The sequence below is a fragment of the Rana temporaria genome, chromosome 7, assembly GCF_905171775.1.
Source record: "Rana temporaria chromosome 7, aRanTem1.1, whole genome shotgun sequence".
NCBI classification, from domain to species: Eukaryota; Metazoa; Chordata; class Amphibia; order Anura; family Ranidae; genus Rana; species Rana temporaria.
Window position 1 is genome coordinate 322,024 of NC_053495.1, and position 72,089 is coordinate 394,112.

Sequence of the window (72,089 nt, forward strand, 5' to 3'; positions counted from 1 at the left end):
TATCGATCTTCTAGGACTTTCCATCACAGCGGATTTGGCCATGGCTTATCCTTCCAGCAGCCAGGCCCTTCTTTGGACCGAGGAAGAGCCCTTTAAGGACCGGGGCAGAATTATTCCCCAAAAAGAGATCCAAGAACTGAGACGGCAGGTGATCGATCTGACCGATGCCGGGATCGTCCCCCCCGAAGAAGCCATACCGAGACCCCCGAAAGGGACCAAAATCAATAAAACAATCAAATTCTGCATGGACTTTTACTGGTACAACAAACGTAAATTGCCCGACTTCTACTCTGACCCGCGGATCGAAGGCACGCTGAACCGCCTGGCGGGCAACCAAATGTTCAGTGTTTTAGGCCTCATCACTGACCTGGGCCAAGTGCCCACTTACCCGGGGGAAAGAGAATATCCTTACGCCATTCTTCCGGTCGGCTTCTATGAGACGGAAAGGATGCAGCCCGGGTATTGCGACATGTTGGTCACCTTCCAGAGACTGATGGAATACGTTATGAAGGATCTGCATATGGCGGATCTCATCGTCTTCTTGGACTACCTCATCATCTTCGGGACAACCTTTGAGGAACACCAATCGCGACTCAATAAAGCCTTCGATAAGATCCAGAAAGAGGATTACAAAGTTTCATTGGAGAGAAGCTGCTTCTGCGTTTCTGCGATCAGTTACTTCGGACATCAGATCTCGGGGGAGGGGATCGCAGTCGCACCCGAGAAGGTGGAAGTCATGTCCGCCTGGCCAACGCCCAGAACTGCCTGCGAGCTCCAAAGCTTCCTTGAGTTCTGTGGGTTCTATCAACACTTTTACAAGGACTATGCCAAGCTGGCCGAGCCTTTGACCCAACTTCTACGGGACGTGGCGGCAGAAAAACAGAAAGACGACTGGGGGCCCCACAAACTTCCGTGGTGGAAAAGAGAATCTATAGAGGAGAGGTGGACCGACGAGTGCAATGAGGCGTATGGATCGCTGAAGGAGCGCATTACCCGCGCCCCGGTGCTGGAGCGAGTGCAAATGACTCAGCGCCACCCTTACCGCTAGCACAAGAAAGGCCTGAGTGGCGTCTTTATGGGACATTCCGCAAACTTTCCGTGGTGATCGCTCAGAAGCTCTGTTCTCCAAATGATTCCTTTGCAGAGGGGCTCCGTAATCCGGACCTCCGAGAAGATCCCAAGCTGGCCGAGGTCCGAGCCCTTCTCTGAAATGCAGCAAAAAATGTTTGTTTTGGGAGGTGCTTTCCTCCTCCCTCCCTCCTCCCTCCCTCCTCCCTCCTCCTCCTTCTTCTCCCTCCTCCTCCTCCTCCTCCTTATCCTCCTCCTCCTTCTTCTTCTCCCTCCTCCTCCTTCTCCCTCCTCCTTCCTCCTTCTCCTTCCGCCTTCTCCCTCCTCCTCCTCCTCCTCCTCCTTCTCCTTCCTCCTTCTCCCTCCTCCTCCTCCTCCTCCTCCTCCTCCTCCTCCTCCTCCTCCTCCTCCTTCTCCCTCCTCCTTCTCCTCCTTCTTCTCCCTCCTCCTCCTCCTCCTCCTCCTCCTCCTCCTTCTTCTCCCTCCTCCTTCTCCTCCTCCTCCTTCTCCTTCTTCTCCCTCCTCTTTCTCCTCCTCCTCCTCCTTCTCCCTCCTCCTCCTCCTCCTCCTCCTCCTCCTCCTCCTCCTTCTCCCTCCCCTCCCCCCTCCCCCTCCCTCCTCCTCCCCCCTCCTCCTCCCTCCCTCCTCCCTCCTCCTCCTTCTTCTCCCTCCTCCTCCTCCTCCTCCTCCTCCTCCTCCTTCTTCTCCCTCCTCCTCCTTCTTCTCCCTCCTCCTTATCCTCCTCCTCCTTCTTCTTCTCCCTCCTCCTCCTTCTCCCTTCTCCCTCCTTCCTCCTCCTCCTCCTTCTCCCTCCTCCTCCTCCTCCTCCTCCTCCTCCTCCTTCTCCCTCCTCCTTCTCCTCCTTCTTCTCCCTCCTCCTCCTCCTCCTTCTCCCTCCTCCTCCTCCTCCTCCTCCTCCTCCTTCTCCCTCCTCCTTCTCCTCCTTCTTCTCCCTCCTCCTTCTCCTCCTTCTTCTCCCTCCTCTTTCTCCTCCTCCTCCTCCTTCTTCTCCCTCCTCCTCCTTCTTCTCCCTCCTCCTCCTTCTTCTCCCTCCTCCTCCTTCTTCTCCCTCCTCCTCCTTCTTCTCCCTCCTCCTTCTCCTCCTCCTCCTTCTTCTCCCTCCTTCTCCCTTCTCCCTCCTTCTCCCTCCTCCTCCTCCTCCTCCTCCTCCTCCTCCTCCTCCTCCTCCTCCTCCTCCTCCTCCTTCTTCTTCTTCTCCCTCCTCCTTCTCCTCCTCCTCCTTCTTCTCCCTTCTCCCTCCTCCTCCTTCTCCCTCCTCCTTCCTCCTTCTCCCTCCTCCTTCTTCTCCCTCCTCCTCCTTCTCCCCCCTCCTCCTCCTTCTCCTCCCTCCTCCTCCTTCTTCTCCCTCCTCCTCCTTCTTCTCCCTCCTCCTCCTTCTTCTCCCCCTCCTCCTCCTCCTTCTCCCTCCTCCTTCTTCCCCCCCCTCCTCCTCCTCCTTCTCCCTCCTCCTTCTTCTCCCTCCTCCTCCTCCTCCTTCTTCTCCCCCCTCCTCCTCCTTCTCCCTCCTCCTTCTTCTCCCCCCTCCTCCTCCTCCTTCTCCCTCCTCCTTCTTCTCCCTCCCTCTTCCTCCTTCTCCCTCCCTCTTCCTCCTCCTCCTTCTCCTTCTCCCTCCTCCTCCCTCCCGCCTTCTCCTCCTCCTTCTCCCTCCCTCTTCCTCCTTCTTCTCCCTCCTCCTTCTTCTCCCTCCTCCTTCTTCTCCCTCCTCCTTCTTCTCCCTCCTCCTTCTTCTCCCTCCTCCTTCTTCTCCCTCCTCCTTCTTCTCCCTCCCTCTTCCTCCTTCTTCTCCCTCCTCCTTCTTCTCCCTCCTCCTTCTTCTCCCTCCTCCTTCTTCTCCCTCCTCCTTCTTCTCCCTCCTCCTTCTTCTCCCTCCCCCCTCCTCCTTCTTCTCCCTCCCCCTCCTCCTTCTTCTCCCTCCCCCCTCCTCCTTCTTCTCCCTCCCCCTCCTCCTTCTTCTCCCTCCCCCCTCCTCCTTCTTCTCCCCCCTCCTCCTTCTTCTCCCCCCTCCTCCTTCTTCTCCCTCCTCCTCCTCCCTCCTCCTCCTCCTCCTCCTCCTCCTCCTCCTCCTCCTCCTCCTCCTTCCTCCCTCCTCCTCCTCCTCCATCCCTCTTCTTCTCTCTTGTTTTTTACAATGAATGAAATTGTTTCTATTTGAAGGTTTCTTTGCCTATTACACCTTGTAGAATATTCTGTGTTTTCGGTGCTTTGATTTGAATGAAGAACGAGATCCTTTGTTTATTAAAAAGTTGGGATATAAATCCAATCCGATTACAGGGGGGAGGGGAGGGGGAAGGTGGTGAAAGTGAGAGGAGAGTCGATCCTTGGGGCTCTCATCAGGTGGCCCCTGAAACCCCCCCCCCCCCCCATGACTGCAGGATTCAGGAGGTCCAGCGGATCCTACGAAGGTCATCATTGTCCCTGTAGAGCCGGGGGGCCCAACCTTTTGAAGAGTGAGGGCCACTTAAGCAACTTAGTAACCAGTCGTGGGCCACAATGGGCGGAGCGGGCGGATGACGGGTCCGTGTCCACATTGCACATGACGAGGGGACACGGACACAGCCCACTCTACTCTATGGGCCCTCCGATCAGATGGAAGGGGCGGATCGGATTGGCGGTAGGCGGGTGTATACGGACACAGCCCACTCTACTCTATGGGCCCTCCGATCCGATCAGATGGAAGGGGGCGGATCGGATCGGTGGTAGGCGGGTGTATACGGACACAGCCCACTCTACTCTATGGGCCCTCCGATCAGATGGAAGGGGGCGGATTGGATCGGTGGTAGGCGGGTGTATACGGACACAGCCCACTCTACTCTATGGGCCCTCCGATCAGATGGAAGGGGGCGGATCGGCGGTAGGTTGGTGTATACGGACACAGCCCACTCTACTCTATGGGCCCTCCGATCAGATGGAAGGGGGCGGATCGGTGGTAGGCGGGTGTACACGGACACAGCCCACTCTACTCTATGGGCCCTCCGATCAGATGGAAGGGGGCGGATTGGATCGGCGGTAGGCGGGTGTACACGGACACAGCCCACTCTACTCTATGGGCCCTCCGATCAGATGGAAGGGGGCGGATCGGCGGTAGGCGGGTGTACACGGACACAGCCCACTCTACTCTATGGGCCCTCCGATCCGATCAGATGGAAGGGGGCGGATTGGCGGTAGGCGGGTGTACACGGACACAGCCCACTCTACTTTATGGGCCCTCCGATCAGATGGAAGGGGGCGGATCGGCGGTAGGCGGGTGTATACGGACACAGCCCACTCTACTTTATGGGCCCTCCGATCAGATGGAAGGGGGCGGATTGGATTGGCGGTAGGCGGGTGTACACGGACACAGTCCACTCTACTCTATGGGCCCTCCGATCAGATGGAAGGGGGCGGATCGGATTGGCGGTAGGCGGGTGTACACGGACACAGCCCACTCTACTCTATGGGCCCTCCGATCAGATGGAAGGGGGCGGATCGGTGGTAGGCGGGTGTATACGGACACAGCCCACTCTACTCTATGGGCCCTCCGATCAGATGGAAGGGGGCGGATCGGTGGTAGGCGGGTGTATACGGACACAGCCCACTCTACTCTATGGGCCCTCCGATCAGATCAGATGGAAGGGGGCGGATTGGATCGGCGGTAGGCGGGTGTACACGGACACAGCCCACTCTACCCTATGGGCCCTCCGATCAGATGGAAGGGGGCGGATTGGCGGTAGGCGGGTGTATACGGACACAGCCCACTCTACTCTATGGGCCCTCCGATCAGATGGAAGGGGCGGATCGGATTGGCGGTAGGCGGGTGTATACGGACACAAGTCTGTCTGCCGTTCCATAGAGGTGAATGGAGGATCCGGTTGGGTCGGGCCGATCGTGTGAAAGGGTCCTAAGCCTGCTTTCACACTGATGGTCTGTGGTTTGCCCGTGACGCATGCGCAGTGCAGCGCCCCTGTACTTTTCTTGCCGGTTAGCTGCACTTTACTATCGAATTCTATTATCCTGCAGGTGTGGTGAACTTTCTGAAACCCAACCTGCAGGTAAAACCAGAAGTCTACGGCTCAGTGCAGGTAACCCGCAGGTGCAGTGCCGATCAGTTTGAAAGCAGATCGGTAACCACTGCAGAACAGATATGACCATATATATATATATATGTGTATGTGGGCCACCAACCTGTTAATGTTGGATTTTAATGAGTTGGAGTTTCTTTTTGTACAGTGTAAGTAAGTTGTGGGGTGTTGATGTATTAATGTTGTAATGACATAATTATGTTACTCTGTTTTATAGCCAATTGGGGCTTTTAATGTCGTGTCTTTAAATAAAAAAAATCTCCACGGGCCACATCAGAGGGCTCCACGGGCCGCATCAGAGGGCACCTGAATAGGGGGCGGCAGTGGTGACTATAGATAGATTCATGCAATGCAGGAGTGACAGGAGAGAGGGGGCATCCATCTGTGCAGAATGGGGGGTCTGTGCTGAATGAAGGGGTCTGTGCTGAAGGGGGGTCCATCTGTGCTGAATGAGGTGTCTGTACTGAAGGGGGGGTCCATCTGTGATGAAGAGGGGTCTGTGCGGAAGGGGGGTCTGTACATTCTCTAGGCTATGGGCATGGAGTGAAGCTAAATTATCTCTAGAACTATTTCACACTGCCAGCTGGCCGTATTAATCGGTAAAGCGGCACTAAAAAGCATCAGTTTACCATCGTTTTAGCTGCGCTAATCGGCCGCTAGCGTTTGAAGAAAGGGTTAAATGCGACTGTGTATCGCTGCTGCCGAATCACCGCTCCCTGAAAAGATGTCAGCGGACGCCCATGGCTGTTGGTGTTCAGAGGTGACATTAGGGGTCTAAAGAGGACCTGTCATTATTATCACATGGGGGGGGGGGACAAAGGCATAGCACACCTCCATGACTGAACCCCGGGGTCTGGGGACGCAGGTCGGTGGCTTCGCCTGGATGGAGTGACTTTGCAGCGTTCAGGAAATCTTCCTTGCTGGATTTACCACCATTTTATTCTCCAGGGCCTTCAGAAAATCGATCGTGTTTTAGGGGTTTCAACGAATCTTCAGGCCAAGTGAAAAAAGTCGCCGTGGTAAACAAATAGTTAAAAACACTAAAAAATAAAGTCTTCTAAAAGAACCTTAGACCGCAGAAACGAAATCTCCACTTGATAAAGAAAAGGACGGAACGCGTGGGCGGGCGTGACATTCCGGAGCGGACCCCCCGCCGCACAGTGATTTTTCTTCGGAGAAGTTGAGGACCATTAGAATCGAGCGGCCTTTTATTTAGCGCATACGGCGAGTTAAACGGAACGGCGTGGAAGCTTTGACAGACAATCGGCCATTTAAGAATAATAATTGATCAAGGTCAGCCCCCGGCGCCCACGCGGAGAGGCCGCCGCACTGCCAGTCTGACTCATCCACTTAGTACATACCATGCATAGGAATGGGAATCGCAGCCTCCTGGCGTCACTGAATACAGAAAAGCAGTGGCACCGGAGAGGGGGGGCAGCACTGGAGAGGAGGTGAGTGTAGCAGCCACAGATGTTTTGTAAGAGCTGCTGGTGGACGAATAATTTAGTTCCCCCCCCCCCCCAAGCTCTGATTGGTCGGCAAAATTTCTACAAACATTTCCAGAAAACGGGAATTTCAGTAAAACGGCCCGCGGAGTTCTCCTTTAATGAGAGGAGTTTTGTGTCTCCGTGATTTCTCCTCCACCATATTTATTTGTCTGTCCCAAATATCAGCCGGCCCCCGAGGGATTGTCGCGATCGATTGTCCCGACCCCGAGGGATTGTCGCGATCGATTGTCTGGCCCCCGAGGGATTGTCGCGATCGATTGTCTGGCCCCCGAGGGATTGTCGCGATCGATTGTCCGGCCCCCGAGGGATTGTCGCGATCGATTGTCCCGACCCCGAGGGATTGTCGCGATCGATTGTCTGGCCCCCGAGGGATTGTTGCGATCGATTGTCCGGCCCCCGAGGGATTGTCGCGATCGATTGTCCCGACCCCGAGGGATTGTCGCGATCGATTGTCCGGCCCCCGAGGGATTGTCGCGATCGATTGTCCGGCCCCCGAGGGATTGTCGCGATCGATTGTCCCGACCCCGAGGGATTGTCGCGATCGATTGTCTGGCCCCCGAGGAATTGTCGCGATCGATTGTCCGGCCCCCGAGGGATTGTCGCGATCGATTGTCCGGTCCCCGAGGGATTATCGCGATCGATTGTCCGGCCCCCGAGGGATTGTCGCGATCGATTGTCCGGCCCCCGAGGGATTGTCGCGATCGATTGTCCGGCCCCTGAGGGATTGTCGCGATCGATTGTCCGGCCCCCGAGGGATTGTCGCGATCGATTGTCCGGCCCCTGAGGGATTGTCGCGATCGATTGTCCGGACCCCGAGGGATTGTCGCGATCGATTGTCCGGCCCCCGAGGGATTGTCGCGATCGATTGTCCGGCCCCCGAGGGATTGGCGCGATCGATTGTCCCGACCCCGAGGGATTGTCGCGATCGATTGTCCGGCCCCCGAGGAATTGTCGCGATCAATTGTCCCGACCCCGAGGGATTGGCGCGATCGATAGTCCCGACCCCGAGGGATTGGCGCGATCGATAGTCCCGAATTCTGGCGGAAATAATTGTCGGCTGCTAATGGAAGTTTTCATTGAAGTGTTTGACCCGGAAGGCGGTGAGAGGCGGCGTGACGTCACGACGCTCCCTGTCTCTGGAAAGATTTATCTTACCTCTGTATACAAATCATGTGACCAGCGGAGAACACTGCCGATCCCTGTCCCATGAGGTGGCTGCATTTGTTTTCTTTATTTTCACCTGGTGATCCTGCCAGTAACACACTTCCTGTCCTGGGGTGACGGCGCTTGTAGGTGCGGTGACAATAATTCACGCAGTCGGGTTGGAAATGGTCGTAGGAGAACTGGCAATAGTGCCAGTACTGGTAATGGACGCTCCCGGCACATCGCCATGCGAGTGCAAGAAGTGTGAGCGGCGTACGCAGGCCGCATCGGTGCTAACGTGCCAACGCGCATGCGCAAAGGCGCTAATATGACAGATGCGGCCACTTAATGGCCTATATAAGACTGCTGCCAATCACATTGTCTTCCTGCACCCGCCGCGCCCGTTCCTTGTTCCTGACCCGTCTGATCTCCTGGTTTGACCCCCTGACTTGCTTTACTGACCTTGCTGCTCTCCAGTGTTTGATCCTCCCGGATTGCATCACAGACTTGCTACTGCTTCCTGTTACCTGGCTCCTCCCCCTCCTGTCGGATCTACAGTGTTTGACCCCCGGCCTGACTTTCACTAGCGTCTCCTGAACACCCCACTGCCAAGTGCTGCTGAGGATTCCCTTTGGCCTAGCCGTGTATCCTGCATTATCCGGTATACTTCAGGTGACCACCGGCTCTGCCCTCCTGTACCCATCCGGCAACCCGGGGGGCACTGCACCTTCTGTACCATCTTCAGGGGTGTACTGCGCTTGGCCACAAGGGGAGCCCTCTCTGCATTTCGGCCTCCATCCGGGTACGTGACACAGGCGCAGCAAATGGAACAGCAACAATCCCCAACAAGCCCGGAAGGAAGGCAGGCTGCCAACCCCCCCGGTGCACGCCCAGATTCCGGTAATGTGAAGAGAGCGGGTATCAGAAAAGCAGGCTGCGGCCCGGCCATCTCGTGCCCAAGTGGGAAGATATCCAAGGAGTTGGGACTCTACACTTTCCCTCCTCATCAGGAACCTATCCCTGCTCTACCAGCTCACAAAATGTGCACCACACCTTAAATAGGCTCTGCCTGACTCAAGATGGCTGCCAGAGTCACATGGGGAGGCAGCATCCAATAGGCTAGCTTCCCCAGGGACATAGGAAACCATAGAGGAACCTTGTTCTTCCTGACTTCCTCTCCAACATCAGTGCTGCTGCAGAAGAGCGCCACCTGCAGTGGAGAAAGTAGACTGCAGCTGTCTACATGGTCAGTCAGAGTGCTTTATCTATGGAGGAGAACCATCATCCTCCGAGGAGAGGACTACAGCAGCACCTCTCCACTCTCCATAATATAGGGGGAGGGGCTTTGTAGATCTCACAGATACATGGACTGGGTTTAGATAAACTTTAATGTGAAAGGTTGTGTGAGAGACTCGCTCCAAGCTGGATGAGAGAGGTCCATGTGTGATATGGTGCCGGGTGATCCAAGAAGCATTGCAGGGGGGGCTCCAGCACCGGCGAGGGAGAAGCTTTGCAGGGGGGGCTCCAGCACCGGCGAGGGTGAAGCATTGCAGGGGGGGCTCCAGCACCGGCGAGGGTGAAGCATTGCAGGGGGGTCTCCAGCAGCGGCGAGGGTGAAGCATTGCAGGGGGGGCTCCAGCACCGGCGAGGGTGAAGCATTGCAGGGGGTGCTCCAGCACCGGCGAGGGAGAAGCTTTGCAGGGGGGGGCTCCAGCACCGGCGAGGGTGAAGCATTGCAGGGGGGGCTCCAGCACCGGCGAGGGTGAAGCATTGCAGGGGGGGCTCCAGCACCGGCGAGGGAGAAGCTTTGCAGGGGGGGGCTCCAGCACCGGCGAGGGTGAAGCATAGGAGCTCCAGCACCGGCGAGGGTGAAGCATTGCAGGGGGGGGCTCCAGCACCGGCGAGGGTGAAGCATTGCAGGGGGGGCTCCAGCACCGGCGAGGGTGAAGCATTGCAGGGGGGGCTCCAGCACCGGCGAGGGTGAAGCATTGCAGGGGGGGCTCCAGCAGCGGCGAGGGTGAAGCATTGCAGGGGGGGCTCCAGCACCGGCGAGGGTGAAGCATTGCAGGGGGGGCTCCAGCAGCGGCGAGGGTGAAGCATTGCAGGGGGGGCTCCAGCACCGGCGAGGGTGAAGCATTGCAGGGGGGGCTCCAGCACCGGCGAGGGTGAAGCATTGCAGGGGGGGCTCCAGCAGCGGCGAGGGTGAAGCATTGCAGGGGGGGCTCCAGCAGCGGCGAGGGTGAAGCATTGCAGGGGGGCTCCAGCACGGGCGAGGGTGAAGCATTGCAGGGGGAGCTCCAGCGCTGGCGAGGGTGAAGCATTGCAGGGGGGGCTCCAGCACCGGCAAGGGTGAAGCATTGCAGGGGGGGGGGCTCCAGCACCGGCGAGCGTGAAGCATTGCAGGGGGGGCTCCAGCACAGGCGAGGGTGAAGCATTGCAGGGGGGGCACCAGCACCGGCGAGGGTGAAGCATTGCAGGGGGGGCTCCAGCACCGGCGAGGGTGAAGCATTGCAGAGGGGGCTCCAGCACCGGCGAGGGTGAAGCATTGCAGGGGGGGGGGCTCCAGCACCGGCGAGCGTGAAGCATTGCAGGGGGGGCTCCAGCACAGGCGAGGGTGAAGCATTGCAGGGGGGGCACCAGCACCGGCGAGGGTGAAGCATTGCAGGGGGGGCTCCAGCACCGGCGAGTGTGAAGCATTGCAGAGGGGGCTCCAGCACCGGCGAGGGTGAAGCATTGCAGGGGGGGCTCCAGCACCGGCAAGGGTGAAGCATTGCAGGGGGGGGCTCCAGCACCGGCGAGGGTGAAGCATTGCAGGGGGGGGCTCCAGCACCGGCGAGGGTGAAGCATTGCAGCGGAGGCTCCAGCACCGGCGAGGGTGAAGCATTGCAGGGGGGGGGCTCCAGCACCGGCGAGGGTGAAGCATTGCAGGGGGGGCTCCAGCACAGGCGAGGGTGAAGCATTGCAGGGGGGGCTCCAGCACCGGCGAGGGTGAAGCATTGCAGGGGGGGGCTCCAGCACCGGCGAGGGAGAAGCATTGCAGGGGGGCTCCAGCACCGGCGAGGGTGAAGCATTGCAGGGGGAGCTCCAGCGCTGGCGAGGGTGAAGCATTGCAGAGGGGGCTCCAGCACTGGCGAGGGTGAAGCATTGCAGGGAGGGGCTCCAGCACCGGCGAGGGTGAAGCATTGCAGGGGGGGGCTCCAGCACCGGCGAGGGTGAAGCATTGCAGCGGAGGCTCCAGCACCGGCAAGGGTGAAGCATTGCAGGGGGGGCTCCAGCACCGGCGAGGGTGAAGCATTGCAGGGGGGGCTCCAGCACCGGCGAGGGGGAAGCATTGCAGGGGGGCTCCAGCACCGGCGAGGGTGAAGCATTGCAGGGGGGGCTCCAGCACCGGCGAGGGGGAAGCATTGCAGGGGGGCTCCAGCACCGGCGAGGGTGAAGCATTGCAGGGGGAGCTCCAGCGCTGGCGAGGGTGAAGCATTGCAGGGGGGGGCTCCAGCACCGGCGAGGGTGAAGCATTGCAGGGGGGGGCTCCAGCACCGGCGAGGGTGAAGCATTGCAGGGGGGGGGCTCCAGCACCGGCGAGGGTGAAGCATTGCAGGGGGGGCTGAGACGGCAGAGACTGTCTTCAGATGTCTCACATTTCTAAGGTTTGCTGCATTGTAGCCGGTTCTGGTTTTCCCCGATAAAGAGGTCAAGATGGCGCTCAGCCGCCCAGCCGCGCCCCTCGCCCCTCGCGCCGCGCCCCTCGCTGTGACTTTATTACTTCTCTTCACACACAGATGGCCTCCAATCCAGAAACCTCATCAAGGATCTCTGCCGGCGGTTGGCTCTTGGTCTCCGGCAGTCTCTTCTGCAGACGACTCTTCATTGTCTCCATGTTCTGCAATCAGGGAAAAGAACCGACCAATCCGGCAAACTGGACTCAGAACCGGCAAACTGGACTCAGAACCGGCAAACTGGACTCAGAACCGGCAACCTGGACTCAGAACCGGCAACCTGGACTCAGAACCGGCATCCTGGACTCAGAACCGGCAAACTGGACTCAGAACCGGCAAACTGGACTCAGAACCGGCAATCTGGACTCAGACCCAGCAACCTGGACTCAGAACCGGCAACCTGGACTCAGAACCGGCAACCTGGACTCAGAACCGGCAACCTGGACTCAGAACCGGCATCCTGGACTCAGAACCAGCAACCTGGACTCAGACCCAGCAACCTGGACTCAGAACCGGCAAACTGGACTCAGAACCGGCAACCTGGACTCAGAACCGACAACCTGGACTCAGAACCGGCAACCTGGACTCAGAACCGGCATCCTGGACTCAGAACCAGCAACCTGGACTCAGAACCGGCAACCTGGACTCAGACCCAGCAACCTGGACTCAGAACCGGCAATCTGGACTCAGAACCGGCATTGTGGACTCAGAACCGGCAACCTGGACTCAGAACCGGCAACCTGGACTCAGAACCGGAAACCTGGACTCAGAACCGGCATCCTGGACTCAGAACCGGCAACCTGGACTCAGAACCGGCATCCTGGACTCAGAACCGGCAACCTGGACTCAGAACCGGCATCCTGGACTCAGAACCGGCAACCTGGACTCAGAACCAGCAACCTGGACTCAGAACCGGCAACCTGGACTCAGAACCAGCAACCTGGACTCAGAACCAGCAACCTGGACTCAGAACCGGCAACCTGGACTCAGAACCAGCAACCTGGACTCAGAACCAGCAACCTGGACTCAGAACCGGCAACCTGGACTCAGAACCGGCAATCTGGACTCAGAACCGGCATCCTGGACTCAGAACCGGCAACCTGGACTCAGAACCGGCATCCTGGACTCAGAACCGGCAACCTGGACTCAGAACCAGCAACCTGGACTCAGAACCGGCAACCTGGACTCAGAACCGGCAACCTGGACTCAGAACCGGCAACCTGGACTCAGAACCGGCAACCTGGACTCAGAACCGGCATCCTGGACTCAGAACCGGCAACCTGGACTCAGAACCGGCATCCTGGACTCAGAACCGGCAACCTGGACTCAGAACCGGCATCCTGGACTCAGAACCGGCAACCTGGACTCAGAACCGGCAACCTGGACTCAGAACCGGCAACCTGGACTCAGAACCAGCAACCTGGACTCAGAACCGGCAACCTGGACTCAGAACCAGCAACCTGGACTCAGAACCAGCAACCTGGACTCAGAACCGGCAACCTGGACTCAGAACCGGCAATCTGGACTCAGAACCGGCATCCTGGACTCAGAACCGGCAACCTGGACTCAGAACCGGCAACCTGGACTCAGAACCAGCAACCTGGACTCAGAACCAGCAACCTGGACTCAGAACCGGCAACCTGGACTCAGAACCGGCATCCTGGACTCAGAACCGGCAACCTGGACTCAGAACCGGCATCCTGGACTCAGAACCGGCAACCTGGACTCAGAACCGGCAACCTGGACTCAGAACCGGCAACCTGGACTCAGAACCGGCATCCTGGACTCAGAACCGGCAACCTGGACTCAGAACCAGCAACCTGGACTCAGAACCGGCAACCTGGACTCAGAACCAGCAACCTGGACTCAGAACCAGCAACCTGGACTCAGAACCGGCAACCTGGACTCAGAACCGGCAATCTGGACTCAGAACCGGCATCCTGGACTCAGAACCGGCAACCTGGACTCAGAACCGGCAACCTGGACTCAGAACCAGCAACCTGGACTCAGAACCAGCAACCTGGACTCAGAACCGGCAACCTGGACTCAGAACCGGCAACCTGGACTCAGAACCGGCAACCTGGACTCAGAACCAGCAACCTGGACTCAGAACCGGCAACCTGGACTCAGACCCAGCAACCTGGACTCAGAACCGGCAACCTGGACTCAGACCCAGCAACCTGGACTCAGAACCGGCAATGTGGACTCAGAACCGGCAACCTGGACTCAGAACCGGCAACCTGGACTCAGAACCGGCAACCTGGACTCAGAACCAGCAACCTGGACTCAGAACCGGCAACCTGGACTCAGACCCAGCAACCTGGACTCAGAACCGGCAATGTGGACTCAGAACCGGCAACCTGGACTCAGAACCGGCAACCTGGACTCAGAACCGGCAACCTGGACTCAGAACCGGAAACCTGGACTCAGAACCGGCATCCTGGACTCAGAACCGGCAACCTGGACTCAGAACCGGCAACCTGGACTCAGAACCGGCATCCTGGACTCAGACCCAGCAACCTGGACTCAGAACCGGCAACCTGGACTCAGAACCGGCAACCTGGACTCAGAACCGGCAACCTGGACTCAGAACCGGCAACCTGGACTCAGAACCGGCAACCTGGACTCAGAACCGGCAACCTGGACTCAGAACCGGCAACCTGGACTCAGACCCAGCAACCTGGACTCAGAACCGGCAACCTGGACTCAGAACCGGCAACCTGGACTCAGAACCGGCAACCTGGACTCAGAACCGGCAACCTGGACTCAGAACCGGCAACCTGGACTCAGAACCGGCAACCTGGACTCAGAACCGGCATCCTGGACTCAGACCCAGCAACCTGGACTCAGAACCGGCAACCTGGACTCAGAACCGGCAACCTGGACTCAGACCCAGCAACCTGGACTCAGAACCGGCATCCTGGACTCAGAACCGGCAACCTGGACTCAGACCCAGCAACCTGGACTCAGAACCGGCATCCTGGACTCAGAACCGGCAACCTGGACTCAGAACCGGCAACCTGGACTCAGACCCAGCAACCTGGACTCAGAACCGGCAACCTGGACTCAGAACCGGCAACCTGGACTCAGAACCCGGCAACCTGGACTCAGAACCAGCATCCTGGACTCAGAACTGGCAACCTGGACTCAGAACCCGGCAACCTGGACTCAGAACCAGCATCCTGGACTCAGAACCAGCAACCTGGACTCAGAACCAGCAACCTGGACTCAGAACCGACAACCTGGACTCAGAACCGGCAACCTGGACTCAGAACCGACAACCTGGACTCAGAACCGGCAACCTGGACTCAGAACCGGCAACCTGGACTCAGAACCGGCAACCTGGACTCACAACCGGCAACCTGGACTCAGAACCGGCATCCTGGACTCAGAACCGGCATCCTGGACTCAGAACCGGCATCCTGGACTCAGAACCGGCATCCTGGACTCAGAACCAGCAACCTGGACTCAGAACCGGCAACCTGGACTCAGAACCGGCATCCTGGACTCAGAACCAGCAACCTGGACTCAGAACCGGCAACCTGGACTCAGAACCGGAAACCTGGACTCAGAACCGGCAACCTGGAGTCAGAACCGGCATTGTGGACTCAGAACCAGCAATCTGGACTCAGAACCAGCAATCTGGACTCAGAACCGGCAACCTGGACTCAGAACCGGCATTGTGGACTCAGAACCAGCAATCTGGACTCAGAACCAGCAATCTGGACTCAGAACCGGCAACCTGGACTCAGAACCGGCAACCTGGACTCAGAACCGGCAACCTGGACTCAGAACCGGCAACCTGGACTCAGAACCAGCAATCTGGACTCAGAACCGGCAATCTGGACTCAGAACCGGCATTGTGGACTCAGAACCAGCAATCTGGACTCAGAACCAGCAATCTGGACTCAGAACCGGCAACCTGGACTCAGAACCGGCATTGTGGACTCAGAACCAGCAATCTGGACTCAGAACCAGCAATCTGGACTCAGAACCGGCAACCTGGACTCAGAACCGGCAACCTGGACTCAGAACCGGCAACCTGGACTCAGAACCGACAACCTGGACTCAGAACCGGCAACCTGGACTCAGAACCGGCAACCTGGACTCAGAACCGGCAACCTGGACTCAGACCCAGCAACCTGGACTCAGAACCGGCAACCTGGACTCAGAACCGGCAACCTGGACTCAGAACCGGCATCCTGGACTCAGAACCAGCAACCTGGACTCAGAACCGGCAACCTGGACTCAGAACCGGCAACCTGGACTCAGAACCGGCAACCTGGACTCAGACCCAGCAACCTGGACTCAGAACCGGCAACCTGGACTCAGAACCGGCAACCTGGACTCAGAACCGGCAACCTGGACTCAGAACCGGCAACCTGGACTCAGAACCGGCATCCTGGACTCAGAACCGGCAACCTGGACTCAGAACCAGCAACCTGGACTCAGAACCGGCAACCTGGACTCAGAACCGGCATCCTGGACTCAGAACCGGCAACCTGGACTCAGAACCGGCATCCTGGACTCAGAACCGGCAACCTGGACTCAGAACCAGCAACCTGGACTCAGAACCAGCAACCTGGACTCAGAACCAGCAACCTGGACTCAGAACCAGCAACCTGGACTCAGAACCGGCAACCTGGACTCAGAACCGGCAACCTGGACTCAGAACCGGCATCCTGGACTCAGAACCGGCAACCTGGACTCAGAACCGGCAACCTGGACTCAGAACCAGCAACCTGGACTCAGAACCAGCAACCTGGACTCAGAACCGGCAACCTGGACTCAGAACCGGCATCCTGGACTCAGAACCGGCAACCTGGACTCAGAACCGGCATCCTGGACTCAGAACCGGCAACCTGGACTCAGAACCGGCATCCTGGACTCAGAACCGGCAACCTGGACTCAGAACCGGCAACCTGGACTCAGAACCGGCAACCTGGACTCAGAACCAGCAACCTGGACTCAGAACCGGCAACCTGGACTCAGAACCAGCAACCTGGACTCAGAACCAGCAACCTGGACTCAGAACCGGCAACCTGGACTCAGAACCGGCAACCTGGACTCAGAACCGGCAACCTGGACTCAGAACCGGCAACCTGGACTCAGAACCGGCAACCTGGACTCAGAACCAGCAACCTGGACTCAGAACCAGCAACCTGGACTCAGAACCGGCATCCTGGACTCAGAACCGGCAACCTGGACTCAGAACCGGCAACCTGGACTCAGAACCAGCAACCTGGACTCAGAACCGGCAACCTGGACTCAGACCCAGCAACCTGGACTCAGAACCGGCAACCTGGACTCAGACCCAGCAACCTGGACTCAGAACCGGCAATGTGGACTCAGAACCGGCAACCTGGACTCAGAACCGGCAACCTGGACTCAGAACCGGCAACCTGGACTCAGAACCAGCAACCTGGACTCAGAACCGGCAACCTGGACTCAGACCCAGCAACCTGGACTCAGAACCGGCAATGTGGACTCAGAACCGGCAACCTGGACTCAGAACCGGCAACCTGGACTCAGAACCGGCAACCTGGACTCAGAACCGGAAACCTGGACTCAGAACCGGCATCCTGGACTCAGAACCGGCAACCTGGACTCAGAACCGGCAACCTGGACTCAGAACCGGCATCCTGGACTCAGAACCGGCAACCTGGACTCAGAACCGGCAACCTGGACTCAGAACCGGCAACCTGGACTCAGAACCGGCAACCTGGACTCAGAACCGGCAACCTGGACTCAGAACCGGCAACCTGGACTCAGAACCGGCAACCTGGACTCAGAACCGGCAACCTGGACTCAGACCCAGCAACCTGGACTCAGAACCGGCAACCTGGACTCAGAACCGGCAACCTGGACTCAGAACCGGCAACCTGGACTCAGAACCGGCAACCTGGACTCAGAACCGGCAACCTGGACTCAGAACCGGCAACCTGGACTCAGAACCGGCAACCTGGACTCAGACCCAGCAACCTGGACTCAGAACCGGCAACCTGGACTCAGAACCGGCAACCTGGACTCAGACCCAGCAACCTGGACTCAGAACCGGCATCCTGGACTCAGAACCGGCAACCTGGACTCAGACCCAGCAACCTGGACTCAGAACCGGCATCCTGGACTCAGAACCGGCAACCTGGACTCAGAACCGGCAAACTGGACTCAGACCCAGCAACCTGGACTCAGAACCGGCAACCTGGACTCAGAACCGGCAACCTGGACTCAGAACCCGGCAACCTGGACTCAGAACCAGCATCCTGGACTCAGAACTGGCAACCTGGACTCAGAACCCGGCAACCTGGACTCAGAACCAGCATCCTGGACTCAGAACCAGCAACCTGGACTCAGAACCAGCAACCTGGACTCAGAACCGACAACCTGGACTCAGAACCGGCAACCTGGACTCAGAACCGACAACCTGGACTCAGAACCGGCAACCTGGACTCAGAACCGGCAACCTGGACTCAGAACCGGCAACCTGGACTCACAACCGGCAACCTGGACTCAGAACCGGCATCCTGGACTCAGAACCGGCATCCTGGACTCAGAACCGGCATCCTGGACTCAGAACCGGCATCCTGGACTCAGAACCAGCAACCTGGACTCAGAACCGGCAACCTGGACTCAGAACCGGCATCCTGGACTCAGAACCAGCAACCTGGACTCAGAACCGGCAACCTGGACTCAGAACCGGAAACCTGGACTCAGAACCGGCAACCTGGAGTCAGAACCGGCATTGTGGACTCAGAACCAGCAATCTGGACTCAGAACCAGCAATCTGGACTCAGAACCGGCAACCTGGACTCAGAACCGGCATTGTGGACTCAGAACCAGCAATCTGGACTCAGAACCAGCAATCTGGACTCAGAACCGGCAACCTGGACTCAGAACCGGCAACCTGGACTCAGAACCGGCAACCTGGACTCAGAACCGGCATCCTGGACTCAGAACCAGCAATCTGGACTCAGAACCGGCAATCTGGACTCAGAACCGGCATTGTGGACTCAGAACCAGCAATCTGGACTCAGAACCAGCAATCTGGACTCAGAACCGGCAACCTGGACTCAGAACCGGCATTGTGGACTCAGAACCAGCAATCTGGACTCAGAACCAGCAATCTGGACTCAGAACCGGCAACCTGGACTCAGAACCGGCAACCTGGACTCAGAACCGGCAACCTGGACTCAGAACCGGCAACCTGGACTCAGAACCGGCAACCTGGACTCAGAACCGGCAACCTGGACTCAGAACCGGCAACCTGGACTCAGACCCAGCAACCTGGACTCAGAACCGGCAACCTGGACTCAGAACCGGCAACCTGGACTCAGAACCGGCATCCTGGACTCAGAACCAGCAACCTGGACTCAGAACCGGCAACCTGGACTCAGAACCGGCAACCTGGACTCAGAACCGGCAACCTGGACTCAGACCCAGCAACCTGGACTCAGAACCGGCAACCTGGACTCAGAACCGGCAACCTGGACTCAGAACCGGCATCCTGGACTCAGAACCAGCAATGTGGACTCAGAACCGGCAATCTGGACTCAGAACCGGCACTCATTGCGTGCAACACAAACCTGAGAAATGTACTCCCGGCGCGAGGTGAAGCTTCCAGGTCGGGGGTTTGGTTCACACTTTATAAAAGCCAGCGGGGATCCCGGCTGACATGATTGGCCAAATATATGGTCACGATCTTATCTGGCCAATCACAACAGTCCGGTCCCCCCAGTGCTGTCTTCATTCCAGCAGAGTCAGGTGACTGACAGTTGTGGGAGGGTCCCGTGGGGGAGGATCATCATGTGTTTGGTGGGTGGAGCCTTGTTCATCATGACTGACATGTGCCCAGGGGCGGACTGACCATTGAGGCACTCGGGCACTGCCCGAGGGCCCCATGTCACTAGGGGGCCCCATCAGGGTTGCCAGGCTCAGTATGTAAACATACGACATGCTTCTGATGTGAAATCCCGAGATTTTATCTGCCCCGCCTCTGCACTGCCTCCTGGCGTGGTGGCCATCTGTAAGCCCGGGGGCCCCATAGTCTTCTATTTCCCGGGGGCCCCATAGTCTTCTATTTCCCGGGGGCCCCATAGTCTTCTATTTCCCGGGGGCCCCATAGTCTTCTATTTCCCGGGGGCCCCATAGTCTTCTATTTCCCGGGGGCCCCATAGTCTTCTATTTCCCGGGGGCCCCATAATCTTCTATTTCCCGGGGGCCCCATAGTCTTCTATTTCCCGGGTCCCCATAATCTTCTATTTCCCGGGTCCCCATAATCTTCTATTTCCCGGGGGCCCATAGTCTTCTATTTCCCGGGGGCCCCATAGTCTTCTATTTCCCGGGGGCCCCAGGAGTTTATCACTTCTGCCCCCGGGTCACCCATCTATCACTTCTGCCCCCCGGGTCACCCACCTATCACTTCTGCCCCGCGGGTCACCCACCTATCACTTCTGTCCCCCGGGTCACCCACCTATCACTTCTGCCCCCCGGGTCACCCACCTATCACTTCTGCCCCGCGGGTCACCCACCTATCACTTCTGTCCCCCGGGTCACCCATCTATCACTTCTGCCCCCCGGGTCACCCACCTATCACTTCTGCCCCGCGGGTCACCCATCTATCACTTCTGCCCCCCGGGTCACCCATCTATCACTTCTGCCCCCACGGGTCACCCATCTATCACTTCTGCCCCGCGGGTCACCCACCTATCACTTCTGCCCCCCGGGTCACCCACCTATCACTTCTGCCCCGCGGGTCACCCACCTATCACTTCTGCCCCGCGGGTCACCCACCTATCACTTCTGCCCCCCGGGTCACCCATCTATCACTTCTGCCCCCCGGGTCACCCACCTATCACTTCTGCCCCGCGGGTCACCCATCTATCACTTCTGCCCCCACGGGTCACCCATCTATCACTTCTGCCCCCCGGGTCACCCACCTATCACTTCTGCCCCGCGGGTCACCCACCTATCACTTCTGCCCCGCGGGTCACCCACCTATCACTTCTGCCCCGCGGGTCACCCATCTATCACTTCTGCCCCGCGGGTCACCCATCTATCACTTCTGCCCCGCGGGTCACCCATCTATCACTTCTGCCCCGCGGGTCACCCATCTATCACTTCTGCCCCCCGGGTCACCCACCTATCACTTCTGCCCCCGCGGGTCACCCATCTATCACTTCTGCCCCCCGGGTCACCCATCTATCACTTCTGCCCCCCGGGTCACCCATCTATCACTTCTGCCCCCCGGGTCACCCACCTATCACTTCTGCCCCGCGGGTCACCCACCTATCACTTCTGCCCCGCGGGTCACCCATCTATCACTTCTGCCCCCCGGGTCACCCACCTATCACTTCTGCCCCCGCGGGTCACCCACCTATCACTTCTGCCCCCCGGGTCACCCATCTATCACTTCTGCCCCCGCGGGTCACCCATCTAACACTTCTGCCCCCCGGGTCACCCACCTATCACTTCTGCCCCCCGGGTCACCCATCTATCACTTCTGCCCCCCGGGTCACCCATCTATCACTTCTGCCCCCCGGGTCACCCATCTATCACTTCTGCCCCGCGGGTCACCCACCTATCACTTCTGTCCCCCGGGTCACCCACCTATCACTTCTGCCCCCCGGGTCACCCATCTATCACTTCTGCCCCCGCGGGTCACCCATCTATCACTTCTGCCCCCCGGGTCACCCATCTATCACTTCTGCCCCCACGGGTCACCCATCTATCACTTCTGCCCCGCGGGTCACCCACCTATCACTTCTGCCCCCGGGTCACCCACCTATCACTTCTGCCCCCGGGTCACCCACCTATCACTTCTGCCCCCGGGTCACCCACCTATCACTTCTGCCCCCGGGTCACCCACCTATCACTTCTGCCCCCCGGGTCACCCACCTATCACTTCTGCCCCCGGGTCACCCACCTATCACTTCTGCCCCGCGGGTCACCCACCTATCACTTCTGTCCCCCGGGTCACCCACCTATCACTTCTGCCCCCGGGTCACCCACCTATCACTTCTGCCCCCGCGGGTCACCCATCTATCACTTCTGCCCCCGGGTCACCCACCTATCACTTCTGCCCCCGCGGGTCACCCACCTATCACTTCTGCCCCGCGGGTCACCCATCTATCACTTCTGCCCCCCGGGTCACCCACCTATCACTTCTGCCCCCGCGGGTCACCCACCTATCACTTCTGCCCCCCGGGTCACCCATCTATCACTTCTGCCCCCGCGGGTCACCCATCTATCACTTCTGCCCCCCGGGTCACCCACCTATCACTTCTGCCCCCCGGGTCACCCATCTATCACTTCTGCCCCCCGGGTCACCCACCTATCACTTCTGCCCCCCGGGTCACCCATCTATCACTTCTGCCCCCGCGGGTCACCCATCTATCACTTCTGCCCCCCGGGTCACCCATCTATCACTTCTGCCCCCACGGGTCACCCATCTATCACTTCTGCCCCCCGGGTCACCCACCTATCACTTCTGCCCCCCGGGTCACCCATCTATCACTTCTGCCCCGCGGGTCACCCACCTATCACTTCTGCCCCCCGGGTCACCCATCTATCACTTCTGCCCCGCGGGTCACCCACCTATCACTTCTGCCCCCCGGGTCACCCACCTGCCCATTACAGGCTGACGGGGGGGATATTAGAGCCGCTAAGATACAAATTCACTCGATGAGGCGAGATCAATGAGCCGGCTTTGGAGTCGCGGATTCTCACCGCAGTGAATTAGCGCTGTTTAGGACGCGTTGCTCTCAAGGCGGAAATCAATAGCTTTTCAGAGAGGATGCCGAGCATGCGGCGGAAAGAGATGGAACTGCGCCCATTAGATTTCTCTTCCCCGGGGGAGTAAGAAATGAGCTTTACCCCACCCCCACCCCGGCCCCACCACCACCCCCACCCCACCCCCACCCCGGCCCATTAACCTGACTAGAGAACGGGATTTTATTTCTTATTTCGGAGATCAGAAGATTGGAAGGAGGATAGAAAAGATGGGAGATCGGGAGACTTTTCAGGGACAGCTTTGTGTCTATATTTATGGTAGATAGGGGTGGAGGACATTACATCGGAGTTCTGCCCCCCAGGACTTCTGTTCGCTCCTTGTATGTATTTCCCAATGGGATGTGTTGGCTTTAGAAATGCGCACAATGAAATATTTTGTTTCAGAATTTCGTTTTCATCCGAAAAATGTATTTATTTTGTTACTCCTGAAATTCGTATTTGTTTAGTTTCGTCCGAAAATCCGAATGAATTGAGGTTGAATCTGTCATTGAAGGCTTATTGCGTGTGTCGGATAAACCGTACAACGCCGCGATCGTACATTTCCGGTCGAATGCTCCGCCCACAAGCTATAGAAGAATTCTAATGTTGTCTGACACGAGTAATAGTTATATTTATAAATTATTATTACTAGTCACCCAACATTAGAATTCTTCTATAGCTTGTGGGCGGAGCATTTTGAAATGTAGGATCGCGGCGTTGTACATTTTAGCGGCTTGTCTAATTTCCTATTTATATCCAACTGTTGTAGCGGACGTGGCAGAATAGGTGGTATGCAGCGCACACAGACACTTTGCCTGAGCCAATGAGCACAGATTTCATCTTTATAATTCTTCACCATCCAGCAAGACTGGCCCCCGAGAGCCTCGCGCCTCCTTTTATTGTCACAAACAGGAAGTGATGGATGCAGCAGCTAATCTCCTCCCCCATGGGAGTGGTCATCACAGGATGTCTCCTTCACACAGGAAATGTCCATATAAGGGCATCCCTCTAACAGGATGTCCAAAACAATGAATACAATACAATGAATATAACACAGCACAATACAATACAATGGCCCAGATTCAGGTAGAATGGAGCAATATTTGCGTGGGCAAAGAGCAAATATTTTTCTCTGCGCCCACGCAAATATTGCGTTTTGCCCGCGATTCACGGTGCAGTTGCTCCGTAAATTGCGCGGGCGATATGCTAAACAGCCGGGCGTAAGGCTGCCTAATGTAAATGATCCCGCCGGGGGCGGGAATCATTTAAATTAGGCGCGCTCCCGCGCCGAGCGAACAGCGCATGCACGTCGGGAAACTTTCCCGACGTGCATTGCGGCAAATGACGTCGCAAGGACGTCATTTGCTTCTAAGTGAACGTGAATGGCGTCCAGCGCCATTCACGGTTCACTTACGTAAACGACGTGAAATTAAAATTTCACGAGCGGGAAGCGCAGCTATACTTTAGCATTGGTTGCCCCTGCTATTAGCAGGAGCAACCTTGCGCTAAAGTCGCCGTACGGAAACTCCGTACCTTGCGTGCGCAGGGCCCGCGCAACTTTTGTGAATCGGTGGTAGTATGCAATTTGCATACTATACGCCGATCAAAATGGCCGCGCCCCCTAGCGGCCAACGCAAGAATGCAGCCTGGGATGTGAAGGCATAAGGAGGCTTATGTCTGTCACATCCTAGGCTGCAGTCGGTGTAACGAGGTTCCTGAATGGTTGCGCGTGCGCAAGTTCTTCTTGAATCTGGGCCAATGATGGCTAAAGTCTTATGGGCGTGTCCGGGTAGGGAACGCATGTACGCTCCTAGCAAACAAAGCCGTATTGCTTTTAAAACATGGACGTCTTCCCCGCCTCTGAAAACGCTCACAAGCTCCCATATTACCGCTGATAGGAATCCTTATTTGCGCCATTCCATAGAATAACGCATATTACCGTGCGCTACGAATCCCGACCCTGCTTTTCGGACACAGCAGAGACAGGAGCGCACATCCGTCTATAACCGATAATGTCCTTGCGGAGTGAGCGCATCCCCCTCCTCCACGATCGTCCGCGCTAATGCACAGAGGGCCCCTCGCCGGCGGACGTAAGCCCACGCCGCAAACATCACACTCCAACCTCAAGACATTTTCTACTACCAGTCAGCTCTTTAGAGCGGGGTGCGGGAGAACTAACCCTGGTGACACTATGACAATACATATTAAATACATCTTCATAAAATTTCCACAACAAGCAACGAAAACGAAAATAAAGCATTTTTTTTATGTCGGATCTTTCGGATTTTGGACTCTGTGCGTTTGTTAAAACGATAACGAAAATACACGAAATTCGGAGGAAAACGAATGTCTAATGTCCTCTAATGAAGAGAACCCGTCTCTCCTCCGTGTTCCTCAGATTTTATCCCAATTTATATCTTCTAGGAAGGATCGGAGTTCAGGGGAGTCGCTCTTTTGATATTCAGGCCCGGATTCACAAAGGAGTTACGACGGCCCGAGTTAAGACGGCCGTCGCAACTCGGGCCTGATTCATAGAATCAGGTACGCTTCACAGTTGCCTAGATACGAGCGGCGTAAGTCTCCTACGCCGTCGTATCTTAGGCTGCATATTTACGCTGGCCGCTAGGTGTCGCTTCCGTATATTTCCGCGTTGAATATGCTAATTAGCTAGATACGCCGATTCACAAACGTACGTGCGCCCGGCGTATCAAGATACGTCGTTTACATAAGACATACGCCGGCGTAAAGTTACCCCTCATAAAGCAGGGGTGAGTCATGTTAAGGTGTGGACGTCGGAAACGTACGAACAGCGCCGTGTTTTACGTTGTTTGCGTAAGTCGCCCGTGAATGGGGCAGTGCGTAGGTTACGTTCACGTCGACTAAGCATTGAGCGGGCGTAATTTACTTTGAAAATTCAACGTGATACTGAGCATGCGTGCGCATGCGCTGTTCGTAAAAAACGTCATTTACGTGGGGTCACAACACATTTACATACAACACGCCCCCTAACAGACTAGCTTGAATTAGGCGGGCTTACGCCGTGTCAGATACACTACGCCGCCGTAACTTAGAGCGCAAGTTGTGTCTGAATAAAGGACATGGCGCTCTAAGTTACGGCGGCGTAGTGTATCTGAGATAAAGATAGGCGTTTGTATGTGAATCTGGGCCTCAGTGTCTTTGTATTTCCTATTTGTGTGATTTCTACTGAAGCCAAGTGACCTGTGATCGCCGTTTCCTGAATTGCCCCGAATTGTCGGGTCTGTATTGTTGGTAATCAGTAGATCCAGTAGATCCAGTAGATCCAGTAGATCCAGTAACGCTTTATTTCTAGTCGGTGCGTCTGCCATCTGACCCAGGAAATTGTCCTGCCAGACATTTAGGAACTGGCGAGCCTCAGATGAATGCGCGGTTCCCTCCCCCGTCTATGTCAGGATCCCCCATTATGATAACACTTCCCATCCTTGCTGCTAATCCAGATTGTGATCGGAGGTCCGTCTCCCCCTCCCCCCTCAGATTAGGGGGCCTATGCCATACTCCCAGTATCATTTTCCCCTTAGCTTTGTCCCTTTGGAGCTCCACCCATAAGGATTCCACCGCCTTCATTTCTCCATTTGTGATGGATGGTGACCCATCATAGGAGGAAACTCTTCAGATCACCTAGGAGGACATGCGGCCACTCAATGAAGTTGGATGAGAAGCGGTGTAACCTTAATCTGTCTAGGGGAGTTCTTTACTGTTAGAGCGGCGAGGATGTGGATCTCCCTTCCGCAGTAGGTGGTGTCACGGGGGAGTGTTGCTAATTTTAAAAACTCTCAGATGGGCATCTTAGCAAATGCAATATACAGGGATATGGGGAATGGTAGAGACACATCCTCCTTCACACACACTGGATGGACTGGATGGATCAGAGGGACTGAATGGACTGGATGGATCAAAGGGACTGGATAGACCGGATGGACTGGATGGACCGGATGGACTGGATGGACCGGATGGACTGGTATACCGGATGGACTGGATGGTCAGAGGGACCGGATGGACTGGATGGTCAGAGGGACCGGATGGACTGGATGGTCAGAGGGACCGGATGGACTGGATGGTCAGAGGGACCGGATGGACTGGATGGTCAGAGGGACTGGATGGACCGGATGGACTGAATGGACTGGATGGACTGGATGGACTGAATGGACTGAATGGACCGGATGGACCGGATGGCATGGATGGACTGGAGGGACCGGATGGACTGGTATACCGGATGGACCGGATGGACTGGATGGTCAGAGGGACCGGATGGACTGGATGGACCGGAGGGACCGGATGGACTGGATGGACCGGATGGACTGGAGGGACCGGATGGACTGAATGGACCGGATGGACTAGATGGACCGGATGGACTGGATGGTCAGAGGGACTGGATGGACTGGATGGACCGGATGGACTGGATGGACTGGATGGACTGAATGGACCGGATGGACCGGATGGCATGGATGGACTGGAGGGACCGGATGGACTGGTATACCGGATGGACCGGATGGACTGGATGGTCAGAGGGACCGGATGGACTGGATGGACTGAATGGACCGGATGGACTGGATGGATCAGAGGGACTGGATGGATCAGAGGGACTGGATGGATCAGAGGGACTGGATGGATCAGAGGGACTGGATGGATCAGAGGGACTGGTGTCTTTATTCGGCCTCACAAACAATGTAACAATCTCTTGCCTCTCTCTGTTACACATGTTTGGGGGCGGTGCAGACAGAAGAGACGTTTGATTGGTAATATTCACCAGATTGATGATGTCATCCTCCTTCCACACAGGAAGTGGGTGTGACGCACCAATGAGTGCGCTTGTTCCGGATGATGAGCGGCGCTCACAGATCCCTCTTCCTGAGAAATGTACATCTTCTGATTCTCCTGAAGAAGCCGGCTGTACGTGGCGATCATCCCGCTGACGGGGAACGGAAGCTTCTGTAATTATGAATTAACGGCTCTTTAGCAAATGTTATTAGAATTCTTTAGTATTCCCATGAATTATAAATGAATCAAATCATTTCTGTATTCCCGCGAGTCGATTAAGAGCCATTCAAACCTCGCCGGCTCCATTATACCGTCTAATCTTCGGATTAAGGTAATAGCTGACATGCGAGGAGTTCTTATTGTGCGTCGCAGCGCCTCGCCACGGAAGAGAAGGAACAAGACGCCGCCGAGAGGAGAATTCCGGGCCTGACGGGGAACCGCCAACAATGGCTGCAGAGGGCGCCGCGCCTGCGTCACGTGTATGGAGGAAACACATGGAACCGCTACTGCCTCCAAATCCCCATTCAATTATGAGCCGCAATCTCCTTCCTTCCCTCCTTCCCTCCTTCCCTTCCTTCCATTCCTTTCATTCCTTTCTTCCCTTCCTTCCTTCCCTCCCTTCCATTCCTTCCTTCCCTCCCTTCCATTCCTTCCTTCCTTCCTTCCTTCCATTCCTTTCTTCCCTTCCTTCCTTCCCTCCCTTCCATTTCTTCCTTCCCTCCCTTCCATTCCTTCCTTCCTTCCTTCTTTCCTTCCTTCCTTCCTTCCTTCCTTCCTTCCTTCCTTCCTTCCTTCCTTCCTTCCCTCCCTTCCATTCCTTCCTTCCCTCCCTTCCATTCCTTCCTTCCTTCCTTCCTTCCTTCCTTCCTTCTTTCCTTCCTTCCTTCCTTCCTTCCTTCCTTCCTTCCTTCCTTCCCTCCCTTCCATTCCTTCCTTTTCTTCCTTCCATTCCTTCCTTCCTTTTCTTCCTTCCATTCCTTCCTGCCCTCCCTTCCATTCCTTCCTTCCTTCCTTCCTTCCTTCCTTCCTTCCTTCCTTCCTTCCTTCCTTCCTTCCTTCCTTCCCTTCCTTCCTTCCTTCCCTTCCATTCCTTCCTGCCCTCCCTTCCTTCCTTCCTCCCTTCCATTCTTTCTATTCCTTCCTTCCGTCCCTCTTTCCTTTCTTCCTTCTATTCCTTTCTTCCATTCCTTCCTATCCTCCTTCCTTCCTCCCTTCCCTCCTTCCTTCCTCGCAGTCAGTCTGGAAATGAAGAAGTTGGTGAGGCGGCTCAGCGCAGACATCACAGCTGGGAAAACGCCAAAAGGAAGAAGCAGAAAACTATAATTTACTTATTTCTGCTCGAGAGAAACATCCAATTATATTCATCATCAATTATTGTACTGCTTGTCTGTCTCTGTAACTTTTCATCCATCCATCCATCCTCCCTCCATCCATCCGTCCATCCTTCCATCCATCCCTCCATCCATCCATCCGTCCATCCTTCCATCCATCCATCCATCCCTCCCTCCATCCATCCATCCATCCCTCCATCCATCCCTCCCTCCCTCCATCCCTCCATCCATCCATCCCTCCATCCATCCCTCCATCCATCCATCCATCCATCCCTCCATCCATCCACCTGTCCCTCCATCCATCCAACCCTCCCTCCCTCCATCCCTCCCTCCCTCCCTCCCTCCCTCCATCCATCCATCCCTCCATCCATCATGAATGCTACCGGACTCATCTACCCTACCAACCATTCAGTGTCCTCCACCCCTCTCCACCAATCCTCTTTAGTCCTCTCTCTCTCTCTCCCCCTCTCCTCTCTCTCCCCCTCTCCTCTCTCTCTCTGTAATAATACCCCGAGTATGAAAGGAGTTAAAGGGTGATTCCACCTGCAATTTTTTTTAAAAGTCAGCAGCTATACTAACAGTGTATCTGCTGACTTTTAATAAGGACACTTACCTGTCCTACTCGCCCACGCTGATGAGTCCCCCCAATGCCGATCCCTCTAATCGGTGCAGGTCCCGCATCGCCATTCACACTAAGGGAAGCGGGCAGTGAAGCCTTACAGCTTCACAGCCCGTTTCCTATTGCGCATGCGCGAGTCTTGCGCTGACTTGTGAATGGGTGGCTACTCTCTGGGAATACACACAGATGAAGAAGAAGAGGCAGATTACAGACTTCCGTATAGCAACAGGTATTTTGGGTGAGTATCATTTTTTTGGGGGGGGATTTTTGGGCTAAAAAAAATTCCTGGGTGGAACTCCACTTTAAAGTCATTTAGGACATTGCATTCCCGAGCACAAGGCAGCTACCAGACACTCCAATCAGCCGAACAAGAAGCCCATACGAATAATTCTCCCCCAAATACGAGACGAGGCTCCATGTTGTGGGTCAAGCAGGAATCTCACTTTATTGAAAGAAACACAAGTCTTATATACAGTAGAAGAGGAGGTTCCCCCCTCCTGCTCATATTACTCTAACAATACACCTGTGACCAGAAACATAAATTTACATGAGCTAATTAACTAATGCCTTAAAGCAGCCGATGTGACTCTGTGCCCTCCTGGGCATTGTTATGATAAATCAGGATGTCACTACAGGTCAGACTTGTTGTCACCGAGCGTCACACAGTAGATGACACATTATCATAAGTATAAACACAGGACACCTTCTCACAATAGCAGGAGCTCCAGCAGGAGTCGGCCCGTCTCCTACATTGTACAGAGGCCAATGTGATCGGCTCTCTCACCTAACATGTGGAGTTCAGAATCAAACAAACCAAGAATAGTCTTTACATCTATCCCGGGAGATATTGTGGAGAAATATTACTGTCCCATTTTAAGGAATCCGAGATTTATTTTCTCAGTGTTCATTATTTTCTTGGTCACCCTGCGGCCAAAAGTGACTCCTGTCACACTCTCCTCTCTCTCTCTCTCTCTCTCCCTCCCTCCCTTTCTCCTCTCCTCTCTCTCTGAGTGAGTGAGTGAATGTAACGGTCACCATCGTTTACGATATTCCCATTCCATCGCCCCACGACAGCTTATCCGACAATCTACAATTCAGCTGACACGATCCATAAGAATTCCCTCAGAGAGACGAGACATACGCTCTGTGTTCTGAGTCAAATGAATGAACCCTTTTAATGGTATCTTAGCTTTCTTATATACAGTACAAGCATGTTACAGTTAATCACAGGGACAATGAAACTCTCCACCCACACATCACACAATGGGGCTTCAATCAAATTCTTTTAGACAATGACATTCAGATGAGTTAATTATCCCCCAGATGTCCTGTCTCCGAAAAGTTCCCCTCACCTGTTACACAAAATACATTCCTTTACTAAACATAATTGACATGCTAATTCCCTACCCCTGAAAGGAGACATCTGACCTTTCAGACTTAATCAGTACAATGGACACAAAACAGTATTAGCATTGAAGGAGACACACTCTTATTGACCGGTTGGGGGGTCAGAATGAAATCACCTGTAATATGTCCAGATCTCCTGCAATACATGAATTATCATTTATCAGTCACCCTATGCCCAAAAGGGGTGACCCTAGACCCAAGAGTCATTAGTGACACTAGCACAGGAGTACCCCCATCCTTCAAAAGTCTCTGGGTGTCACGGGCCATTCCGTTACAGTGAATAACTTGTATAGCGCTAAAAATGCGAACTTAATCGCCTCAAGGCGCTTATTTCCATCCAGTGTCGTCCTGATCCTTCAGAAGAGGGGGGTCTTACATTTTTTTCCGAAGGCCCGATGGTTTTCTTCCATGCGGATGTCCGTTGGTAGAGCGTTCCATAGCCGGGGTCCTTGGACTGCAAATCTTCGTTCTCCCTTTGATTTGTAGTGGGACTTGGGGATGTTGGGGAGGTTTTGGTTGGTTGAGAGAATGTGATTGGGGGGTGTAATGTATTATTTTCTCGCACAAGTATTGAGGGGCGTTTCCTTGTGCACACTTGTAGACAGAGGGTCTTGAATGTGATCCTATGCTTTACGGTTAGCCAATGAAGGGTCCTCAGGGGCGGGGTGATGGATCCCCAGGGTTTTTTCCCCGTTACCAGTCTGGCTGCCGTGTTCTGGACGACTTGGAGACACAAAATCTGATATTTAGGTAGGCCAAAATAGAGGGAGTTTGTGTAGTCGAGTTGGGAATTGATGATTGTTCCAACTACTACTGCTGTGTCTTCTTCCGGGATGAAAGAGGAGGAGTCTACGCAGCAGGCGGAGGAGATGTGGGATCAGCTGACTACTGATCCTATTTGAGCATCCATCGACATTTCAGAGTCCAAGACGACTCCGAGACTTTGACTTTGGTGCTCGAGGTGATCATCTGTCCGAGGATGGTGGGTGGTGTCCATGAAGTCTCAGCTTTTGTCTTTCGGTTGGCGTGGAGGAGAAGGAGTTCTGTCTTGGATCCATTGAGTTTGAGGGAGCTCTCAGTCATCCAATCATCGATCGATGCCAGGGAGCTCTCCGTCATCCAATCATCAATCAATGCCAGGCATTTTTCTACACCGTTATATTGGCCTTTTCCCCCGGTGATGGGAAAGTAGAGTTGAGTGTCGTCAGCAGAGGAGTGGTAGAGCAGGTCCTGTTTATTGATGATTGTGAGGAGAGGGCGGAGGTAGATGTTGAAGAGCACCGGTGACGGGTGATCCTTGAGGGAGTTTCAGAGGTGAAGGCTCCTAGTTTCACTGCCTGGGAAAGATTTTCTAGGAAGGATGCGATCCAAGGTCGGCTACTTCTTTAAGGCGAATGAGTAGAGTTTTGTGGTCTACAGTGTGGAAAGCTGCACTGAGATCCAGCAGCACCAGGAGACACGACTCTCCGTCATCTGCTGCTTTAAGGGCGTCATCCCATACTTTGAGAAGGGCCGTTTCTGTGCCATGGCCTGGGCGGGAACCCGATTGTAGCGGGTCCAGAAGTTTGCGGGAGTCCAAATCCAGTTGTAGCCGTTGTACCGCTTTCTCCATGATCTTGGAGACGGTGTTCAGGCTTGTGATTGGTCTGCGGTGATTTGGGTCTTTGCGGTCGATGTTGGGTTTGTTTAGGAGGGGCTTGATTATGCCTTGTGTGACGGTAGTAGAATGATATCCCCGTCAAGCAGTCCCTTCTTCCCACAAAAGAAAATCACAGAATAATCCACACATGAACCAAAGCTTAATGCTGGAACAAGACACACTTTAATGGCAGCATTCTGCTAGTTATATACAGTTTACAAGCTAATCCTCAATCAAAGAACAATGAAATCTCCACCCCCCTTTTCACACACTGGGGCTTCCATACAGATCATAGGTAGACACTTCGGCGCCGACCCTGAAGACACATTTCTTTAGATAATGACATCAGTGAAGTTAATTACTAGTTGTAACAGAATACGTTATCTAGACAGCTTGGCCCCGCATATAGAAGAGGTAATTACCACAATGAAGCAATTAGAATAATTAACATGAGCCACTTATCTAATCATTTAGCCTGACGATACAATACACATCTCTTAAGGGTAAACACCGGTCTTCTTCACACAACACACAGACCTTAAACTGGCAGGGAGAGAATTAGACTGAAGCATAGGCAATTGCATAAGAGTCCTTCACAATGGCCCCCCTTTTTCTCCCTGCTCCGGCAACTCGGTTGGACCTTTCCTGGTCCAGTAGGGTTGACGGGTTCAGAGCTTTTAGTCTGAGGTTAACTCCGTTTGGCGTGACAATCCATCGGCATTCCCGTTTTGCTTGCCTGGGCGATAATGAATCGTAAAGTCATAGGGCTGTAAGGCCAAGCTCCAGCGTAGCAAACGGGCGTTGTCCCCTGAAACCCGGTTAAGCCACACCAAGAGGTTGTGATCGGGGATGAGAGTGAAAGCCCGGCCATAAAGGTAAGGTGTGAGCTTTTTGAGTGCCCATACCAAGGCCAAACACTCTTTTTCAATGGTGGTGTAACTAACCTCCCTTGGCAACAGCTTCCGACTCAGGTATGCCACCGGGTCGTCAGATCACACGCCGGTCAGTCCCCAAGTCTTTGTGCGATCTGCAGAGTCACCAGAAGTCAGTGTGAAGACGTCGGATGGGTCTGTGCGCCGCCGTATAGGTGTCCCGCTATGGGAGGGGCAGGTTATGGCTCTGAAGTGACAATCACAGGAGATTCATAAAAAGAAAAAGTTATATTTGTTGAAATGCAGTAGCACTGGTGCTCAGAGTCCGGGGGGATGGGTTGGATCAGTGCCCCATAGGGTCAGCCACCCCCTGCTCCCTCCGCAGCCGCCGGTTCTCCTCTTTGAGCTTCTCCAGCTCCATCTCCAGTTCATGGAGCCTGGGGGGGTCAGCCTGCTGTGACCTCAGGTGGTTGTTCTCCTCCTCCATGCGGCTTATGCACTCCTCCAGCTCTATGTACTCACGGATCAGCTCCTGCTTGCTCATGTCCTGCAGGCTCTCCACGTGGTACTTCATCATCAGGAACTGGATGGTGTAAGGGGCCACCGGTGGGCCCTTGGCGAACATCTCGGCCCGCATCTGGGACGCCCGCTGCGACTCCCTCTCCTCCAGTCGCTTCTTCTCCTCCCAGGTCAGCTTGTTATACGGCTTCCATGACCTCTTCTTCTTGGAGGGTGGCCGGCGGTGCCTCTTTCTGCCCAGCTCCCTCCAGGGCCCCTCCGGCTCATGGCTGTCGCCCACCCGGCTGTCTCTTAATCCCCGGGCGGTTTTTCCGTTACCCATGACCAGCTGACAATGGTGTTCCCTGTTGTCCGTAATAACAGATTGTACCATGAGGGCTTCGTAAGGGGTGGCCAATGGTTCTTCCTGACCCAGCTCCTGGGGATCCCAAGCCGAGTCTACACAATGGGCTGCTGCTGGTGGGCGGTACCCAGGTGGAGACCAATTTGACCTGGTGTTGTCATTCATGGGGCAATTCTGCTTGAAGTGACCCAGCTGTTTGCACCGGAAGCAGCGTTGTTCTTTGTCCTCCTGGCGTGGATAGCGAGGGCTAGATGTCATCGGTCTGTTAGGAGGTTGGTATCTAGCGGCTGGTGGGTGTGAGGGCGCCGTTGGTCGTGGAGGTTGTACCCGTGGTGTGACCTGGTTCGTCTTGCGAGTATCCGCATATTCATCCGCCAACTTCGCGGCCTCTGGTAGAGTCATGGGCCTGCGATCTCTCACCCAGTCTTTGTCGTCCGTCTGGATGTGATTGTAAAATTGCTCCAGGAGCATTAGTTGCAAAATGTCCTCTGCGGTGGTGGCCTGGCTGCTGTTAACCCAGTTAGAGGCCGACAGGGATAACTGGCATGCCCATTCCGCGTAAGAGTCTTCCGTGGTTTTGCGTGAGTCCCTGAACTTCTGTCGGTGGGACTCTGGGGTTACTGCATAACGAGCCAGGAGCACTTCTTTAACCCGGGCGTAGTTATGGATATCCTGATCTGGCACGGTCCGGAAGGCATCAGAAGCTTTGCCTGACAGTTTGCCTGACAATATTGCAACCCACTCTCCTCTAGCTATTCGGTGCAGGTTACATTGTCGCTCAAAATCCGCCAGGTAGTTATCAATCTCACAGTCCTTTTCATCAAAAGCTTTAAAAGTGGAATCTTCCTTGCGTCTGCTGTGCTGTACTCACTGCTTGGAGGATGTGCGGCTGCTTGTTGGACTGCTGCCAGTTTTAACTGTAGTTCTGCGTCTCTTATTTGTTTAGCCTCCTGTAGCTCTGCGTCTCTTATTTCTTTGTCTCTTATTTGTTTAGCCTCCTTCACTAACAGGTCCATCACTTTCAGCACCACATCCGCCGTTGGGTTCGGACCGAACCATGTTAGCTTCTCTCTCATTAGCTTGTTGGCTGGTGATTCCTCTTCCTGAATCACTGGTGTCTCCATATCTTGTACTGCTGGCGTTGCTGCAATCCTGTTCTCCTGGTCTAGCTCCATTAATTCTGCTATGATGACCCGCTTGGTTTTGTTGCTAGCAATCCTTCCACAAACTTCCAGTAGTTCTTCCAGTGTCTGCTTGGAATCCTGGTGTAAAGGAGAGTAGAAGGGAAAATCCCACTGCTGCCAACCAATTGTGACGGTATTAGAATGATATCCCCGTCAAGCAGTCCCTTCTTCCCATAAAAGAAAATCACAGAATAATCCACACATGAGCCAAAGCTTAATGCTGGAACAAGACACACTTTAATGGCAGCATTCTCCTAGTTATATACAGTTTACAAGCTAATCATCAATCAAAGAACAATGAAATCTCCACCCCCCTTTCACACAGTGGGGGCTCTCATACAGATTATAGGCAGACACTTCGGCGCCGACCCTGAAGACACATTTCTTTAGATAATGACATCAGTGAAGTTAATTACTAGTTGTAACAGAATACATTATCTAGATAGCTTGGCCCCGCATATAGAAGAGGTAATTACCACAATGAAGCAATCAGAATAATTAACATGAGCCACTTATCTAATCATTTAGCCTGACGATACAATACACATCTCTTAAGGGTAAACACAGGGCTTCTTCACACACACACAGACCTTAAACTGGCAGGGAGAGAATTAGACTGAAGCATAGGCAATTGCATAAAAGTCCGTCACACCTTGCTTGAGGGAGATCGGAACAAGACCTTCTTAGAATGATTGGTTTACGAGATGTGTTATGGGGGGGGGCCAAGATGTCGGAACATTCTTTCAGGAGTTTTGTGGAAATGATGTCATTTGGTGATGTGCTCAAGTCTCAGAGGCTTCTGATGATGTTTTTGGTGTCTCTCTTCTCCTCTCTCTCTCTCTCGTCATCTCCTCTCTTCTTCTCTTTCCTCTCTCTCCCCTCTTCTCCTCTCCTCTCTCTTTTTTCCTCTCCTCTCTCTTGTCCTCTCCTCTCTTCTTCTCTCTCTTTTCTCCCCTCTCTCTCTCCTCTCTCTCTCTCATCTCTCTCTCGTCCTCTCCTCTCTTCTTCTCTTTCCTCTCTCTCCCCTCGTCTCCTCTCCTCTCTCTTTTTTCCTCTCTCTCTCCTCTCTCTTGTCCTCTCCTCTCTTCTCCTCTCTCTTCTCCTCTCTCTCCCCTCTTCTCCTCTCTCTCCCCTCTTCTCCTCTCTCTCCCCTCTTCTTCTCTCTCTTTTCTCCCCTCTCTCTCTCCTCTCTCTCTCTCTCTCTCTCATCCTCTCCTCTCTTCTTCTCTCTCCTCTCTCTCCCCTCTTCTCCTCTCTCTCTCCTCTCTCTCCCCTCTTCTCCTCTCTCTCTCTCCCCTCTCTCATCTCTCTCTCCTCTCTCCCCTCTTCTCCTCTCTCTCCTCTCTCTCTCTCTCTCTGTCTCTCTCTCTCTCTCCTCTGTCCTCTCTCTCCCCTCTCTCCTCTCTCTCTCTCTCTTCTCCTCTCTTCTCTCTCTCTCCTCTCTCTCTCTCCTCTCTCTCCCCTCTCATGTGTCTTCTTAGACCCTCCTGCAGTCCAGTTAATAATGGCTTTTTATTAGGGATGTTCCTGTGTATCAGGAGGAGGTTTCTTCACACTATTTATATAATTGCTGTAATATTAATCCGGCTTCCGTCCCTCCACGTGACTCCGGTGGATGAGGTTGGCGCTCATCTCTGCCTTTGATGCGTTTTCCTCCATGTGATGTTACCGACCTTCTCCCCTCCGAGACACGCCGAGGTGTCATCCTGGTGACTCAGCCAGGCAAATAAGGTCAGGGCGGGGGCAGGTCATAGGTATAGTGGGGGGCAGGTGGTGGGTATGGTGGGGGTGGCTGGGGGCGGGTGGTGGGTAGGGTGGGGGCGGGTGGTAGGTATGGTGGGGGAGGGTGGTAGGTATGGTGGGAGAAGGGTGGTAGGGGTACATCGGGGTACGCACCCCCCGTACCCCGATGTACATACCGCACCCCCTGTACCCCGATGTACATACCGCACACCCCGTACCCCGATGTACATACCGCACCCCCTGTACCCCGATGTACATACCGCACACCCCGTACCCCGATGTACATACCGCACACCCCATACCCCGATGTACATACCGCACCCCCTGTACCCCAATGTACATACCACACACCCCGTACCCCGATGTACATACCACACACCCCATACCCCGATGTACATACCACACACCCCGTACCCCGATGTACATACCGCACACCCCGTACCCCGATGTACATACCGCACCCCCTGTACCCCGATGTACATACCGCACCCCCTGTACCCCGATGTACATACCGCACACCCCGTACCCCGATGTACATACCACACACCCCGTACCCCGATGTACATACCGCACACCCCGTACCCCGATGTACATACCGCACACCCCGTACCCCAATGTACATACCACACACCCCATACCCCGATGTACATACCGCACCCCCTGTACCCCGATGTACATACCGCACACCCCGTACCCCGATGTACATACCGCACACCCCGTACCCCGATGTACATACCACACACCCCGTACCCCGATGTACATACCGAACACCCTGTACCCCGATGTACATACCGCACACCCCGTACCCCGATGTACATACCACACACCCCATACCCCGATGTACATACCGCACCCCGTACCCCGATGTACATACCACACACCCCGTACCCCGATGTACATACCGCACACCCCGTACCCCGATGTACATACCACACACCCCGTACCCCGATGTACATACCGCACACCCCCTGTACCCCGATGTACATACCGCACCCCCTGTACCCCGATGTACATACCACACACCCCGTACCCCGATGTACATACCGCACCCCCTGTACCCCGATGTACATACCGCACACCCCGTACCCCGATGTACATACCGCACACCCCGTACCCCGATGTACATACCACACACCCTGTACCCCGATGTACATACCGCACACCCCGTACCCCGATGTACATACCGCACACCCCGTACCCCGATGTACATACCGCACACCCCGTACCCCGATGTACATACCGCACCCCCTGTACCCCGATGTACATACCGCACACCCCGTACCCCGATGTACATACCGCACCCCCTGTACCCCGATGTACATACCGCACACCCCGTACCCCGATGTACATACCACACACCCCGTACCCCGATGTACATACCGCACACCCCGTACCCCGATGTACATACCCCACATCCCGTCCCCCGATGTACATACCGCACCCCCCGTACCCCGATGTACATACCGCACCCCCTGTACCCCGATGTACATACCGCACACCCCGTACCCCGATGTACATACCGCACCCCCTGTACCCCGATGTACATACCGCACACCCCGTACCCCGATGTACATACCGCACCCCCTGTACCCCGATGTACATACCACACACCCCGTACCCCGATGTACATACCGCACACCCCGTACCCCGATGTACATACCGCACCCCCTGTACCCCGCTTTGATTTGGGGCCACAGCTCGGAGAGTCTGCAGAACACAATGAAAATCTTTTTCACCATTTTCCTCAATAAAGCGCGGTTTTATCGCTGAACATTCCGGAACTCGGGGGAAATCACGGGGAAAATATAAACAGCAGATTGTAACATTATCTTCCCCCCTCCCCCGCCGCTTGCAGATCGTTAGAGTAATATTCTCCAATGCAGATATAATAATAATCATAACTCATATGTATGTTTTCTGTGCACACCGTTCATACATGAGAGCCTCCCTCCCCGGCGGCTTCATCCATCAGACACATGTAATCCGCCATGTACTAGGAGAGCACGAGCAACAGCTTGTCCTACAGACTCCCCCGAGCAACAGCTTGTCCTACAGACTCCCCCGAGCAACAGCTTATCCTACAGACTCCCCCGAGCAACAGCTTGTCCTACAGACTCCCCTGAGCAACAGCTTGTCCTATAGACTCCCCCGAGCAACAACTTGTCCTACAGACTCCCCCGAGCAACAGCTTGTCCTACAGACTCCCCCGAGCAACAACTTGTCCTATAGACTCCCCCGAGCAACAGCTTATCCTACAGACTCCCCCGAGCAACAACTTGTCCTATAGACTCCCCCGAGCAACAGCTTGTCCTATAGACTCCCCTGTGCAACAACTTGTCCTATAGACTCCCCCGAGCAACAGCTTGTCCTACAGACTCCCCCGAGCAACAGCTTGTCCTATAGACTCCCCCGAGCAACAACTTGTCCTATAGACTCCCCCGAGCAACAGCTTGTCCTACAGACTCCCCCGAGCAACAACTTGTCCTATAGACTCCCCCGAGCAACAACTTGTCCTATAGACTCCCCCGAGCAACAACTTGTCCTATAGACTCCCCCGAGCAACAGCTTGTCTTACAGACTCCCCCGAGCAACAACTTGTCCTATAGACTCCCCCGAGCAACAGCTTATCCTACAGACTCCCCCGAGCAACAACTTGTCCTATAGACTCCCCCGAGCAACAGCTTGTCCTATAGACTCCCCCGAGCAACAACTTGTCCTATAGACTCCCCTGTACAACAACTTGTCCTATAGACTCCCCCGAGCAACAGCTTATCCTACAGACTCCCCCGAGCAACAACTTGTCCTATAGACTCCCCCGAGCAACAGCTTGTCCTATAGACTCCCCCGAGCAACAGCTTGTCCTATAGACTCCCCCGAGCAACAACTTGTCCTATAGACTCCCCTGTACAACAACTTGTCCTATAGACTCCCCCGAGCAACAACTTGTCCTATGGACTCCCCAGAGCAACAGCTTGTCCTATAGACTCCCCCGAGCAACAACTTGTCCTATAGATTCCCCCGAGCAACAACTTGTCCTATAGACTCCCCCGAGCAACAACTTGTCCTATAGACTCCCCCGAGCAACAACTTGTCCTATAGACTCCCCCGAGCAACAACTTGTCCTATAGACTCCCCCGAGCAACAACTTGTCCTATAGACTCCCCCGAGCAACAACTTGTCCTATAGACTCCCCCGAGCAACAACTTGTCCTATAGACTCCCCCGAGCAACAGCTTATCCTACAGACTCCCCCGAGCAACAGCTTGTCCTATAGACTCCCCCGAGGAACAGCTTGTCCTATAGACTCCCCCGAGCAACAGCTTATCCTACAGACTCCCCCGAGCAACAACTTGTCCTATAGACTCCCCCGAGGAACAGCTTGTCCTATAGACTTCCCCAAGCAACAGCGGGCACTCCGCTGTCCCAACTTACTGGAGCAGGTGTTGTATTCCCCAAACACTTGCTCCATAAGTTGGGACAGCGGAGTGTAAGTGTCCCGGCGTAGCCTGGCGGATCTCCAAGGGGGCGGCTTGTATTCAAATGAAGCGCGCCCCCGATACAAAAGAACTGGGCATGCGCCGGGCTGCAAAAAGCCCAGTGCGCATGCTCCAGTTCTCGGCGGAAAACGTCGTGTGCGTCATTGACGTCATTGACGTAAAGTCGTATTCAAGAACGACTTACGTAAACGACGTACCCGACGAAAAAACACGATGGGGACCCGACGCCATCCGTAACATGGCCTACGCGAGACTTGCGGAAACTTACCCCTCATATAGCAGGGGTAAGTTTCCGCTTACGCAAACGACGTTAGCGACGGTTACGCGACGCGAACTCGTTCGGGAATCGGCGTAGAAGGATCATTTGCATACGCAAATGACTCCTTCATGTAAATGCCATCTAGCGGCGGCCGGCGTCATTGCATTTAAGATCCGCCAGTGTAAGTGACTTACAGATGGCGGATCTTAAGTGTATCTATGCGAAAATGATTCTAAGAATCAGGAGCATAGATACACTGGCCAAAAAAGGGAGTTACGATGGAGTATCTGACTTACTCCATCGTAACTTTACTCAGAATATGGCCCTCAGTTCTTATATCCTATTATCGGATCGGAGTGACTCCCCCCCCCGGATCGGAGTGACTCCCCCCCCGGATCGGAGTGACTCTCCCCCCCCCGGATCCGAGTGACTCTCCCCCCCCGGATCCGAGTGACTCTCCCCCCCCCGATCGGAGTGACCCCCCCCCGGATCGGAGTGACTCCCCCCCCGGATCGGAGTGACTCCCCCCCAGATCGGAGTGACTCCCCCCCCGGATCGGAGTGACTCTCCCCCCCGGATCGGACTGACTCCCCCCCAGATCGGAGTGACTCCCCCTCAGATCGGAGTGACTCTCCCCCCCGGATCGGAGTGACTCTCCCCCCCCGGATCGGAGTGACTCCCCCCCCGGATCAGAGTGACTCCCCCCCGGATCGGAGTGACTCCCCCCCCCGGATCGGAGTGACTCCCCCCCCCGGATTGGAGTGACTCCCCCCCCCCCCCGGATCAGAGTATCGGTCCCCTTAGATTTCTCCATCACAGAGGAGGAACGTTCCCGTCTATGGGGGGAGGTAATGATCCTGCGGTGATTGCCGACATTGCGCAGTTTTCCTGATACCTCTGATTGATGGAATCCATTTTGGTTTTTATTGGTTTATTTGGTGGAAGTGAAATTGCCGAAATCCGACTCACACAAATCTGCTGTGATGAGACTCCGCTTCGCACGATACATTTGTGGAGAGGAAGTGCGAATCTTCAGTACAGAGAGGAGAGATAAAGAGGGAAAGTAAGGGGGAGGGGAGAAATGAGGGGGGCAGGAAGAGAGACCCCAAAGATAGACAGACCCTGAGCCTGAACAGGATTAATGGTCCCCAAAGCTAGAATCTGACCCAACCTTCCCCATCAGATTCGGATTCCGGTGATCTGCCAATATGGTTCCTCCTATCGATATGGTTCCCCTCTTGTCTGCGCAGGCGCAATCCGAGCCGACGGAAATCACCGAACCTGATCAGCTGTAGAAAGAGGTCCGGGGGGACGTGGAATTTGCTGTAAGTGGCCCGTCGGCCTCACGTCCTCTTCGCTCGCTCGGCCTCCTGGCTCTTTATGTAACATTCTCCAATCCACGGGGATGGCGAGGAATGAGCCTGGATGGCGCCCGAGGTTCCGAGATTTCCGGGGGCTTCGTCTGCGCAGTCAAGCAGGGAACCAGATCGATAGCGTAACCAGATCAACAAGACACCCGCAAAATCTACAAATAAATCCGTCATCAATAAATCTCTGTCATGTTTTTATGTGACATTCAATTTATTATGAAGAAATCACTTTTGTAAGCATGTGGATATCGGAGTGATCAGCCAATGAGAGAGAGAGAAGAGAGAGGAGAGAGAGAGAAGAGAGAGAGGAGAGAGAGAGAGAGGAGAGAGGGAGAGAGAGAGAAGAGAGAGGAGAGAGGGAGAGAGAGAGAGAGAGAGAGGGAGAGAGAGAGAGAGATAGAGAGGAGAGGGAGAGGGAGAGAAGAGAAAGAGAGAGAGAGAGAAGAGAGAGAGAGAGAGAGAGAGAGAAGAGAGGGAGAGAGAAGGGCGAGAGAGAGAAGAGAGAGAGGAGAGAGAGAGAAGGAGAGAGGGAGAGAGAGAGAGAGAGAGAGGGAGAGAGAGAGAGAGATAGAGAGGAGAGGGAGAGGGAGAGAAGAGAAAGAGAGAGAGAGAGAAGAGAGAGAGAGAGAGAGAAGAGAGGGAGAGAGAAGGGCGAGAGAGAGAAGAGAGAGAGGAGAGAGAGAGAAGGAGAGAGAGAGAAGAGAGAGAGGAGAGAGAGAGAAGAGAGGGGGAGAGAGAGAGAGAGAGAAGAGAGGGAGAGAGAGAGAGAAGAGAGAGATAAGGGAGAGAGGGAGAGAAGAGAGAGACAGGAGAGAGGGAGAGAAGAGAGAGTAGAGAGAGGAGATAGAGAGAGAAGAGAGAGAGAGGAGAGAGAGGAGAGAGGGAGAGAGAGGAGAGAGAGAAGAGAGAGAGAGAAGAGAGAGAGAGAGGAGAAGATAGAGAGGAGAAGATAGAGAACGAAAGAGAGAGGAGAGGGGGAGAGAGAGAGAGAGAAAGAAAGGAGAGAGAGAAGAGTGGGAGAGAGAGGGAGAGAAGAGAGAGAGAGGAGAGAGAGAGAATGAAAGAGAGAGAGGAGAGAGAGAGAAGCGAGAGAGAGGAGAGAGAAGAGAGAGAGAGAGGAGAGAGAGAACGAGTGAGAGGAGAGAGAAGAGAGGGAGAGAAGGAAAGGAGAGAGAGAAGAGAGAGAGAGGAGAGTGGGAGAGAGAGAAGAGAGAGAGAAGAGAGAGAGAAGAGAGAGAGAGAACGAAAGAGAGAGGAGAGAGAGAGGAGAGAGAAGAGAGATAGAAGAGAGAGAGGAGAGAGAGAGGAGAGAGAAGAGAGAGAGAGGAGAGAGAGAGAAGAGAGAGAGAGGAGAGAGAGGAGAGAGAGAGGAGAGAGAGAGAACGAAAGAGAGAGGAGAGAGAAGAGAGAGAGAGAGAGAGAGTACCTCGGCCTAGACATTACCCAATCAGGAAGCTTCAAGCCAGCCATAGAGACACTAAAAGACAAGGCATGCAGAGCCTACTATGCCATCAGGAGACGGCTGTACCACCTAAAACCACCCGTGAGAGTCTGGCTCAGAATATTTGATAGCGTCATCGCCCCAATCCTTCTTTATGGCAGTGAAGTTTGGGGTCCTGTCACCTACCCAGACCCCAGCCCAACAGAAATATTCCATCTGGAATTTTGCAAGCACCTCCTCCAAGTCCATCGGAGCTCCTCCCACAGTGCTTGCCGGTCCGAGCTGGGCAGATTTCCCTTACTCCTCGCAGTACAGAAGAGGGCGCTATCATACTGGGACCACCTACAAAACAGCAGTCCCAACTCCTACCACCATCAAGCCTTACTGGACAGTAAGAACCAGTCCAAGCCGTGTGGCCTGCAACAACTCATCAACACCTTGTCTCCCCAAACTCTCAGCAATGCGGCCTGACAAAATCTCACATAAAAATCATAACTTATAACTCCAAAGAAAAACATGTTGGAGAATGGAGACACGAAATAAAAAACTCCAAAAAACTAACAACTTACCAGTCACTGCAGAGAGAATACAAACTGGCCCCGTACCTGGAGGTGCTACAAGACCCCAAAGAGAGACAGACAATGAGCCGTACAGACTGAGCGCCCACAGCCTGGAAATACAGACAGACCTACAAGCCCAGGGAGAGGAGACTGTGCCAGCAATGTGACCAGGGGGTCCCGGAGGATGAGGAACACTTCCTGCTACAATGTGACCAGGGGGTCCCGGAGGATGAGGAACACTTCCTGCTACAATGTGACCAGGGGGTCCCGGAGGATGAGGAACACTTCCTGCTACAATGTGACCAGGGGGTCCCGGAGGGTGAGGAACACTTCCTGCTACAATGTGACCAGGGGGTCCCTGAGGATGAGGAACACTTCCTGCTACATTGTGACCAGGGGGTCCCGGAGGATGAGGAACACTTCCTGCTACATTGTGACCAGGGGGTCCCGGAGGATGAGGAACACTTCCTGCTACAATGTGACCAGGGGGTCCCGGAGGATGAGGAACACTTCCTGCTACAATGTGACCAGGGGGTCCCGGAGGATGAGGAACACTTCCTGCTACAATGTGACCAGGGGGTCCCGGAGGATGAGGAACACTTCCTGCTACAATGTGACCAGGGGGTCCCGGAGGGTGAGGAACACTTCCTGCTACAATGTGACCAGGGGGTCCCTGAGGATGAGGAACACTTCCTGCTACATTGTGACCAGGGGGTCCCGGAGGATGAGGAACACTTCCTGCTACATTGTGACCAGGGGGTCCCGGAGGATGAGGAACACTTCCTGCTACAATGTGACCGGGGGGTCCCGGAGGATGAGGAACACTTCCTGCTACAATGTGACCAGGGGGTCCCGGAGGATGAGGAGCACTTCCTGCTACAATGTGACCAGGGGGTCCCGGAGGATGAGGAACACTTCCTGCTACAATGTGACCAGGGGGTCCCGGAGGATGAGGAACACTTCCTGCTACAATGTGACCAGGGGGTCCCGGAGGACGAGGAACACTTCCTGCTACATTGTGACCAGGGGGTCCCGGAGGATGAGGAACACTTCCTGCTACAATGTAACCAGGGGGTCCCGGAGGGTGAGGAACACTTCCTGCTACAATGTGACCAGGGGGTCCCGGAGGATGAGGAACACTTCCTGCTACAATGTGACCAGGGGGTCCCGGAGGATGAGGAACACTTCCTGCTACATTGCCCTAAGTACGCATCAGTGAGGGACACTCACTTCCAGAGACTCTCCGCTCTCATCCCGGACTTCAACTCTACAGAAGAGAAGAGGAAATTCCAAATTCTACTGGGAGAAGAGGAGCCAAAGGTGAAGATAGCTGCCCAATATGTGACAGCGTGTCACCGACTGAGAGGGACATGAGAGACTGAGGACTTTCACAGACTTATGTCCATTCCCCTTTATATTACCCCCCCTTCCCCTTTATATTACCCCCCTCCCCCTTTTCCTTGCTTTGGCAATGCTAACATGTATTTGGTCCTGCCAATAAAGCTTATTTGAATTTAATTGAATTGAGAGAGAGAGGAGAGAGAAGAGAGAGAGAGAGAAGAGAGAGAAGAGAGGAGAGAGAGAGAGGAGAGAGAAGAGAGGAGAGAGAAGAGAGAGAGGAGAGAGGAGAGGAGAGGAGAGAGAGAGAAGAGAGAGAAGAGAGGAGAGAGAGAGGAGAGAGAAGAGAGAGAGGAGAGGAGAGAGGAGAGAGAGAGAGAGAGAGAGGAGAGGAGAGAGGAGAGAGAGAGGAGAGAGAAGAGAGAGAGAGAGAGAGAAGAGAGGGAGAGAGAGAGAAGAGAGAGAGGAGAGAGGGAGAGGAGAGAGAGAGAGAGAGGAGAGAGAAGAGAGAGAGGAGAGGAGAGAGGAGAGAGAGAGAAGAGAGGAGAGAGGAGAGAGAGAGGAGAGAGAAGAGAGAGAGGAGAGAGGAGAGAGAGAAGAGAGGAGAGAGGAGAGAGAGAGGAGAGAGGAGAGAGAGAAGAGAGAGAAGAGAGGAGAGAGGAGAGAGAGAGGAGAGAGAAGAGAGAGAGGAGAGGAGAGAGAGAGAAGAGAGAGAGGAGAGCTGTCAGATTTCCATAAACTTCAAGACTTGAAGACAAAGAGGAGCGCGTGGGTGACAACAATTTGTCAGAAATAGAAGAGTTGGAGATAAAGCAGATTGCACTTCATTATTCATGGATATTCTGTCATCTCCCGAGAACTTCGGCTGAATATCTAACAGAAAACATTTCTTTCCAATCATCTCCACGTTTCACCTACAGAGTTTGATGGACGTATAAAGTCCTTCACTGTCCCTTACATGGAGAGTCACCACCCCGTCCCAAGATGGTCACACTCTGGGTGCTGCTTAAAGAATTGTAAACCTCTAACATTTGTAGCCCTCTATTGTTGGGTAAGGTGGGGGGTTTATGAGAAATGTCCCCTCCCCAAACAGGATGGTACACTAAACCTAAGAGAGCCAGAACCTTCACTAAGTGGAAGAGTGGGATTGATGATAGATTTGGCAGTATTTCCACCCTGGATAGCTGTTCTGCGGAGCCCTCAGAGGTTTGTTAGAGATCCTTAGTGACCAAACAGCATCATGAAGGCCGAGGAACACACCAGACAGGTCAGGGATAAAGTTGTGGAGAAGTATAAAGCAGGGGGAGGTTATAAGAAGATCTCACGGAGCTTCTGTTCTCCATCATCGGAAAATGGAAAGAGTATGGCACAACCGCAAACCTACCAAGACATGGCCGTCCCCCTAAACTGACCGGGCCGGGCAAGGAGAGCATTCATCAGAGAAGCAGACAAGAGGCCCATGGTAACTCTGGAGGAGCTGCACAGCTCAGGGGGGAGAAATATGGTGGTGGCAGCATCATGTGGTGGGGATGCTTTTCTTCAGCAGGGACAGGGAAGCTGGTCAGAGTTGATGGGAAGATGGATGGAGACAAATACAGGACAATCTTAGAAGAAAAGACTTGAGACCGGGGGGGGGGGGTTCACCTTCCAGCAGGACAACGCCCCTAAAGTACAGCCAGAGCTACAATGGAATGGTTTAGATCAAAGCCTATTCATGTGTTAGAATGGCCCAGTCACAGTCCAGACCTAAATCCCATTGAGAATCTGTGGACAAGACTTGAAAATTGCTGATCACAGACGCTCTCCATCCAATCTGACAGAGACAGAGATATTTTACAGAGAAGAAGAATGGAGGAGAAATGTCCCTCTCTAGATGTGCAAAGCTGGTAGACACACCCCCAAAAAGACTTGTAGAGAAAGGGGGGTTCTACAAAGTATTGACTCCGGGGGGCGCCATACAAATGCCCCTCCCCCCACACTTTTCACATATTTATTTGTATCATTTTCATCAAGATGGTGACCCTGGATGGTGACATGGATGGTGACATGGAAGGTGACACTGGATGGTGACCCTGGAAGGTGACATGGAAGGTGACACTGGATGGTGACCCTGGATGGTGACCCTGGAAGGTGACCCTGGATGGTGACATGGATGGTGACATGGATGGTGACATGGAAGGTGACCCTGGATGGTGACCCTGGAAGGTGACATGGAAGGTGACACTGGATGGTGACCCTGGATGGTGACATGGAAGGTGACCCTGGATGGTGACATGGATGGTGACCCTGGAAGTTGACCCTGGATGGTGACATGGAAGGTGACCCTGGATGGTGACCCTGGAAGGTGACATGGAAGGTGACCCTGGATGGTGACCCTGGATGGTGACCCTGGATGGTGACATGGAAGGTGACCCTGGATGGTGACATGGATGGTGACCCTGGATGGTGACCCTGGAAGGTGACATGGAAGGTGACCCTGGATGGTGACCCTGGATGGTGACCCTGGATGGTGACATGGAAGGTGACTCTGGAAGGTGACATGGAAGGTGACCCTGGATGGTGACCCTGGATGGTGACATGGATGGTGACCCTGGATGGTGACCCTGGATGGTGACATGGATGGTGACCCTGGATGGTTACATGGAAGGTGACCCTGGATGGTGACCCTGGAAGGTGACCCTGGATGGTGACATGAAAGGTGACCCTGGATGGTGACCCTGGAAGGTGACCCTGGATGGTGACCCTGGATGGTGGCCCTGGATGGTGACCCTGGATAGTGACATGGATGGTGACCCTGGATGGTGACCCTGGAAGGTGACCCTGGATGGTGACCCTGGATGGTGACCCTAGATGGTGACATGGAAGGTGACCCTGGATGGTGACATGGAAGGTGACCCTGGATGGTGACCCTGGATGGTGACTCTGGATGGTGACCCTGGATGGTGACCCTGGATGGTGACCCTGGAAGGTGACTCTGGATGGTGACCCTGAATGGTGACATGGAAGGTGACCCTGGATGGTGACATGGAAGGTGACCCTGGATGGTGACCCTGGATGGTGACCCTGGATGGTGACCCTGGATGGTGACATGGAAGGTGACCCTGGAAGGTGACCCTGGATGGTGACCCTGGAAGGTGACATGGATGGTGACCCTGGATGGTGACATGGATGGTGACCCTGGAAGGTGACCCTGGATGGTGACCCTGGAAGGTGACATTGGATGGTGACCCTGGATGGTGACCCTGGAAGGTGACCCTGGATGGTGACATGGATGGTGACCCTGGAAGGTGATACTGGGTGGTGACATGGATGGTGACCCTGGAAGGTGACATGGATGGTGACCCTGGATGGTGACATGGATGGTGACATGGAAGGTGACCCTGGATGGTGACCCTGGAAGGTGACATGGATGGTGACATGGAAGGTGACCCTGGATGGTGACATGGATGGTGACCCTGGATGGTGACATGGAAGGTGACCCTGGATGGTGACCCTGAAAGGTGACCCTGGATGGTGACCCTGGAAGGTGACATGGATGGTGACCCTGGATGGTGACCCTGGATGGTGACATGGATGGTGACCCTAGATGGTGACCCTGGATGGTGACCCTGGATGGTGACATGGATGGTGACATGGAAGGTGACCCTGGATGGTGACATGGAAGGTGACCCTGGATGGTGACATGGAAGGTGACCCTGGATGGTGACCCTGGATGGTGACTCTGGATGGTGACATGGAAGGTGACCCTGGATGGTGACCCTGGATGGTGACCCTGGATGGTGACATGGAAGGTGACCCTGGAAGGTGACCCTGGATGGTGACCCTGGATGGTGACCCTGGAAGGTGACCCTGGAAGGTGACATGGATGGTGACCCTGGATGGTGACCCTGGAAGGTGACCCTGGATGGTGACATGGATGGTGACCCTGGAAGGTGACCCTGGAAGGTGACCCTGGATGGTGACCCTGGAAGGTGACCCTGGATGGTGACATGGATGGTGACCCTGGAAGGTGATACTGGGTGGTGACATGGATGGTGACCCTGGATGGTGACCCTGGATGGTGACCCTGGAAGGTGACATGGATGGTGACCCTGGATGGTGACCCTGGAAGGTGACCCTGGATGGTGACATGGATGGTGACCCTGGAAGGTGACCCTGGATGGTGACCCTGGATGGTGACCCTGGATGGTGACCCTGGAAGGTGACCCTGGATGGTGACCCTGGATGGTGACCCTGGAAGGTGACATGGATGGTGACCCTGGATGGTGACCCTGGAAGGTGATATGGAAGGTGACCTAGGATGGTGACCCTGGATGGTGACCATGGATGGTGACATGGATGGTGACCCTGGATGGTGACCCTGGATGGTGACATGGATGGTGACATGGATGGTGACCCTGGATGGTGACATGGAAGGTGACATGGATGGTGACCCTGGATGGTGACCCTGGATGGTGACCCTGGAAGGTGACATAGATGGTGACCCTGGATGGTGACATGGATGGTGACCCTGGATGGTGACATGGAAGGTGACCCTGGATGGTGACCCTGGATGGTGACCCTGGATGGTGACATGAAAGGTGACCCTGGATGGTGACCCTGGATGGTGACCCTGGAAGGTGACCCTGGATGGTGACATGGATGGTGACCCTGGATGGTGACATGGATGGTGACCCTGGATGGTGACCCTGGAAGGTGGCCCTGGATGGTGACCCTGGATGGTGACATGGATGGTGACCCTGGATGGTGACCCTGGAAGGTGACCCTGGATGGTGACATGGATGGTGACCCTGGAAGGTGACCCTGGATGGTGACCCTGGAAGGTGACCCTGGATGGTGACCCTGGATGGTGACATGGATGGTGACCCTGGATGGTGACCCTGGATGGTGACAATGAAGGTGGCCCTGGAAGGTTACATAGAAGGTGACCCTGGATGGCGCCATTCTTCTGGAGAGGAAATCAGATGAAGACGTCGTCAGGGGGGGTCCTGTGATCTCTGAGGTGATAAATACCTGGAAGGGGGCACAGTACTCAGCATGCATGGACTTCTATCTGATTGGGGGTCCCCCTTGATGAATACATCCCATAATCCCCCCGCTGGCTCCTCATGCCTGGCACTGCCCGTTACACTCCATCCCATAATCCCCCGCTGGCTCCTCATGCCTGGCACTGCCCGTTACACTCCATCCCATAATCCCCCGCTGGCTCCTCATGCCTGGCACTGCCCGTTACACTCCATCCCATAATCCCCCGCTGGCTCCTCATGCCTGGCACTGCCCGTTACACTCCATCCCATAATCCCCCCGCTGGCTCCTCATGCCTGGCACTGCCCGTTACACTCCATCCCATAATCCCCCGCTGGCTCCTCATGCCTGGCACTGCCCGTTACACTCCATCCCATAATCCCCCCGCTGGCTCCTCATGCCTGGCACTGCCCGTTACACTCCATCCCATAATCCCCCCGCTGGCTCCTCATGCCTGGCACTGCCCGTTACACTCCATCCCATAATCCCCCCGCTGGCTCCTCATGCCTGGCACTGCCCGTTACACTCCATCCCATAATCCCCCCGCTGGCTCCTCATGCCTGGCACTGCCCGTTACACTCCATCCCATAATCCCCCGCTGGCTCCTCATGCCTGGCACTGCCCGTTACACTCCATCCCATAATCCCCCCCTGGCTCCTCATGCCTGGCACTGCCCGTTACACTCCATCCCATAATCCCCCCGCTGGCTCCTCATGCCTGGCACTGCCCGTTACACTCCATCCCATAATCCCCCCGCTGGCTCCTCATGCCTGGCACTGCCCGTTACACTCCATCCCATAATCCCCCGCTGGCTCCTCATGCCTGGCACTGCCCGTTACACTCCATCCCATAATCCCCCGCTGGCTCCTCATGCCTGGCACTGCCCGTTACACTCCATCCCATAATCCCCCCGCTGGCTCCTCATGCCTGGCACTGCCCGTTACACTCCATCCCATAATCCCCCCGCTGGCTCCTCATGCCTGGCACTGCCCGTTACACTCCATCCCATAATCCCCCCGCTGGCTCCTCATGCCTGGCACTGCCCGTTACACTCCATCCCATAATCCCCCCGCTGGCTCCTCATGCCTGGCACTGCCCGTTACACTCCATCCCATAATCCCCCCGCTGGCTCCTCATGCCTGGCACTGCCCGTTACACTCCATCCCATAATCCCCCGCTGGCTCCTCATGCCTGGCACTGCCCGTTACACTCCATCCCATAATCCCCCGCTGGCTCCTCATGCCTGGCACTGCCCGTTACACTCCATCCCATAATCCCCCCGCTGGCTCCTCATGCCTGGCACTGCCCGTTACACTCCATCCCATAATCCCCCCGCTGGCTCCTCATGCCTGGCACTGCCCGTTACACTCGGATCACTTGAGCCGACGAGTCAATATTCAGGATTTGTCATTTCTTTCAATAAAAGGTTTTCCGGGTCTGAGAAGAAGGAAGACGACTGCCTTGCTTTTCTGGATGGAACCGATCGATAGGATCCTCGGATCAAAATTCAGAGTCATTTAGCGCGGCGCATCTCTCTGATTAGAGATAATATTTTCCTTAGAAGGTGGAGGCGGAGCTGAGTGGAGTGTTGGCGCGGCGCGGAGCGGCGAGTCGCCTCCAGAAGATGACCAATCTCTCCTCTAATTCCCCTGATGAATGTTCTGTCACTGCTTCTCCTGCGACGCAATTCGCCTTCTCATTAACGGGGAAAGAAAGCAATTCTTGTTACCGACCAGCAAATGGATTCGGACGCAGCGCGACATTGTTACCAGAAACCCATCCCCCCCCCCCCCAGGCCGGAAAATTCCACCGCTCAGGAACATTCCAGCCATGGATATCGAGGCCGGAATGGAACTTGGGGGAAAAGTGGAACATTTTACTGATAATGACCCCCAAATTAGCCTGGGGGGCGACTGTGACCCTAAGAACCCCCTCCCGACAGTCACACGGGGGAGGGGAGACATGAGGGTTTGGGGGGTTCCTCTGATAAAGGTCCAGGCCGACTTTGCCGCACTGAGGGGCCAATGGGCGGGGCCACGGATTGTAAGATCTTGGAGGAGAACCTTCTTCCCTCAGACAGAACACTGAAGATGGGTGGGGGGCGGGTCTTCCAGCATGACAACGAGGGGCTCAAGAAGAAGCACATTAACCACTTAAGGACCTCCTAACGCCGATATACGTCATCAGAATGGCACGGCTGGGCACATGGATGTATATATTCGTCCTCATTAAGAGCCCAGCCGCGGGTCGCGAGCGCACTGCTCCGTGACCGCGCCCGTGGGACCCGTGGACCCGATCGCCGCCGGTGTCCCACGATCGGGTCACAGGAGATCAAGAACAAGGAGAGGTGCACAAACCTTCCCCGTTCTTCTCTGTGGCTTGTCACCGATCGTCTGTTCCCTGTTATAGGTCACACCTACAGCCACGCCCCCTACAGTAAGAATCACTCCCTTAGGGCACACTTAACCCCTTAGTGCCCCTACAGGTTAACCCCTTCACTGCCAGCGTCATTTTCACAGTAATCAGTGCATTTTTATGGCACTTTTCACTGTATAAATGACAATGGTCAATCGCCTCCTTCCTCCCCTTCCTGAATCGTCTCCTTCTTCCCCTTCCCGAATCTCCTGAATCGCCTCCTTCTTCCCCTTCCCGAATCTCCCGAATCGCCTCCTTCTTCCCCTTCCCGAATCGCCTCCTTCTTCCCCTTCCCGAATCTCCTGAATCGCCTCCTTCTTCCCCTTCCCGAATCGCCTCCTTCTTCCCCTTCCCGAATCGCCTCCTTCTTCCCCTTCCTGAATCGCCTCCTTCTTCCCCTTCCCGAATCTCCTGAATCGCCTCCTTCTTCCCCTTCCCGAATCGCCTCCTTCTTCCCCTTCCTGAATCGTCTCCTTCTTCCCCTTCCCGAATCTCCCGAATCGCCTCCTTCTTCCCCTTCCTGAATCGTCTCCTTCTTCCCCTTCCCGAATCTCCTGAATCGCCTCCTTCTTCCCCTTCCTGAATCGCCTCCTTCTTCCCCTTCCCGAATCGCCTCCTTCTTCCCCTTCCCGAATCTCCTAAATCGCCTCCTTCTTCCCCTTCCTGAATCGTCTCCTTCTTCCCCTTCCCGAATCTCCCGAATCGCCTCCTTCCTCCCCTTCCTGAATCGTCTCCTTCTTCCCCTTCCTGAATCGTCTCCTTCTTCCCCTTCCCGAATCTCCCGAATCGCCTCCTTCTTCCCCTTCCCGAATCGCCTCCTTCTTCCCCTTCCCGAATCTCCTAAATCGCCTCCTTCTTCCCCTTCCTGAATCGTCTCCTTCTTCCCCTTCCCGAATCTCCCGAATCGCCTCCTTCTTCCCCTTCCCGAATCGCCTCCTTCTTCCCCTTCCTGAATCGCCTCCTTCTTCCCCTTCCTGAATCGCCTCCTTCTTCCCCTTCCTGAATCGTCTCCCCTTCGTTCCCCTCTCCATAGTAAAGAAGAAGCCCCCCCTTCGTTCCCCTCTCCATAGTAAAGAAGAAGCCCCCCCTTCGTTCCCCTCTCCATAGTAAAGAAGAAGCCTCCCCTTCGTTCCCCTCTCCATAGTAAAGAAGAAGCCCCCCCTTCGTTCCCCTCTCCATAGTAAAGAAGCCCCCCCTTCGTTCCCCTCTCCATAGTAAAGAAGAAGCCGCCCCCCCCCTCGTTCCCCTCTCCATAGTAAAGAAGAAGCCCCCCTTCGTTCCCCTCTCCATAGTAAAGAAGAAGCCCCCCCTTCGTTCCCCTCTCCATAGTAAAGAAGAAGCCCCCCCTTCGTTCCCCTCTCCATAGTAAAGAAGAAGCCCCCCCTTCGTTCCCCTCTCCATAGTAAAGAAGAAGCCCCCCCTTCGTTCCCCTCTCCATAGTAAAGAAGAAGCCCCCCCCTTCGTTCCCCTCTCCATAGTAAAGAAGAAGCCCCCCCTTCGTTCCCCTCTCCATAGTAAAGAAGAAGCCCCCCCCTTCGTTCCCCTCTCCATAGTAAAGAAGAAGCCTCCCCTTCGTTCCCCTCTCCATAGTAAAGAAGAAGCCCCCCCTTCGTTCCCCTCTCCATAGTAAAGAAGCCCCCCCTTCGTTCCCCTCTCCATAGTAAAGAAGAAGCCCCCCCCCCCCCTCGTTCCCCTCTCCATAGTAAAGAAGAAGCCCCCCTTCGTTCCCCTCTCCATAGTAAAGAAGAAGCCCCCCCCTTCGTTCCCCTCTCCATAGTAAAGAAGAAGCCCCCCCTTCGTTCCCCTCTCCAAAGTAAAGAAGAAGCCCCCCCTTCGTTCCCCTCTCCATAGTAAATAAGAAGCCCCCCCCTTCGTTCCCCTCTCCATAGTAAAGAAGAAGCCCCCCCCCTTCCCCTCTCCATAGTAAAGAAGAAGCCCCCCCTTCGTTCCCCTCTCCATAGTAAAGAAGAAGCCCCCCCTTCCCCTCTCCATAGTAAAGAAGAAGCCCCCCCCTTCGTTCCCCTCTCCATAGTAAAGAAGTAGCCCCCCCCTTCGTTCCCCTCTCCATAGTAAAGAAGAAGCCCCCCCTTCGTTTCCCTCTCCATAGTAAAGAAGAAGCCTCCCCTTCGTTCCCCTCTCCATAGTAAAGAAGGAGCCCCCCCTTCGTTCCCCTCTCCATAGTAAAGAAGAAGCCTCCCCTTCGTTCCCCTCTCCATAGTAAAGAAGGAGCCCCCCCTTCGTTCCCCTCTCCATAGTAAAGAAGAAGCCCCCCCTTCGTTCCCCTCTACATAGTAAAGAAGAAGCCCTCCCCTTCGTTCCCCTCTCCATAGTAAAGAAGAAGCCCCCCCTTCGTTCCCCTCTCCATAGTAAAGAAGAAGCCCCCCCCTTCTTTCCCCTCTCCATAGTAAAGAAGAAGTCCCCCCTTCCCCTCTCCATAGTAAAGAAGAAGCCCCCCCTTCGTTCCCCTCTCCATAGTAAAGAAGAAGCCCCCCCTTCGTTCCCCTCTCCATAGTAAAGAAGAAGCCCCCCCCTTCGTTCCCCTCTCCATAGTAAAGAAGGAGCCCCCCCCTTCCCCTCTCCATAGTAAAGGAGAAGCCCCCCCTTCCTTCCCCTCTCCATAGTAAAGAAGAAGCCCCCCCTTCGTTCCCCTCTCCATAGTAAAGAAGAAGCCCCCCCTTCCTTCCCCTCTCCATAGTAAAGAAGAAGCCCCCCCCTTCCCTCTCCATAGTAAAGAAGAAGCCCCCCCCTTCGTTCCCCTCTCCATAGTAAAGAAGAAGCCCCCCCTTCGTTCCCCTCTCCATAGTAAAGAAGAAGCCCCCCCTTCGTTCCCCTCTCCATACTAAAAAAGAAGCCCCCCCTTCCTTCCCCTCTCCATAGTAAAGAAGAAGCCCCCCCTTCGTTCCCCTCTCCATAGTAAAGAAGAAGCCCCCCCCTTCGTTCCCCTCTCCATAGTAAAGAAGAAGCCCCCTCCCCTTCGTTCCCCTCTCCATAGTAAAGAAGAAGCCCCCCCTTCGTTCCCCTCTCCATAGTAAAGAAGAAGCCCCCCCTTCGTTCCCCTCTCCATAGTAAAGAAGTAGCCCCCCCCTTCGTTACCCTCTCCATAGTAAAGAAGAAGCCCCCCCTTCGTTCCCCTCTCCATAGTAAAGAAGAAGCCCCCCCCCTTCGTTACCCTCTCCATAGTAAAGAAGAAGCCCCCCCTTCGTTCCCCTCTCCATAGTAAAGAAGTAGCCCCCCCCTTCGTTACCCTCTCCATAGTAAAGAAGAAGCCCCCCCTTCGTTCCCCTCTCCATAGTAAAGAAGAAGCCCCCCCCCTTCGTTACCCTCTCCATAGTAAAGAAGAAGCCCCCCCCCTTCCCCTCTCCATAGTAAAGAAGAAGCCCCCCCTTCGTTCCCCTCTCCATAGTAAAGAAGAAGCCCCCCCCCCTTCGTTACCCTCTCCATAGTAAAGAAGAAGCCCCCCCTTCGTTCCCCTCTCCATAGTAAAGAAGTAGCCCCCCCTTCGTTACCCTCTCCATAGTAAAGAAGAAGCCCCCCCTTCGTTCCCCTCTCCATAGTAAAGAAGCCTCCCCTTCGTTACCCTCTCCATAGTAAAGAAGAAGCCCCCCCCCTTCCCCTCTCCATAGTAAAGAAGAAGCCCCCCCCTTCGTTCCCCTCTCCATAGTAAAGAAGAAGCCCCCCCTTCGTTCCCCTCTCCATAGTAAAGAAGAAGCCCCCCCCCCTTCCCCTCTCCATAGTAAAGAAGAAGCCCCCCCTTCGTTCCCCTCTCCATAGTAAAGAAGAAGCCCCCCCTTCGTTCCCCTCTCCATAGTAAAGAAGAAGCCCCCCCCTTCGTTCCCCTCTCCATAGTAAAGAAGAAGCCCCCCCTTCGTTTCCCTCTCCATAGTAAAGAAGAAGCCTCCCCTTCGTTCCCCTCTCCATAGTAAAGAAGAAGCCCCCCCTTCCTTCCCCTCTCCATAGTAAAGAAGAAGCCCCCCCCTTCCCCTCTCCATAGTAAAGAAGAAGCCCCCCCCCTTCGTTCCCCTCTCCATAGTAAAGAAGAAGCCCCCCCTTCGTTCCCCTCTCCATAGTAAAGAAGAAGCCCCCCCCCCTTCGTTACCCTCTCCATAGTAAAGAAGAAGCCCCCCCTTCGTTCCCCTCTCCATAGTAAAGAAGTAGCCCCCCCTTCGTTACCCTCTCCATAGTAAAGAAGAAGCCCCCCCTTCGTTCCCCTCTCCATAGTAAAGAAGCCTCCCCTTCGTTACCCTCTCCATAGTAAAGAAGAAGCCCCCCCCCTTCCCCTCTCCATAGTAAAGAAGAAGCCCCCCCCCTTCGTTCCCCTCTCCATAGTAAAGAAGAAGCCCCCCCTTCGTTCCCCTCTCCATAGTAAAGAAGAAGCCCCCCCCCTTCCCCTCTCCATAGTAAAGAAGAAGCCCCCCCTTCGTTCCCCTCTCCATAGTAAAGAAGAAGCCCCCCCTTCGTTCCCCTCTCCATAGTAAAGAAGAAGCCCCCCCCTTCGTTCCCCTCTCCATAGTAAAGAAGAAGCCCCCCCTTCGTTTCCCTCTCCATAGTAAAGAAGAAGCCTCCCCTTCGTTCCCCTCTCCATAGTAAAGAAGAAGCCCCCCCTTCCTTCCCCTCTCCATAGTAAAGAAGAAGCCCCCCCCTTCCCCTCTCCATAGTAAAGAAGAAGCCCCCCCCCTTCGTTCCCCTCTCCATAGTAAAGAAGAAGCCCCCCCTTCGTTCCCCTCTCCATAGTAAAGAAGAAGCCCCCCCCTTCATTCCCCTCTCCATAGTAAAGAAGAAGCCCCCCTTCGTTCCCCTCTCCATAGTAAAGAATAAGTCCCCCCTTCGTTCCCCTCTCCATAGTAAAGAAGAAGCCCCCCCTTCGTTCCCCTCTCCATAGTAAAGAAGAAGCCCCCCCTTCGTTCCCCTCTCCATAGTAAAGAAGAAGCCCCCCCCCTTCATTCCCCTCTCCATAGTAAAGAAGAAGCCCCCCTTCGTTCCCCTCTCCATAGTAAAGAATAAGTCCCCCCTTCGTTCCCCTCTCCATAGTAAAGAAGAACCCCCCCCTTCGTTCCCCTCTCCATAGTAAAGAAGAAGCCCCCCCTTCGTTCCCCTCTCCATAGTAAAGAAGAAGCCCCCCCCCTTCGTTCCCCTCTCCATAGTAAAGAAGAAGCCCCCCCCTTCCCCTCTCCATAGTAAAGAAGAAGCCCCCCCTTCGTTCCCCTCTCCATAGTAAAGAAGAAGCCCCCCCTTCCCCTCTCCATAGTAAAGAAGAAGCCCCCCCTTCGTTCCCCTCTCCATAGTAAAGAAGAAGCCGCCCCCCTTCATTCCCCTCTCCATAGTAAAGAAGAAGCCCCCCCTTCGTTCCCCTCTCCATAGTAAAGAAGAAGCCCCCCCTTCGTTCCTCTATCCATAGTAAAGAAGAAGCCGCCCCTTCGTTCCCCTCTCCATAGTAAAGAAGAAGCCCCCCCTCCGTTCCCCTCTCCATAGTAAAGAAGAAGCCCCCCTTCGTTCCCTTCTCCATAGTGAAGAAGCCCCCCCCCTTCGTTCCCCTCTCCATAGTAAAGAAGAAGCCCCCCCCTTCGTTCCCCTCTCCATAGTAAAGAAGAAGCCCCCCCTTCGTTCCCCTCTGCATAGTAAAGAAGAAGCCCCCCCCTTCGTTCCCCTCTCCATAGTAAAGAAGAAGCCCCCCCCTTCCCCTCTCCATAGTAAAGAAGAAGCCCCCCCTTCGTTCCCCTCTCCATAGTAAAGAAGAAGCCCCCCCCCCTTCGTTCCCCACTCCATAGTAAAGAAAAAGCCCCCCCTTCGTTCCCCTCTCCATAGTAAAGAAGAAGCCCCCCCCCTTCGTTCCCCTCTCCATAGTAAAGAAGAAGCCCCCCCCCTTCCCCTCTCCATAGTAAAGAAGAAGCCCCCCCTTCGTTCCCCTCTCCATAGTAAAGAAGAAGCCCCCCCTTCGTTCCCCTCTCCATAGTAAAGAAGAAGCCGCCCCTTCGTTCCCCTCTCCATAGTAAAGAAGAAGCCCCCCCTTCGTTCCCCTCTCCATAGTAAAGAAGAAGCCCCCCCTTCGTTCAACTCTCCATAGTAAAGAAGAAGCCCCCCCCCTTCATTCCCCTCTCCATAGTAAAGAAGAAGCCACCCCTTCGTTCCCCTCTCCATAGTAAAGAAGAAGCCCCCCCCCTTCATTCCCCTCTCCATAGTAAAGAAGAAGCCGCCCCCCTTCGTTCCCCTCTCCATAGTAAAGAAGAAGCCCCCCCTTCGTTCCCCTCTCCATAGTAAAGAAGAAGCCCCCCCTTCGTTCCCCTCTCCATAGTAAAGAAGAAGCCCCCCCTTCGTTCCCCTCTCCATAGTAAAGAAGAAGCCCCCCCCTTCGTTCCCCTCTCCATAGTAAAGAAGAAGCCCCCCCTTCGTTCCCCTCTCCATAGTAAAGAAGAAGCCCCCCCCTTCGTTCCCCTCTCCATAGTAAAGAAGAAGCCCCCCCTTCGTTCCCCTCTCCATAGTAAAGAAGAAGCCCCCCCCTTCGTTCCCCTCTCCATAGTAAAGAAGAAGCCCCCCCTTCGTTCCCCTCTCCATAGTAAAGAAGAAGCCCCCCCCCTTCGTTCCCCTCTCCATAGTAAAGAAGAAGCCCCCCCTTCGTTCCCCTCTCCATAGTAAAGAAGAAGCCTCCCCTTCGTTCCCCTCTCCATAGTAAAGAAGAAGCCCCCCCTTCGTTCCCCTCTCCATAGTAAAGAAGAAGCCCCCCCTTCGTTCCCCTCTCCATAGTAAAGAAGAAGCCCCCCCTTCGTTCCCCTCTCCATAGTAAAGAAGAAGCCCCCCCTTCGTTCCCCTCTCCATAGTAAAGAAGAAGCCCCCCCTTCGTTCCCCTCTCCATAGTAAAGAAGAAGCCCCCCCCCCCTTCGGGGTTTCCTTGGTAACGGATTAAATGGCTGATTTGCTAACAACTACAATATTCTGTTCCCGGCTGAAAAAAACCTCAACGTGAAAAGTTCAGAGCTGCCAGCAAACCCCGGCGCAGAGATCCGCGCCCGGCTCAGCCAATGAGAAATGAGCAATATAGCGCCGTACTTGTGTCGGTCACGCGGTACGGCGAGTCCTTGCGCTTCATCACAACATGACACGGTGATCACATGTTCTTGTCAGGAGACCATCTGTGTCCCAGAATCCTCCAGGGCTTGTTTGGTATCATACGACTCTGACGCCTCCTCCTGTCAGCGAGAAACCGCCGGCGCCAGAAAACCCGACCGGGCCGCGGGCCCAGAACAAGAGAACCTGTCAGAGGAGGAGCCACTGAAGACTTGTGTTGGATGAGCAAAAACCAGATCTGTCTGCTCTGTCACCCCTTAAGCCCCGTACAGACGACCGAACATGTCCGCTGATATTTGTCCGCGGGCCAGTTTCAGCAGACATGTTTGGTCGTGTGTAGGCGCGAGACGCGGACCAGTTTCAGCAGACATGTTCGGTCGTGTGTAGGCGCGAGACGTGGACCAGTTTCAGCAGACATGTTCGGTCGTGTGTAGGCGCGAGACGCGGGCCAGTTTCAGCAGACATGTTCGGTCGTGTGTAGGCCCGAGACGCGGGCCAGTTTCAGCAGACATGTTCGGTCGTGTGTAGGCGCGAGACGCGGACCAGTTTCAGCAGACATGTTCGGTCGTGTGTAGGCGCGAGACGCGGACCAGTTTCAGCAGACATGTTCGGTCGTGTGTAGGCGCGAGACGCGGGCCAGTTTCAGCAGACATGTTCGGTCGTGTGTAGGCGCGAGACGCGGGCCAGTTTCAGCAGACATGTTCGGTCGTGTGTAGGCGCGAGACGCGGACCAGTTTCAGCAGACATGTTCGGTCGTGTGTAGGCGCGAGACGCGGGCCAGTTTCAGCAGACATGTTCGGTCGTGTGTAGGCGCGAGACGCGGACCAGTTTCAGCAGACATGTTCGGTCGTGTGTAGGCGCGAGACGCGGACCAGTTTCAGCAGACATGTTCGGTCGTGTGTAGGCGCGAGACGCGGACCAGTTTCAGCAGACATGTTCGGTCGTGTGTAGGCGCGAGACGCGGACCAGTTTCAGCAGATATGTTCGGTCGTGTGTAGGCGCGAGACGCGGGCCAGTTTCAGCAGACATGTTCGGTCGTGTGTAGGCGCGAGACGCGGGCCAGTTTCAGCAGACATGTTCGGTCGTGTGTAGGCGCGAGACGCGGGCCAGTTTCAGCAGACATGTTCGGTCGTGTGTAGGCGCGAGACGCGGACCAGTTTCAGCAGACATGTTCGGTCGTGTGTAGGCGCGAGACGTGGACCAGTTTCAGCAGACATGTTCGGTCGTGTGTAGGCGCGAGACGCGGACCAGTTTCAGCAGACATGTTTGGTCGTGTGTAGGCCCGAGACGCGGACCAGTTTCAGCAGACATGTTCGGTCGTGTGTAGGCGCGAGACGCGGACCAGTTTCAGCAGACATGTTTGGTCGTGTGTAGGCGCGAGACGCGGACCAGTTTCAGCAGACATGTTTGGTCGTGTGTAGGCGCGAGACGCGGACCAGTTTCAGCAGACATGTTTGGTCGTGTGTAGGCCCGAGACGCGGACCAGTTTCAGCAGACATGTTCGGTCGTGTGTAGGCGCGAGACGCGGACCAGTTTCAGCAGACATGTTTGGTCGTGTGTAGGCGCGAGACGCGGACCAGTTTCAGCAGACATGTTCGGTCATGTGTAGGCGCGAGACGCGGACCAGTTTCAGCAGACATGTTCGGTCGTGTGTAGGCGCGAGACGCGGGCCAGTTTCAGCAGACATGTTCGGTCGTGTGTAGGCGCGAGACGTGGACCAGTTTCAGCAGACATGTTTGGTCGTGTGTAGGCGCGAGACGCGGACCAGTTTCAGCAGACATGTTTGGTCGTGTGTAGGCGCGAGACGCGGACCAGTTTCAGCAGACATGTTCGGTCGTGTGTAGGCGCGAGACGCGGACCAGTTTCAGCAGACATGTTCGGTCGTGTGTAGGCGCGAGACGCGGGCCAGTTTCAGCAGACATGTTCGGTCGTGTGTAGGCGCGAGACGCGGACCAGTTTCAGCAGACATGTTCGGTCGTGTGTAGGCGCGAGACGCGGACCAGTTTCAGCAGACATGTTTGGTCGTGTGTAGGCCCGAGACGCGGACCAGTTTCAGCAGACATGTTTGGTCGTGTGTAGGCGCGAGACGCGGGCCAGTTTCAGCAGACATGTTCGGTCGTGTGTAGGCGCGAGACGCGGACCAGTTTCAGCAGACATGTTCGGTCGTGTGTAGGCGCGAGACGCGGACCAGTTTCAGCAGACATGTTCGGTCGTGTGTAGGCGCGAGACGCGGGCCAGTTTCAGCAGACATGTTCGGTCGTGTGTAGGCGCGAGACGCGGGCCAGTTTCAGCAGACATGTTCGGTCGTGTGTAGGCGCGAGACGCGGGCCAGTTTCAGCAGACATGTTCGGTCGTGTGTAGGCGCGAGACGCGGACCAGTTTCAGCAGACATGTTCGGTCGTGTGTAGGCGCGAGACGCGGGCCAGTTTCAGCAGACATGTTCGGTCGTGTGTAGGCGCGAGACGCGGGCCAGTTTCAGCAGACATGTTCGGTCGTGTGTAGGCGCGAGACGCGGACCAGTTTCAGCAGACATGTTCGGTCGTGTGTAGGCGCGAGACGCGGGCCAGTTTCAGCAGACATGTTCGGTCGTGTGTAGGCGCGAGACGCGGACCAGTTTCAGCAGACATGTTCGGTCGTGTGTAGGCGCGAGACGCGGACCAGTTTCAGCAGACATGTTCGGTCGTGTGTAGGCGCGAGACGCGGACCAGTTTCAGCAGACATGTTCGGTCGTGTGTAGGCGCGAGACGCGGACCAGTTTCAGCAGATATGTTCGGTCGTGTGTAGGCGCGAGACGCGGGCCAGTTTCAGCAGACATGTTCGGTCGTGTGTAGGCGCGAGACGCGGGCCAGTTTCAGCAGACATGTTCGGTCGTGTGTAGGCGCGAGACGCGGGCCAGTTTCAGCAGACATGTTCGGTCGTGTGTAGGCGCGAGACGTGGACCAGTTTCAGCAGACATGTTCGGTCGTGTGTAGGCGCGAGACGCGGACCAGTTTCAGCAGACATGTTTGGTCGTGTGTAGGCCCGAGACGCGGACCAGTTTCAGCAGACATGTTCGGTCGTGTGTAGGCGCGAGACGCGGACCAGTTTCAGCAGACATGTTTGGTCGTGTGTAGGCGCGAGACGCGGACCAGTTTCAGCAGACATGTTTGGTCGTGTGTAGGCGCGAGACGCGGACCAGTTTCAGCAGACATGTTTGGTCGTGTGTAGGCCCGAGACGCGGACCAGTTTCAGCAGACATGTTCGGTCGTGTGTAGGCGCGAGACGCGGACCAGTTTCAGCAGACATGTTTGGTCGTGTGTAGGCGCGAGACGCGGACCAGTTTCAGCAGACATGTTCGGTCATGTGTAGGCGCGAGACGCGGACCAGTTTCAGCAGACATGTTCGGTCGTGTGTAGGCGCGAGACGCGGGCCAGTTTCAGCAGACATGTTCGGTCGTGTGTAGGCGCGAGACGTGGACCAGTTTCAGCAGACATGTTTGGTCGTGTGTAGGCGCGAGACGCGGACCAGTTTCAGCAGACATGTTTGGTCGTGTGTAGGCGCGAGACGCGGACCAGTTTCAGCAGACATGTTCGGTCGTGTGTAGGCGCGAGACGCGGACCAGTTTCAGCAGACATGTTCGGTCGTGTGTAGGCGCGAGACGCGGGCCAGTTTCAGCAGACATGTTCGGTCGTGTGTAGGCGCGAGACGCGGACCAGTTTCAGCAGACATGTTCGGTCGTGTGTAGGCGCGAGACGCGGACCAGTTTCAGCAGACATGTTTGGTCGTGTGTAGGCCCGAGACGCGGACCAGTTTCAGCAGACATGTTTGGTCGTGTGTAGGCGCGAGACGCGGGCCAGTTTCAGCAGACATGTTCGGTCGTGTGTAGGCGCGAGACGCGGACCAGTTTCAGCAGACATGTTCGGTCGTGTGTAGGCGCGAGACGCGGACCAGTTTCAGCAGACATGTTCGGTCGTGTGTAGGCGCGAGACGCGGGCCAGTTTCAGCAGACATGTTCGGTCGTGTGTAGGCGCGAGACGCGGGCCAGTTTCAGCAGACATGTTTGGTCGTGTGTAGGCGCGAGACGCGGGCCAGTTTCAGCAGACATGTTCGGTCGTGTGTAGGCGCGAGACGCGGACCAGTTTCAGCAGACATGTTCGGTCGTGTGTAGGCGCGAGACGCGGGCCAGTTTCAGCAGACATGTTCGGTCGTGTGTAGGCGCGAGACGCGGACCAGTTTCAGCAGACATGTTCGGTCGTGTGTAGACGCGAGACGCGGACCAGTTTCAGCAGACATGTTTGGTCGTGTGTAGACGCGAGACGCGGACCAGTTTCAGCAGACATGTTCGGTCGTGTGTAGGCGCGAGACGCGGACCAGTTTCAGCAGACATGTTCGGTCGTGTGTAGGCGCGAGACGCGGACCAGTTTCAGCAGACATGTTCGGTCGTGTGTAGGCGCGAGACGCGGACCAGTTTCAGCAGACATGTTCGGTCGTGTGTAGGCGCGAGACGCGGGCCAGTTTCAGCAGACATGTTCGGTCGTGTGTAGGCGCGAGACGCGGGCCAGTTTCAGCAGACATGTTCGGTCGTGTGTAGGCGCGAGACGTGGACCAGTTTCAGCAGACATGTTTGGTCGTGTGTAGGCGCGAGACGCGGACCAGTTTCAGCAGACATGTTCGGTCGTGTGTAGGCGCGAGACGCGGGCCAGTTTCAGCAGACATGTTCGGTCGTGTGTAGGCGCGAGACGCGGGCCAGTTTCAGCAGACATGTTCGGTCGTGTGTAGGCGCGAGACGTGGACCAGTTTCAGCAGACATGTTTGGTCGTGTGTAGGCGCGAGACGTGGACCAGTTTCAGCAGACATGTTTGGTCGTGTGTAGGCGCGAGACGCGGACCAGTTTCAGCAGACATGTTCGGTCGTGTGTAGGCGCGAGACGCGGGCCAGTTTCAGCAGACATGTTTGGTCGTGTGTAGGCGCGAGACGCGGGCCAGTTTCAGCAGACATGTTTGGTCGTGTGTAGGCGCGAGACGCGGGCCAGTTTCAGCAGACATGTTCGGTCGTGTGTAGGCGCGAGACGCGGACCAGTTTCAGCAGACATGTTCGGTCGTGTGTAGGCGCGAGACGCGGGCCAGTTTCAGCAGACATGTTCGGTCGTGTGTAGGCGCGAGACGCGGGCCAGTTTCAGCAGACATGTTCGGTCGTGTGTAGGCGCGAGACGCGGACCAGTTTCAGCAGACATGTTTGGTCGTGTGTAGGCGCGAGACGCGGACCAGTTTCAGCAGACATGTTTGGTCGTGTGTAGGCGCGAGACGCGGACCAGTTTCAGCAGACATGTTTGGTCGTGTGTAGGCCCGAGACGCGGGCCAGTTTCAGCAGACATGTTCGGTCGTGTGTAGGCGCGAGACGCGGACCAGTTTCAGCAGACATGTTTGGTCGTGTGTAGGCGCGAGACGCGGGCCAGTTTCAGCAGACATGTTTGGTCGTGTGTAGGCGCGAGACGCGGACCAGTTTCAGCAGACATGTTTGGTCGTGTGTAGGCCCGAGACGCGGACCAGTTTCAGCAGACATGTTCGGTCGTGTGTAGGCGCGAGACGCGGACCAGTTTCAGCAGACATGTTCGGTCGTGTGTAGGCGCGAGACGCGGACCAGTTTCAGCAGACATGTTCGGTCGTGTGTAGGCGCGAGACGCGGACCAGTTTCAGCAGACATGTTCGGTCGTGTGTAGGCGCGAGACGCGGGCCAGTTTCAGCAGACATGTTCGGTCGTGTGTAGGCGCGAGACGCGGGCCAGTTTCAGCAGACATGTTCGGTCGTGTGTAGGCGCGAGACGTGGACCAGTTTCAGCAGACATGTTTGGTCGTGTGTAGGCCCGAGACGCGGACCAGTTTCAGCAGACATGTTTGGTCGTGTGTAGGCGCGAGACGCGGACCAGTTTCAGCAGACATGTTTGGTCGTGTGTAGGCGCGAGACGCGGACCAGTTTCAGCAGACATGTTCGGTCGTGTGTAGGCGCGAGACGCGGACCAGTTTCAGCAGACATGTTCGGTCGTGTGTAGGCGCGAGACGCGGGCCAGTTTCAGCAGACATGTTTGGTCGTGTGTAGGCGCGAGACGCGGACCAGTTTCAGCAGACATGTTTGGTCGTGTGTAGGCGCGAGACGCGGACCAGTTTCAGCAGACATGTTCGGTCGTGTGTAGGCGCGAGACGCGGACCAGTTTCAGCAGACATGTTCGGTCGTGTGTAGGCGCGAGACGCGGGCCAGTTTCAGCAGACATGTTCGGTCGTGTGTAGGCGCGAGACGCAGACCAGTTTCAGCAGACATGTTCGGTCGTGTGTAGGCCCGAGACGCGGACCAGTTTCAGCAGACATGTTCGGTCGTGTGTAGGCGCGAGACGCGGACCAGTTTCAGCAGACATGTTCGGTCGTGTGTAGGCGCGAGACGCGGACCAGTTTCAGCAGACATGTTCGGTCGTGTGTAGGCGCGAGACGCGGGCCAGTTTCAGCAGACATGTTCGGTCGTGTGTAGGCGCGAGACGCAGACCAGTTTCAGCAGACATGTTCGGTCGTGTGTAGGCCCGAGACGCGGACCAGTTTCAGCAGACATGTTCGGTCGTGTGTAGGCGCGAGACGCGGACCAGTTTCAGCAGACATGTTCGGTCGTGTGTAGGCGCGAGACGCGGACCAGTTTCAGCAGACATGTTCGGTCGTGTGTAGGCGCGAGACGTGGACCAGTTTCAGCAGACATGTTCGGTCGTGTGTAGGCGCGAGACGCAGACCAGTTTCAGCAGACATGTTCGGTCGTGTGTAGGCGCGAGACGCGGACCAGTTACAGCAGACATGTTCGGTCGTGTGTAGGCGCGAGACGCGGACCAGTTTCAGCAGACATGTTCGGTCGTGTGTGGGCGCGAGACGCGGACCAGTTTCAGCAGACATGTTCGGTCGTGTGTAGGCGCGAGACGCGGGCCAGTTTCAGCAGACATGTTCGGTCGTGTGTAGGCCCGAGACGCGGGCCAGTTTCAGCAGACATGTTCGGTCGTGTGTAGGCGCGAGACGCGGACCAGTTTCAGCAGACATGTTTGGTCGTGTGTAGGCGCGAGACGTGGACCAGTTTCAGCAGACATGTTCGGTCGTGTGTAGGCGCGAGACGCGGGCCAGTTTCAGCAGACATGTTGTTTTAAAACCGTCGGCTGGAATCCTGCCCGTCGGACATGTTTGGTCGTCTGTACAGACCTACCGTACATGTCCAGGCGCCCGCCGTCCCTCGCATGCGTCGAATGACTTTGACGCATGCGTGGAAGCATTTAACTGGCAGGCCCGCCCACGCCACCGTGTCATCGTCGTGGCGACGGTGCGGACACGCCCCGCGTATTGTTTACGCTCGTATTTCTGGATGATGGTGAGTACAGCATACAGAAATCCCCGGGCAGACATGTACGGTGAAAACGGTCCGGCGGATCGGTTTTATCGTACATGTATGCTCGTCTGTACGCGGCATTAGAGGGAGCAGAGTGACAGAGAGAGTGACAGAGAGAGGCGCTCACTATTCTGCTGCTACTCATTTCACTGTCCAATCACAGGCTGGGGGGAGGGGCAAGACCTGTAGAGTTACTGAACTCATCAGAGAAAATTCAGGTCTCCTCCCTGCCAGACAGAGCAGTGTAGATCGCAGGACTGGATGGACAGTGTGTGGAGTCCATCGTCGGGGAAGCGTTTTCCTGGCGGCGTTCGCTGGGTTTGTAGAAGTTTCTCAGACTTTCCTCAGGTAGCGGCGATCATCCATCTTGAAGTCGATCTTCCAGCTCCCGGTGACAACATTTGATGAATGGCTTTTCCTCCATTCGCCGGAATCTTCCTCCAAAAACTTAATTAAAACTAAACTCAGAAAAGGCCACGCCGCTCGCCGCTCCGCGGGCGTCTAATGAGCCTGCCGGGCCCCTATAGTGATCCCAGAGCGTGACATCGCCGCGCTAATCCTCCTCATTAATATTCACCCAAACTTTCCAATTCCACAGAGAACGCAGAAAGTGCCAGACCCCCCCATCCTCCCCACCCCCCCACACCCCCCCCTACTCCTCCATCCTCCCCACCCCCCCCCACCCCTCCCTCAACGCTTGTTACCGAGAACGAAGAAAACCGCAGAGCCGCCATAAGAGTGTGAGAATGTGCGATCGGTGTGACCCGATCCCCGGAAGATTTCTTCTCATTTCCTGTTCTGGATCTTGGATCTCCCCCGGAAACAATCATGTGCTAGAGGGGTGAATCTAACCAATGGGGGCACAGAATACAGAGGCTTAACCCCGCCCATGGTCCACATTTCATCCACCCACTTTCTGGGTTGGTCCCACCTCTGAATACACAGTGACCACCCATGCCGCGGGTTGGCCCCTCCCATAACTCACCTTTAATTATGCAGGGACTGCCCATTTCCTGCTCTGATCCCTGCAGATCCATGCTGTGAGTCCGGGACAGAGGGACTCTCCCTGTATTCTCCACCAGGGGGCATGACAACCCAGGAGCACAGGGACAGAGCGTTGTCATCCTAGAACAGGAAGTGCCCGATTCAGGACTTTCATGGCGGGATCATGCGGGAGCAATGAACTGAAAGCTGAAATGATTGAGATCATTTTATTATTATTTGTTTTCTTATTATTCTGTGAAACGCGTTGGTCGGGTATTTTCACTTAAGCTCCAAATTTCTGGTGTTCTCTCTTCACTCCACAAATAAAGGAAATAAAGAAAGTCTGGCGATCGGCGAACGTTGCGCCCGGCTCCTCGCCTTCTCCTCCGCGGCGTCTTTAAAGAGAATCTGATGATATTTAAGTCGTTGACTCGGCGACTTCTCCGGCGTCTGTTCTGTGCTCGGCGGTAATTGGATCATAAACTGCTCCGGGAAAACCATTCATCTCCGCCGTCGTTCTCTTCCCCCGTCTGCGCCATGGCGGTGCGGTAATGGCGGCCTCTCAGGTCCCCGCTCCGGTCAGCGCTCTGCTAAAGTTCATCCGGCATTTTCCATTCCGCTTATCTGTGAATTGTGAAGGCCGCGGCACCCGAGAATTACCGGATTGTTCCCCTCCCCCAGTGATCAGACTGTACATTGTGACTTTGTAGAAGGAGGAGGAGGCATTTCCTCAGTTTCCCCTCCTTCAGGCAAGGTAGGTGCCAGCCAGAGCGCCATCTCCCAAGACAGAAGGACTACTATGTGCGGGCTGTCAACGCTTTTTTCCGCCAGACGGGTGCCACCCAACCCGTCCCCGACCAGCACCCAACTCATCCCGGCCGCCACCCAACCCATCCCGGCCGCCACCCAACCCATCCCGGCTGCCACCCAACCCATCCCGGCTGCCACCCAACCTCCACCCAACCCTTCCCCAGCCGCCACCCAACCTCCACTCCACTCAACCCATCCCTGACTCCCACCCAACCCAATCCTGGCTGTCACTCAACCTATTTTGCTTCATTGGTTGGTAGGATGCAGGAGGCGGAGCTTCAGTATAACCAAAGCTCCCAACTGTCCCTGATTTGGAGCAATGTCCCTCTGTCCCTCTTTCCTCCTCATTTGTCCCTCATTTTGGTCTCATCTTTTTATCTATCAATTATTTTTTTTTTTTTTTATCTGATTTCTAAATTGCTGGATTTGTAAATTCCAAAAGCCGATATAAAGGAATAATAATGGAAAAAAAGCACTTGTGGGTGTAACCAATCTTGTTTTTTTGTACAATTCTCCATTAAGGGGGCGTGGCAAGGGGCGTGTCCAATGCCTGCATTCTTTTGCTGATAGGTGTCCCTCATTCCCATCTCAGAAAGTTGGGAGGTGTGACTGATTCATGTGGGGGGGGGGAGGTGCACCATGAAAACCAATGATGCCATCTGTCCCAGCCACCAGCCCCCTATGAGTCTGTCCTGTGTATCCCGAGTCACATTAGGGAGGACGGCATGTCAGGTATGAGCTGCCCTCCAAGTGCCATGTGAGGTGCCCCCCGACCAGGTAACATCTGAGGTGCCCCCACCAAGTGCCGCCCGAGGTTTCCCCACCAAGTGCCGCCCGAGGTGCCCCCACCAAGTGCCGCCCGAGGTTCCCCCACCAAGTGCCGCTCGAGGTGCCCCCACCAAGTGCCGCCCGAAGTGCCCCCACCAAGTGCCGCCCGAGGTTCCCCCACCAAGTGCCGCTCGAGGTGCCCCCACCAAGTGCCGCCCGAGGTGCCCACCAAATGCCGCCCGAGGTGCCCACCAAGTGCCGCCCGAGGTTCCCCCACCAAGTGCCGCCCGAGGTGCCCACCAAGTGCCGCCCGAGGTGCCCCCACCAAGTGCCGCCCGAGGTGCCCCCACCAAGTGCCGCCCGAGGTGCCCACCAAGTGCCGCCCAAGGTGCCCCCCACCAAGTTCCGCCCGAGGTGCCCACCAAGTGCCGCCCGATTGCCCCCACCAAGTGCCACCCGAGGTGCCCCCACCAAGTGCCACCCAAAGTGCCCCCACCAAGTGCCGCCTGAGGTGCCCACCAAGTGCCGCCCGAGGTGCCCACCAAGTGCCGCCCGAGGTTCCCCCACCAAGTGCCGCCCGAGGTGCCCACCAAGTGCCGCCCGAGGTGCCCCCACCAAGTGCCGCCCGAGGTGCCCCCACCAAGTGCCGCCCGAGGTGCCCACCAAGTGCCGCCCAAGGTGCCCCCCACCAAGTTCCGCCCGAGGTGCCCACCAAGTGCCGCCCGATTGCCCCCACCAAGTGCCACCCGAGGTGCCCCCACCAAGTGCCACCCAAAGTGCCCCCACCAAGTGCCGCCTGAGGTGCCCACCAAGTGCCGCCCGAGGTGCCCACCAAGTGCCGCCCGAGGTGCCCACCAAGACGCTGTGTGAAGTCATATCTTCTATTTCAGGCAGGGAAGGAAAATAGAAATCAGAGAATTAAACTTCAGCTGAGTGGACGGTAAATGATTCTCATTGGCAGATGTAGTGTTTAGGGAGAATGTCCCCGCCCCTTTTATAAATCCTCTACCTATATCCATGTATATGAAGTATATAGATGCCCTCTGACCCCCAGGAAGGGTGGGGGGGGCGCTCCCATTAATCCCTCTCTGTGTGTCCGGAGAATTCGGGAAAACGTAATCCGGAAGAATTACTTTGTGACATTCCGAGTCTTAAAATGTCATCCGCGATTAATCTTCCGCCGCAGCGCCCCCTCCCCCCTCAGCCAATCGCCAGAGCCCAGAACAGACTGTCAGCTCTGCTGCCCAGAGGAAGCTTTATTCTCTCTTTTCTCTGATTGGTGGAAAATAGAGATTTGTATCTGCTGGACCCGGAACCCCCATAGAGGACCCCCCCAAATTTACTGATAACATAGGAATCATTTTATTACCTCTCCGCCATCTCCTTCTCCCGCCCTTCACCCTCTCCTTCTCCCGCCATCTCCTTCTCCCGCCCTTCACCCTCTCCTTCTCCCGCCATCTCCTTCTCCCGCCCTTCACCCTCTCCACCATCTCCTTCTCCCACCCTTCACCCTCTCCTTCTCCCGCCCTTCACCCTCTCCTTCTCCTGCCATCTCCTTCTCCCGCCCTTCACCCTCTCCTTCTCCCGCCCATCACCCTCTCCTTCTCCCGCCCTTCACCATCTCCTTCTCCCACCATCTCCTTCTCCCGCCCTTCACCCTCTCCTTCTCCCGCCATCTCCTTCTCCCGCCCTTCACCATCTCCTTCTCCCACCCTTCACCCTCTCCACCATCTCCTTCTCCCACCCTTCACCCTCTCCACCATCTCCTTCTCCCGCCCTTAACCCTCTCCACCATCTCCTTCTCCCGCCCTTCACCCTCTCCACCATCAACTTCTCCCACCCTTCACCCTCTCCACCATCTCCTTCTCCTTCTCCCACCATCTCCTTCTCCCGCCCTTCACCCTCTCCTTCTCCCGCCATCTCCTTCTCCCGCCCTTCACCCTCTCCTTCTCCCGCCATCTCCTTCTCCCGCCCTTCACCCTCTCCACCATCTCCTTCTCCCACCCTTCACCCTCTCCTTCTCCCGCCCTTCACCCTCTCCTTCTCCTGCCATCTCCTTCTCCCGCCCTTCACCCTCTCCTTCTCCCGCCCATCACCCTCTCCTTCTCCCGCCCTTCACCATCTCCTTCTCCCACCATCTCCTTCTCCCGCCCTTCACCCTCTCCTTCTCCCGCCATCTCCTTCTCCCGCCCTTCACCATCTCCTTCTCCCACCCTTCACCCTCTCCACCATCTCCTTCTCCCACCCTTCACCCTCTCCACCATCTCCTTCTCCCGCCCTTCACCCTCTCCTTCTCCCGCCATCTCCTTCTCCCGCCCTTCACCCTCTCCTTCTCCCGCCATCTCCTTCTCCCGCCCTTCACCCTCTCCACCATCTCTTTCTCCCGCCCTTCACCCTCTCCTTCTCCCGCCATCTCCTTCTCCCGCCCTTCACCCTCTCCTTCT